The 72,089-nt window shown below is 38.8% G+C and overlaps 4 protein-coding genes across 5 annotated transcripts; 2 read left to right on the plus strand and 2 right to left on the minus strand.

The window, feature by feature from the left end:
* Positions 1-1,140: 1,140 nt before the first annotated feature.
* On the minus strand, positions 1,141-9,107 carry LOC5565024 (DDB1- and CUL4-associated factor 13). The gene is made up of 2 exons (XM_001649317.2): positions 8,596-9,107; positions 1,141-2,174 (listed from the first exon to the last, which is right to left on the minus strand). The coding sequence occupies exons 1-2, from the start codon at positions 8,961-8,963 to the stop codon at positions 1,202-1,204; spliced, it is 1,341 nt and encodes a 446-aa protein (XP_001649367.2). The 5' UTR covers positions 8,964-9,107; the 3' UTR covers positions 1,141-1,201.
* Positions 9,108-16,515: 7,408 nt separating this feature from the next.
* LOC5565025 (lysine--tRNA ligase) lies at positions 16,516-34,086 on the plus strand. Of its 2 annotated transcripts, none has more exons than XM_021841969.1 (3): positions 16,516-16,734; positions 18,115-18,547; positions 32,615-34,086. In XM_021841969.1, the coding sequence occupies exons 1-3, from the start codon at positions 16,700-16,702 to the stop codon at positions 33,911-33,913; spliced, it is 1,767 nt and encodes a 588-aa protein (XP_021697661.1). In that variant the 5' UTR covers positions 16,516-16,699; the 3' UTR covers positions 33,914-34,086. The 2 variants fall into 2 exon arrangements, with proteins under 2 accessions (XP_021697661.1, XP_021697607.1); XM_021841915.1 differs by lacking the exon at positions 16,516-16,734 and adding an exon at positions 17,225-17,642.
* Positions 34,087-49,493: 15,407 nt separating this feature from the next.
* On the minus strand, positions 49,494-59,034 carry LOC5565023 (basic proline-rich protein). The gene is made up of 4 exons (XM_021842043.1): positions 58,878-59,034; positions 58,680-58,792; positions 58,327-58,587; positions 49,494-51,512 (listed from the first exon to the last, which is right to left on the minus strand). Exons 2-4 carry the CDS (start codon positions 58,701-58,703, stop codon positions 49,947-49,949), a joined length of 1,851 nt encoding a protein of 616 aa, XP_021697735.1. The 5' UTR covers positions 58,704-58,792; positions 58,878-59,034; the 3' UTR covers positions 49,494-49,946.
* A 7,382-nt stretch (positions 59,035-66,416) lies between these two features.
* LOC5565022 (transmembrane protein 183) lies at positions 66,417-68,798 on the plus strand. Its single transcript, XM_001649313.2, has 2 exons — positions 66,417-66,840; positions 66,933-68,798. Exons 1-2 carry the CDS (start codon positions 66,786-66,788, stop codon positions 67,913-67,915), a joined length of 1,038 nt encoding a protein of 345 aa, XP_001649363.2. The 5' UTR covers positions 66,417-66,785; the 3' UTR covers positions 67,916-68,798.
* The last annotated feature ends 3,291 nt before the right edge of the window (positions 68,799-72,089 follow it).

The following is a 72,089-nucleotide window of genomic DNA, read 5'->3' on the forward strand; positions in this document are numbered from 1 at the left end:
GATCACGCGCCTTTGCATATCATTCATCACTGTTCCCAGCTCGCGTGTGTTGCAGCTCTGGTAGATGGTATGATTACCTCTAAACGTTCGCACCAATGCTCCTGTCCAGCACACCTCCTGCAGCGCTACGATGTCGAAACCGCGGGTCTTCAGTACATCGGAGAGTATGCGACTACTTCCAATGAAGTTGAGAGATTTGCAGTTCCACGTACCTAGCAAACCCCCCCTTCCCTGTCAGCATACGACCAAAGTTCCCACCGGGGGTTGGTTACCCGATCTTCCCCAAGGTTACTCGTACCCCGGCCAGTACCACGAGGAGGTAGGGATAGGAGTTGCTGGGCAAGAGGCTAAGGACCGCACAAAGGGGTCTATTTTATTCCTGCAGGTACGCGAGGTACCAATGGTACGCCATGTCCAGCCATTTACCGCTAGAGAAGAGTTAGGGAATCCTTTACTGCAACCACCTGCAACACTGGTGGAAAGGGTCGCTACGTCGAAAGACAACATCAATTTGCCATCCTCGATGTTTCCTGACTCTAATTGTTTCTGGGAGGACTGGGATTCGACATAGTGGACATACTCTGGAATTCCTAGATTAACCGCCAGTTTGTGGGTGAGGGATCCTTCTGCTGAAATGATGTGGATTTTCTGAATTCTTTTGATTCGTGGGAGAATGGAGTTTGTCTCATTCATTCATCCAGAAAGATCTTCACTGAGCTGAAAAATGAACTTGCCTCTACCGACCCAGTAATCTTAAGTCCTGCTTTCTAATCTATCCATGTTTTAATAAACTGAAGTCATTAAAAAATCAAAGAACTGAAGAGCTAAAGTAGCGCTTCGATAGCGGCGTAGTCCATTTTTATTGGGAACTTTTTGTGTCACAAAATGGTTGGCTCTGGAGGTTTTGACGCTTAAATCGTTCGTAGTTGACGTATTCTACCAAGTATTATATCTTCGAAATATTTTTTTCTGATTGTTGCAGAAAACCTCTGCGAATTCTAGGTTGAATTAAAATTCACCGAGGGGTGATTCTGAAGTGAGTTCTGAGTGCCTAGTTTCTAGTTTCTGAGCATCAAATAATTCGACCTAGATTCGGAATTCTTCAATTGCTGGCGGCCCAATCACACAATATTGCAAACATATCATTTAAACCAATTTATTTAATCCAAGAAAATAAGGTATATTACAAAACCCACCTTCCTCAATGCTCCTCCCGCAGCACCTTCTTCTTGGCTTCCGGCACGTACGGCACCTTGCCCTTTTTCGAGTTCATCCGCACGTTCTCCTCCTTCCGTTTGATCTTCTGCTTCTGTTCCTGCTGCTTGCGCCGCTCGTTGTAGACCACCTTCGGCACATGTCTGTGGCGCGCAATGCGTCGAATCTGTGGATGCGCGGCAAACTTCTCCTTCAGTGCTTCGTTGTACTTGAAGGCTTGCTTCTCACGTGGCTGCAGTGCTCCCAGTTTCTCCGCGGCCCGAGCCTTCCACAATCGGACGTTCATTTCGTCCGAACCGGAGTAGATGTACTTGTTGTCCAGGGACCACCCGATGCAGGTCACGTGCTGCATCCGTTTCGTGTGGTAAACCTCCCGGCTGTTGGCCTTGTGCGCCTCGAAGATTCGGATCGTCTTATCGTAACTTCCGGACACGAACTCCCGTCCAGTCGGGGCATAATCTACGCAAGTCACAGCCGAGGTGTGCCCATCATGGATCTTCAACGGATTCTTCAACCGCCGGGTATCGAACGTGTACAGATTGTAGTCCTCGCTGGCCACCGTGAAATAGTACGCCTGCATGGGATTCCACGCCAACTGGTTGGGTCTCAAGGTCATGACGATCTTACGAAGAGGTTTCACCTCACGCTGATCATAGAACACAATGCCACGATCGCTACAGCAAGCGGCCAGCAGGGAAGTCTCCACCGGACTGTACTTCACGTCGTACAAAGTGTCCACTCCCCACTGGAGCGTTTTGATTGGCGAATTACGCGTCTCGTCCCAGATGTTGCAAGTTTCGCCACAGGTCGCGAAGAATGGTTCCTCATAGTTGTGTGAAATTGACGTGATGACCGTCTTGCCCAGGATCGTATTCAGCGGCTCATGTGTATCCTCCTCACTGTCCACTATTCCGGAGTCCCACATTTTGATCGCCTTATCGTCTCCGATTGTGAAAAATCTAAAAAAAAAATGATTCCTCAATTAAACGATTTTAAATTCTGTACCTAAAAACTAGAGAAACGGTAAGAACTGGCTTTGGAGTGATTCCTGTGAAAATTACTAAACGAGGGCTTAAGAATTATCTGTAGCCAAATTTATCTAAGCATCGCTTAAGAAATCGGTGGAAGATTTCTGGACGAATTCTTGATTGTACATATTGGTGAAGAAAGCTCCAGAAGTATTTTTGGAGAGATCCTTCGAGGAGTGCCGAAAAGTATTCGAAAAAACCCTTTGGAAAAATCTGCAAGAAGTATTCTGAAAGCATTAGGATTAGGGTGTCCCAGGAAAAAAAAAATCTGCTAAATGTCATGATGCTCAACCCTAGAATGAAAGATGTGCATACAGTATTGGATTTTGAAACTTTCTGAATTTTCTTTAACTTTAGCAGCAGAAGGACTACCAGTGGACAGAATCTTTTAAGGGGGCAGGATGCGTAATTGATTTCGGAATTTTCAAAAGCAGTTTTTTCGTTCAAAATCAAGAAAGTTTACAGGAAAATGTGTTCACTGTATTCTGTTCTCCTACCGAAGTTTCGATGATGACGATGATTATGATGACGGAGCGCTGATCGTTAAGAGAAATTTTCTTGGACGCACACTAAGAACTCACCATAGAAGACTTTAAGTCGTACCGAGCATTCTTATCCAGCGAACGCATACAGCGACTGAAGCTGACCAGGCAGAGTGCAACTAAATTTTACTCAACCGGCCAGCAAAATTTTCGAAAATATAGACGCCTTCCTTGGAAGCAGGCATCACTGACATCTCCACAACCTCCACCCTTCACACGCTATCTGACGCGCCATTACTATGCATAAGGATTCATTCAAATATTACGTAACGCTAAATTTGTCAATGGATCATTGAAAGTATTTTTTGCAAGTGCTCACTGCATCAAAACAAAGGCGCCACTGTATATGGGATTTAACATTGTGACAGCATTGCTGTTCTGTCAAACACACAAGGCTACGGAGGCGCTATCTATGCTTTCAATAGCGGCCGTTTTGGTTATTTTAATGATTAAAAAAAATCTTCACCTTTTCAAAATTTCAGCTAAAATTAGGGAAATGCAACAAAAACTTTTACTATCTTCTTTCAATGTTATTCTCTGAACGGAAACCAGCTGGGATGAAAGCTTCAGAAGCGAAGAAATTTTAGGAAACAATTTTAATCTATTCCAACACGACCGAAATTTGCAACACTGCAGACTTTACTTCTGAAGAAATTGAAACCTTCGAACACAAAGAATTCGAAAATATTAGGGTTAAAGCTCTAACTAATGGAGAAACACATAGTTTTTTCATGTATGTTCTGTATGTTCCACTTGAACATGCTAGCAAACATTATTTTGAATTATTCTTCAAAATTGTCGAAACTATTATTTCAAATATGGAACTTGAAATAAAACTGCATATGTACGACGACTTTAATCAACGAAATGCCGACTTCATTACAGACAATGCAAATGAATCATTGTTACTCCCAGTCGTAGGCGAAGACAGCACTTTACAATTTTTATTGGACAAAAATTTCATATTTTGGCGTTAATCATATTAATCATTTAACCCAACATAATTCATAATTGGGCCTCTTATTTAAAAATTGTACTGAAGATGAACTATGGAAAAATGAAGTATTTCACTCAGCAATTGAATACTCAATCTTCATACACAAAACTTATCCCCCAGCGACTAGGAGTACGAGGAAGTGCTGGAATACAACAAAACAAATTACAAAGAAGCCAAACATAGACTATGTACAATAAATTGGCAACATATTATAGGTATTGAAGGAAATGTCGACACCGAAGTAGACAAATTTTATTCAAAGAAATAATTAATGAAACTGCCAACGAAAAGAAGAAGACGTATACAAAATAACAAATTACCGGAGTGGTTTAGCCCGCAACTGAAAAACCTGAAGAACATGAAACAGAAGCAAATTATACAAAAAAAAAAAAAAAAATACTGGCACTGACTTATAAATTTATCATGACATATGTAGCCAATTCAACTCACACATCAACTCCGCACACGAAGAATATCAAATCATGTCCGAAAAACTCAATTAATTATGTAAACACTCAATTGAAAACTAGCAATTTCCCGTCGCAAATGCTTTTTGACGGAAATATAGGTGAAAACTCTTCCAATATTTGCAAGCTCTTTGCAGATGTTTTCCAAGAAGTGTATACCACCTACTCCGAAGAAGACCCGAGCGCATTTTATTTTCTCTTTTTTCCAGAAATTGCTAATAATATATCTATAGAAAAACTATTACAAATGAAAATCTTTACAGCACTAAAAAACCTGGATCCATCAAAGGGAGCAGGACCGGATGGCATTGCACTCGTGGTCTTCAATCTTTCAGAAGAGCTAACCCTTCCTTTAGAACGCCTTTTTAACATGTATCTAAATAATGGGAAATTCCCAGAAGCTTGGAAATCTATATAAATAAAAATGGAGTGATGTTTGTATGTCACGAAATGGCTTGAGAACGGGACTACCAATTTGCATAACTCTTTCACTGTTGTCTTCTTGAAGGGTTCCGACGTGTTCGTGCGACGAAAAAGTTTCGGGAAGTTTTCGGAAAAATGGCTAAAACGGGAGGGTACTAATTTGTCATTTTGTATGGGAGGTTCCATGACATTTTTCATCAGCCTACTTGATGGCAAGACGAAGTTTGCCGGGGCCACTAGTATATAATAAAATATATAATTTTAAAACAATTCTACCCCAACTCGATGTCAAAAAATGTAACTCAATCGCATTTAGTCAAAAACATCTAACACCTGCAATTGAAGTATTTTTTAGGAAATAAAATAATGCAGAAGTGTAACATTGTTAGGGATTTGAGCATAATCCTAGATTCAAAACCAAGCTCAAAAATCACTTTTGTAGAACATTATAATTCTACAATAAGCAAAGCAAACAGCATACTTGGTTTCATTAAGAGGTTCAGTAACCATTTTTAAGACCCATGTACTATTAAACTATTGTATATTACTGTAACTATTGTATATTACTGTAATATGTGTGGTAGTAATGTATATAGTTGAGTAGGCCATGCTTTCAAAAATGATGATTATCATTCAATCTGTCAAGTGCACAAGTACCACATTGGCGACGAGCAAGAACCCAAGAACAACGGATAAACCAGTCGGAAGTTGGATCAGAATAGATCTCAAGGCATCTATAAAGGGTAACTATAAACGTCTGATTTTCCGAAAGATAGAATCTTATCGGATCAGACTCGAGAGGAAAAGAAAAGTCTCGCCTCAATTGATGGAGACGCCTTAGCGGTGGATGGAAATCTACCCGGAGAAGGCAAGAAAGTCTCGCCTCAAAAAAGGGAGACGCCTTAACGGTGGATGAAAATCCTACCGGAGAAGGCAAAAATTGACTCAAGAAGAAAATTCGAAAATTTGACCGCCCCATCAAAAAGGTAGGAAAGGGTACGGATGCCAAAACCGGATATAAATTCGGGTTTCTATAGTAAATAAATTTCCCATTGAAGGAAAAAGATTCCTAGCCGATAGGTAAAGGTCCAAGTGGAAAATTCGTAAAAAAATAGAGACCTACATGCTCAATAAAAGTTGCAGATATTCATCGTAACGTGCATGAAAGAGAGCAGCCACAGGATTGATCTGTGTGAATATACGCAGGAACGACGTTGAAAATCGCTGAAAAAAATAATCAATGTCATACAAGACCCTCTCTCGTTATAGAAAAGGAGATGTGGTAGTAATGTATATAGCTGAGTAGGCCATGCTTTCAAAAATGATGATTATCATTCAATCTGTCAAGTGCACAAGTACCACAATATGTAAGACCAATTCTGGAATACTGTCACCTAGTTAGTATGGAACCCGTACTACGTCACACACAAAGAACGCATAGAATCAGTACAGAAGCAATTCCTTTTATACGCCCTTCGGAAATTAAATTGGACTGTACTTCCACTTCCATCGTATGAAGCACGCTGCATGTTCATCGACTTGGAAACACTTAACCCTTTCTTTCCCACAGCTTTGTTCGACAATATCTAACTATCAAAATGGCGTTTTTAAAAAAAGTTTTTCCAAATAAGCTATATTATTCAAAATCACTATAAAAATTGATTGTTGTTCAATAGTTTAACCCTTAGGTCACTTATTTCGATGTTTGATGAGACAAATGAGCGTATAAATTTATTCCAATCATTATTGAGCTACTCGTACCAATTCGGTTTAGCTAGCGTTCGTTGAAAATCGTTGGATCACCTGTGCTACCATGGGGAAGAGAGGGTTAAGTAACGCCGGGAATTTACAATGATTTTCTTCATCAACAACATTATTTCGAACCGTGTAGATTCAGTTGCACTTCTTTCTTGATTAAACTTCTACCCACCTTTTCGGCATTTAAGAACAAAAAATATATTTTCAGAAAAATCATACAGAACGCATTATGCTCAAAAAGGGCCAATTAATCGTTTGCGTCAATATACAGTCGAAGCTCGTTATAACGACAACTTTCTCGACGAAAGCTCTCTATAGCGACATTTTTCGGTCCTCTATTCGGTCCGGTTCTTTTCTCTATTGCGACGGTTCCTTGCGATGCCGTTATAACTAGCTTCGATTGTAATGTACATTGCGAATTCACTGGCATTACTATGTCCAAAGAGCAGCTTAAAAACGACTTAAGGGCAATAGAAGTAATTAATAGTATGTAAGACATTATTATTGTTTGTAGTCTACTTATGCATGACGAAATAAATAAAAAAATAAATTACTAATGGAACATTAGTAGTTTTGGTTATTCTACCTTTACGAATTAATCAAGATATTCCTCCTATGGTTTCTTAAGAAAGTCCAGCATAATTTGATTTGAATAGATCTTGAAGAATTTGTCTAGGGTTTTTCAGGGAATCGTGCAGATATCATTAGAGATATCCCTGAAAAAAAAATCGATAGTAATTTCCGGTGAAAGTTTTGTAGAAATTTCTAAAAAAACTCTTGCAAGTCCAGCAAAATTCTGAGGAACAAATTGATAAAAAATAATTGATGGAAAATAATCAATCGAATCTCAGGGACAAATCCTGTAGGATTTTTTGGAGGCATTTCTTGAAAACCATTATGCAGAATCCCTGATGAAGCCTGTGTTGAAATTTTTGGAGTAATTGTTGTACTATTTTCAAGTGTGAAAACTCAAATGAAATTTTGAAGAATCTGTGGATATGTTTCTTGAAAAAAAAAAAAAAATACTCGAGAATTGTTGAAAGAACAGCAGAAAGCAAGTCTTAGATGAATTTCTAGCTAATTTTCTGGAGTAACCTAACCCTTGGATGCTCATGGTGTCTGTAGAGCACCATCACTTTTCGACTAATCCAACATAAACTAATTCAGTGCGATATCCAATAGTGTAACTATTGATGAACAATCAAATAACTATCCACCGACAAGCAATTTTTTTTTAGATTTTTATTTAGAAAATTTTAGACAATTTGCAACAATTTTTGTTCAAGCAAAACTAGTCTAGAGCAATTTTTTCTCATCCAAAACTTTGGGCGAGAAGGGGTAAATTATGAATCCCTGGTGGAATTCATTCTGGAAAAGTTCAACTTAGATTCCCGAGAATAATCTCTGGAGAAAGGTTGAATCAATTCCTGAGATAAAAAGCAGATGAATTCAAGACGGAATACATATGAAAATGGCTTAAGAATTAACTAAAAAAAGAAGGCATAGGAAATCCTTCAGAAATTCTTTTAGGAGTTCCTGACAGAACCTTTAACAAATTTCTTTAAAAACTCTGGATTAAACTCTTACGGATTTTCTTAGAAGAACTTCTGTAGAAATCTTTGGAAGTAGAATAACTACTGAAAAAATCGGTGGAAAACTGCAAGGGGAAAGAAAATAGTAACTTTGGAGATCAGTTTCGGTAAAGAAGAAATCACCAGCATTAAACAATAAATTCTTTTTAGGGACTAGCATTAAAATAGAGAACAAGGTTCTCGAAAGAGACCTGCTACCAGCTCTGGGGTTTTATTGAAAGAACTTCTGAAAAAAAAACATCGAGGAATTCCTGAATGTATTTGGTAGAAAAATTCTATGAAGAAATCAATAGAAAGATTTCCACAAGCAATAAGAGAAGAAATTCCACAAGAACCTTCAGGAATAGTTGCCTAAGAATCTGTGAAGCCAATTTTGCACCAGGATAATGAAGATAAGCCAATTTTGCACCAGGATAATAAATTTATGAGGCGGGAAAGGAAAAACATGACTTAAGAGACCTTCCATTCAAAATAGATTTATAGTAAAATAGAGACCAAGTCAATAAAAAAGACCGGCTACCAGCCCTGTAAACCCTAACTTTCCCAAACAAAGCACCCACCCCCACTACATACCTTGATCCATCATTGGAGAACACGATTCCCCTCACGTATCCACTGTGGCACATGACGCTCTGTACGCACTCCTGGTTCGGGACATCCCACAGTTTGACCTCGCCATCGTACGATCCACTAAGCAGCAGCGACAAACTCTTCGGATGCTTGCCCAGCGCGGAAATGCCGTCCTTGTGCCCGTCCAAATTTCCCACGAACGGTTTGGCAAACACCCGCTCCAGCTTGGTGGCATTCAGCGCCCGGACGTATTCCCGAGCCCCCTCGAAGGGATGCAGCGCCGTGTCGTAGTTCCGGAACACCTTGTGGATGTCCTTCTTCGTCTCCCGCACGTAGTTGTCCGGATTGCGGCTGATCACTTTGACTTTCATGGTTTTGGAGGCTTTCTTACTTGAAAACCATGTGAAATTTGGTAGAAAAGATAGCTTTTCGTGGAAAAATGTGGAACGCAGTGAAGGATATGCAAATAACTTGGCGAAGTAAATAAAAACACGTTGAGAGTTTGGTGCGAACTGTCAACCGAACGAAACTCGCGCAAAACACGAGCGGAACTCAAATTTGCTATGCGGGCAAACTCAAGTCAGTCACTCATATTTGCTCAACACTCAATATCGTAAAAAACGGCATCTGCATCCGGGAAAGTAATAAATTGTGAATCTAATATATATTAAATTAAAATGTTATTATTATTATCTTTATAAACGAGATTTGCAGCCCGAGGCTGGCTCATCTCGGAATTAAAATGTAGTAAAGTTGAGTTTACTACATTCTCGGTAGTAAACGCTACATGTGAAACATGAGTGGAACATGTTTGTGTCATTTTCCTTTCTATGGATCGATGCACGAGTTCACTAATTTCACGTTTGAGCGATGCCGAATTCACTTGTTGCCATGGTCACGTAAATAACACGGCACCGCTAAAACGTCAAATAGTGAAGCCGTGCATAGGTCCTTACGTTTGTCTTAAATTTGTTCCGAACATATTACAAACAACGTGTTGCTATGAATAAAGGTTAGCATTAACTACAAAGCTACTGGTAGTTAACTTCAGAGGTTGCTACACATGCTTTGAGATTGCGGAATTGAATGGAATAATTTACTTTTGAGTATATATCATGGGAAAAAGATATGAGTTTTGATATTTTGGAAGGTATTTTGAGTTTTGCTTAGGAATTCTGATGATATTACCGGTCATAGCAATTTGTTATATCCGTTGGAATTCTGGCATTACGATAATTAATTTTGGGATGTCGGTGGGATTTCAGATGTTTATAAAGTAATTCTAAATTTTACGAGTGAATTCTGACTTCTCAGATTCTCAGCTTTCCTTTGGAATCCCGGAGCTCCTGTAGGAACTTTGGGATTCCGATAGGGATGTCGGATTTTTAATGATAATTCTGGAATTTTGAAAGCCATTCTAGGAATATTGCGGAAATATTAGAAATCTGGTAAAGATAATAGAATTCGGGTGGGAATTGGATTCCGGTTATTACACACTCAATCTCAGTTTGGCTGTTCGGTATTTTTTTTATGGTTTTAGAACCGTAAATTACGAAATTTACTGAAATTTCAGCTTTTCTACTTTCAATCACTGATGTTCAGCAACATATTTTTCATTTTACTGAAATCGATAATTGTTGTCACTGATAGTTCAGCTATTTTGAAGCTTTACCGTATAGTACCCAGTAAAATCATAAAGTCAGTAAAATGTTAGAACCGACTTTCAGTATCGATGAGTTGCTAGCTGAGGTTTTCGGTAAATTAAAAACAAAACAAACCCGCATGCGGGTGATTGTCAAATAACAACTCTTGCAGCAGAACTAATTGCAAAGTTGATGAGCTCCAGCTTTACAAAAGAAATTGAATTCATTGCGGGTTTTAGCTGTGCCTTCTTTGCCTTGTATGGTAAGCAATCGAATATAACTGATTATTATTACATATCAGATGTATTGCTATATATTTTGATTATCCAAGGCAAATTTAGACAATGAAACTACGGTTCAATCTTATTGGGGTTAGGGCTACGTTGCTGCCGGGAAGTTCCCAAGTAGATAGCTACAGATCAAGCAGTGACGGATAACAAATTGTTTTTCGGAGACAAACAGTTTGTTGCCATTTTAAAATTAGTTGCCAAATTTTAATTTGTTATTTCAAACAAGCCACAAAAAATGGGAAGCACCAAGAGGGCCCTACTTTTACAACTGAAAAACTCAGCAAAAAAAGTCAATAAAATAATTACCGAGAAAACCGGTAATATATGTACACCTATCATTACTGACTAAATCGTCATTATTTGACAAATGGAAGAGCTTTTAGATTTACGGAGTTTTCGGTACGTATCAGAATTACTGAGTTAACTCTGCTGTTCAAAAACCCAGTAAAATTTTACCGACTTCGGTAATAAAATCTTAGTGTGTATACACTAAGATTTTATTACCGAAGTCGGTAAAATTTTACTGGGTTTTTGAACAGCAGAGATAAGTCGGTAATTGTTTGTGAGTACCGAAAACTCAGCAAACTATGAAATATTGAGATGTCAAAAAACTACCGATAAAGTTAGTAACAATCTATCCAAAACGTTACTGTATTTTTCGGTAAAGTTATTTTTGTTTACTTTTATTACTGACTTTCAGTTTTTTTTTCAATAGCCCCAATCCCATTTGCATTTCCCCAAATTTGACCATATTTTTCTAAATTTCCACTATATTTCCATAATTCTCATATTCCGCCTCTGTCGACTGCTCGTGATTGGAATCTGGTGCCTTTGGTAACGCACCCACAAACTCAATTTTCACGACGCATGGCTTGTCGGAAGTTCGCTCAATTATGCAGCCTTCGACGAGTTGTATTGCCGCGAAGCTTAGAATGCGCAGTCATACAAGAAAAGATCTTTCCACCGGAATCGGAATGGCCTCTCGGAAGTATGTAATTGACGGCTTATAAAGATGTACTAACATGTTGTTGTTGCGTTATTTCTCAGGGAAGTTAATAAATCTGCACAATAACAGTTGTGCTATCTTTTCAGCTTGTGTGATGCCGTGCGTTTCTGGTCCGTCGAAAGATTTTTGAATACTTACCGTGAGCAGCGATAGGGCTAAAATATTAATTAAATAGAATTTCCGTCCGTCCATTCCATGAAAATGATCAACAAGAGGCATTCTGTTGCAGAAGCTTCTCACTAAAAAAATATTTTCTTTTGAAAGTTTGCAAATTTGGTTAGGTATTTGTTTTCGTTGCGTTTTAACAAAAACTCGGTAAAAAATATTTGATACTGGTAAGTCAGTACTTACATTTACTGACTTTTCACATTTTCTCGGTAATTTGTAATTTCACGGTGTTATCAGCACAATCGTTTGCCGTGTTCAGTAAAAAATATTATATATATATATATATCAAAACCGTAAAATAATTTACCGAACAGCGATATCGTTTTTAAGTGTGTAGTCTCTTGGAATTCTATGGGTATCTTTGAGATGGTATTTCTGTAAGAATCTATGAGTGGGATTCTTGCGAATTATTGTGTGAATATTTGGAATTCTGAAAATCAATCTTTGGAATTATTGTAAAAACCTTTAAGATTCCGTTGATCTCCTGTTCCGTTGGAATTTCAAAGCAAAGCTTTAATATAAATCTTTTGAATGTCGGTAAATATTTTCTAGTTTCCAATGGAATTGTTTGTGAAATCGATAAGAATTTTAATAATTTCAAAGAACCCTGGTGTTTTAGGGGAGATCCTCATTGAATTCTAACGACTACCATCGAAGTCACTACAATTCCCATAAAAATCTCAACATTCTATATTCTAGAAATTCCAGTACTAGCAGAAACCTCTCCGAAAAAACGAGAATATCACAGAAACACTTAGAATTTCCGGAATTCAATATGCTGTTAAGAAAACCCACGGGGAGCATCAAAATTATATCGCAATTTCACTAGAATCCCAGTACTGGTGCTAGGAAATATGTGGTTCCTACCACCAATTCATTGATGTACTATCATCATAAAATCATACACATAAAGAGAATACCAAACTAATCGCAAAATTACACTACAAATCTTGTCAAATTACAGCACCTTTATGAATTTGTTATCATTTCAAATGATGGGACTCTCTTTAGGAAATTTCTTGACCCATCCAGCCAAGGAATTTCTATACTATTTTTGGTCGAAACAGCATATTTAGGAGGACAGTACGGTGTTTTATCAAGTGCGGCTGCTCTTTTAGCGTGGAATAGTCTCCTATTTTTTTAATGAAAACTTTTTCCTATTAAATAATACGATAGAGCGTAATCTTGTTATGTACTACATGCCCTCGTGACTATGATTTTGATCGCGGTTTGTTCTAACAACATTTTTAACAAACACCCACCCCCTCGTCATGCTTTTTGTATGGATTTTTTTCGAGCTTTGTATGAGCTGTAACATTTTAGGGACACCCACCTACCCTCTTCAGCATTATGGGACGTATGCACTTCAACAGAAAAGTAATCGCCTATCTCGATGCGTGGGAAATTTCTTGCAAGAAATGCTCAAGAAAAGGGCCCATTCACATATTTCATAACGCTGAAGGGGGTGGGTGGGTGTCTTCAAGATGTTACCGGTGATACAAAATTCGGAAAACATTCTTACATGTTCGTCACTCAACGAGCAAGAAATCAAATTAATTGATTTGAATACCGAGAAATAGGAAATGACAATGTGGTAAACAGTATTCACATTAAATCTCGAAAACTTATTCAAACGGACTAAAGTCAGAAAAGTAAACAAACATACTTTATCAATTCTACGTGTTTCGTAGACGTTTCGTTCTAAACCAACTTGATTTTTCAGTTTTAGAACGTTTAATTTCAGAGTTTACAAAACGACGTAAGATAGATGTTCAACTTTCGCTACCTAACGATTAATTTCACCGCTCCGTTGCATACAGAGACAAAGTGACTTAACCAAGAATAAAAAAAAACACTACTTGAGTCGATTTTGCACTGTTAAAAATAAAACGTCGTAAGAAACGGAATGAAACGGCTCATCATTTTGTCATACAATTTTGTGTGGGAAACATTTTTTTTTAGTATTGCAACGCGACCTGATGGCATGCAAAGTTTAAATGAAGTACACGGCGAAAAAATGTTAAAAGGGAATTCATTACAAAACATTTTCAGAAGACAGGTTATGTTTCGTAATTAATTTTCTTAAAACCTTATGAATGTTATTTACGTCGATTTAAAAAGTAATCGAGAAATTTTCTCAGAGTCAACGATCTGAGGATCGGTCCTTTCGAAACGCGAGAAATGCTGCACTGAGGAAAGCAAACGTCCCTAAGATTGTAATAAGATTTGCTTATGGAATTACGACACAAGAAAATCTTTGAAATTCATAAGACCATCGTATATGATATGATATATATGATTTTCGGCTGATGTTGTTTCCGTAATACATCTCTAAGAAATTTTGGTAAGATGATCTTATGAACCAGCATTGACATGATAACAAAATCCATAGATAGTCTTATGAATTACGATCTAATCCATTCTTGGTTCCTGTGGTACTTATAGACTTGACAGCTCAACAATAATAATTATTTTCAAAAGTCACGGTCTACTAAGACATTTGTCGAGCTACCACATCTCTTTTTCTTCGACGAGTAACGCAATTTATGTCATTACCATATTTTATTCGAAATTTCCTTCTTTTTAAAGTTGTCTTTTTGACACTTTTTCCAACTTTGTTTTTCCAGTTCCACCTGCCTTCTTCGGTTGTTTTTTTCCCGTTGTAAGAACGCTTCCCTCGTGTACCCTATCGCACATTTTCGGCTTATCCTGTAGGATTCTCCTCACACTGAACGAAATCTCCCGCCATACATTGAATGATTTTTGCCTCATCCGAGCCCCATTCCTATTTTCAGACACATTCAAGATGATTTTCATCTGCATGAAAATCATCTGTTTACAAATCACACTGAATGAAAATCATCCAATCATGGAATGAATTGTCTGTTTCCAAAAGCGATCGATAATTGAATGATCATCATACAACTAAATGTAAACATATTGAATGAAATACCAATAAGATATTTAAATGATTGCAAATTGAAGAGTAAGGCTTCTTAATTGTTCAACGCGCATAAATATTTATTTCCACGAACTGTTTAGCTGCATTAAAAGTATAAAAATTATCAATCTTGAATCGACGACCATCGTGACTTGGCGTGAGGTGCCTATTTGAATAACGAATCCTTGATCCAGCCAACAATCATTCATCTTTAGCTACAAGTTATGTTTGGTGCTCCTAAATATAATAATCAGTTGCTACAGATAACAATAAGTCCATCAAAAAGTCCAATTACCTGTTAAATCAAATCTAAAAACTCCGAACTCTGCACGCGGGAACTGTTGCAACCGCCATTTTTTACTACAATTGACAAGGATGATATTATGTCTAGCATCATTAGTCTTAAATATGACATTCAGAACATAATTGAATGATTTTTGATTTGGGACATGGTGGAAATTATTATCCTCCCTCCTAGGAGGCGAGACTTTTTCGTTTTTCCTCCTGTCTGACCCGATCAGATGCTATCCGTCGGGAATGCAGACACTTTATGTTTACCTCTAGTTGCAGGTGCCGACTAGAATTTTCAACTTATCCGCAGAAGGTTCTTGCTCGTCGCCAATGTGGTACTTATAGACTTGACAGCTCAACAATAATAATTATTTTCAAAAGTCACGGTCTACTAAGACATTTGTCGAGCTACCACAGTTCCATAAGACTGTGGTGTCGTTTGAGCCTTAAGCTAGGTATGCTATTCAGCTCAAGAAAAGAAAAAAATTCTGCTCAAGAAATTTTCTACAGTAAGCTGCATTTGAATTGACATTTCTTTTCAACAGCGTACTGCGATAGAAGAAAAATGCTTTTCTTGAGCATTTCTTGCAAGAAATTTCCCACGCATTGAGATATGCGATTATATTTCTGTTGAAGTGCATACTTCGCTTAATGCATTAAAAACAAAATCAGCTAGCAACAAATCAGCAAACCGATTTCGGAAGCCATATTGTATTTCTGATAGTGAAATGCCTGTACCGACAAAATTTCCCTCACGTGGTTTTTCACAATGATGAGCAATGGGGTTCATAAGCGTTCTTATGACATTGACAATTGATAGTTATGAAAAAATACACTAGTAGTATAAATCTCAATCTCGTCGAAACACACAAGAACCTGTTCACAAATTTCATAACGCTGAAGGGGGTGGGTGGGTGCCCTCAAAATGTTACAGCTAAAGGCTAGTTTGCTACTGACAAGAAAAGGAATCGCCTATCTCGATGCGTGGAAAATTTCTTCCAAGAAATGGTCAAGAAAATCTCATTTTTTTGATCGCAGTACGCAGTTGAGAAGAAAGTGACATTTTCTCTAAGGGGGCTCTCTGTAGGAAATTTCTTGGACCATTCAGTCAAGGAATTTCTTTACTTTTCTTGGGCGAAACAGCATACTAAGCTTAATACAAAATTTGTAAAACATTCATACAAAAAGCGTTACGAGGGGGTGGGTGGGTATCAAAAATGTCCATTTTTGGCGTTATGAAATTTGTGAATAAACCCCAAGTGTCTTATGGCCAAAATCAAAGTTGGAGGGACACAGCCATGGACCGAGTAAATTGGCGTAACATCGTTAACGAGGTTCTATCTAATTAATTGATGTAACACCAACTAAATAAATAAATAATAACGTCTGTTTGTGTGTAACTTCTTCGCTTTAAGGCAAAATCCCGGAAATGTAAAAAAAAAAATCCCGGGAAAATAAAAATGTTTTCAGTGTTTAGCTCTACTTCATCCAGTCACTCATTCGAATACATAAGTGTTGGTGTCGCCCCCGCTCTTCGTCTGTCCCACGATCATCGTGAAGGCAACAAAAAAAATCGTGCGAACCGCGACTCAAAACTCACACCGCACATTTTTTCGCCACCCGTCGAACGTCGAGTTGGTGTCTTGCCGCAGAAGTTGTGCGCGATTTTCTTCAAATCTCGAAACCTAGCCGCCGATTCGGAAACGGCAAACTTTGTATAGTGCATTCTGTGTGAACTAGTTAGTGGCCAACAGTTTCCGGCACCACCATGTCAGCCGCTTCGGAAGCGAAACTATCGAAAAAGTAAGTTTTTCCCCGGCAGGAAAGGTTGGATTTTCCACGTCAAACGGGATGTGTTGGTATTTGAAGGGGTACGGAGGGGTGACGGGTTAGCGGGTGATACAAGCAGAAAGCCGCATAAAAGCTGTGTTCAACGAGCTGCTCGAACTTGGTTGCAACCACTTGCGAGTCAGCTTTTGGTGTTCATTGAGCCACTCCAACCTACTTCGAGTCGCTCGGGTTTGTGTTCATTGAGCCGAGTCCAACCAACTCCGAGTCGCTCGAAACAGGTTGGAAGCTAGAGTCCGAGCTAGTTCAACCAGCTCGCAGTAGCTCGTGTTTTTGACGTTTAAAAACGTAAACATTGAGAAAAAAAAAGCAAAATTCCGAAGCGATACGGATTGTTAAGTGCGCGAATTTTTTTTTCACGTGGAATTCCGGTAAATTAGTGCGGAGAGTGACAGTTTTTCATGAAAAAATGGAATTGTTTTATTTCGAAGCGAAAATACCGATCATAACAAACCGAAGGTGACCGAAAAAGAGCGTTCATTGAGAAAGCAGCTTGGAGTTGCTCGAAGTAGCTTTGACAGTTATTTGTTGACAAAAAATACGAGCTAGTACAACCAACCCCGAGCAAGTTCGATCAAAGTCATTGAACACAGCTAAAGTTTAGCAGAGGAAAGACAAATCAGCGAGAAAAAAGTTTTAAAGTGCACGTGTTTTAGCGTTTGAAAATTGTTAATTTTACAGATTTTAGCTAGAATTCGCCAGTGGAACGTGATTAGGAGCTAATTTGTTAGAAAAATGCTATCATTTGGACGCATAATTCGAACTTATAGTTTAGTAAACAAAGCCATTTCGGTGAATCCGGGAGTGACCTCCGTTTTTGGTTCCTGTGAAATTGTGCGACTGAAATCGACCCGGCAGAAAGCGTGCGTCATCCGCGGAGTCATGGTTTAATTCACAGGGCTGGTAGCGTGTCACTTTTTAGTGTGACGATCATTATTTTCGACCTGCTTACTGTTCTCGCCCTAAAAGCCATTACACAATGAAACGAATCGACAATTTAGCAGGAAAAGTGTGTTCTCTGTTCTCGTCGATTTTAGACGCTCGATGTCTTCAGAGAAAAGTTGAATCCTGTCCTACCCACTTTACGCGCCACTGTACGAAATAAAACTTAGAGTGAACGACCATTTCCGAGGCTAAAATCCAAACTAAAAAACAATAAAATTCCAGAAATTTTCACCGCAGCTTGAAAATAACTTTAAATTTGCTCCAACATAAATCTTACAGCATTCTAGACACACTTATTTTGCTACTTGATACCTACCAGCCCTGGATTACGGTTTAAACTTGAGACGAATTTCATCAGAATTTCATTGTCCTCTCTTCTATCGATTTCAGTGAGCTGAAGCGCCGTCTAAAAGCGGAACAGAAGGCCAAGGAGAAGGAGGAAAAGGATAAACAGGCAGCGGCCACTGCCGCTCCAGGAACGGGAGGCGCCAAGCCCAAAGCGGAAGCCAAAGTCAATGAGGAGGAGATTTCACCGAATGAGTACTTCAAGCTGCGAAGTACCGCCGTGGCGGAATTGAAGAAAACGGAAGGAACCCATCCGTACCCGCACAAGTTCCATGTGAGCTGCTCGCTGGAATCGTTCATCGAGAAGTACGACCAGCAGACGAAGGATGGCGATATGTTGGAGCAGGAGTCGCTGTCGGTTGCGGGAAGAATTCACGCCATCCGAGAGTCGGGTGGCAAATTGATCTTCTACGATTTGCGCGGAGAGGGCGTCAAGCTGCAAGTGATGGCCAACGCCAAGCTGTACGAGAGTGAAGCGGTAAGTGGGCTCGCTGATTGCAGGGCTAATAACAGGTCTCTTTAGAGACTTGATTACTACTTTAATGCGCAAGTCTCCAAAAAATCCTTTTTATGGAAGTGTTTTCAAACCCCCTTTTTCGCCAAAATGGTTTTTTCCTTATTCTGTTTGTTATAAATTCTGGTGCAAAAATCTAGAGGTTCGTTTGAAAACTTTAGTAACTCTTATGCGACTATTCCACGGATTCTTCCGGAATTTCTTCTCAGATTCCTCGAGAACAAGCTTTCTGATTATTCTGATGATTTCTCCAGATTTCCTCAGGGATCCCTCCAGAAATTTCACTAAGGATTCGATCATCAATTCTCCGAGAAATTTGTTAATAAAATTATCCAGTTTTTAAAGGAATTTTTCCACAATTTTGAATTTACTCCAGCAAATTCCTTGAGCACTTCAACGCTACTAGGTATCTCCAATAAGTTCCACAGGGATCACCCAGTATTTTTTCCCAGGGGCTATTCCAAGATCTTTGCACTAATTCTTCCTTAGATTGCTCTAGTTGTTGCGTAACATCTTCCAAAGATTCCTACTGAAGGCAATTTACATAAGTTTATTTCACAGTTTTTAGAGACATTATTTTTCCAGAAAACCCTACAGGAATTTCCATGCCGTTTTTTTTTTGCTGTTCTTCCAGCCATTTCAATATTCGTATGCATTCCTTCGAGAATTTATCCACAGCCTTTCCCAGAAATTATTACAGAGCTATTCTTATATGTCTACAAAAAATTAGACCAGAGATTCCTCAGGATCATTCAAGGATTTCGCCCGATGTTTTTTCAAATTATTCAGGGATCTGGTCAATAAATATCTTAGCAACTTATCTACAACACCCTCCAAGACTTTCTCAAGAATCTCGGAATTCTTTCAGTCATCTAAGCAGGAATTTCTACATAAGTTTCATCAGAGATTACTTTTTGATTCGTTTGTACTAGACATTCCTGGTAGAATTCCCGGATAAATTCTTTTAGGACTTTTTTTTCCTTATATTTATTTGGAAGGCACTCTGTGCTCGTGGCCACCAATGTGCCGGAATCATAGTTCATCTGTATATAGCTATAGCTTCTTTACCGATACAGATCTATTTTCAACTTATCTATATTTACATCTACTTTCACTCTCTTCTACTCTTTTACTCTCACACCGAGGAGGTAAGAGAGTGCTCTGCTGTTAGTCCAATCAATTTCCATATAAGCCATAGGCCAGGGGAAGTAGCTCACCCAGAGTGAATTTATAGCAGAGAAAAAGTAGATTTTGCATGAAAATTGACAGGAAAATGAATGACAAGTTCATCAACTTCTCCTGGCCTATAGTCCTTTGCTCTTGCGGTGGTTCATTTTGCCGTGTTGCTGAGTCGTTTTGAGGTTAGCTGCAGTTCGTCTCAGTCACCATCTGATACTGACGGAGAATGGATGTGCTCCCCGAAGCATGGTCCTCCGTGCGGCGTCTTCTGGATGCTGGACGTTTTTTTTTTGTGGAGGGGCTGGGAATCGAACCCATGACCTTCCGCTCATGAAGCGAAAGCGTAACCTTAAGGCTGCGGACCCCCCATCTTTTAGGACTTCCTTGAGAAATTTATTAAAATAATATCTGGAGTAAAGTTCTTAAAGAATCTTTAAAGGAGTTCGTGGAATATCTTCTTCTTCTTGGCATTAACGTCCGGAATATGTGGAGTAAATTTCACAAATCATTCACGACACGATAAACAAACAAGTGCAGATTGGTTAAATTTTTTGATTGTGATCAGTTTGGATCTCTCGAGTCCCATTGACTAGAACATTCGCCTTAGGCAGTTACAGGTCCGAGATCAACCTGAGTTAATTACGGTACCATAATCAACTTCAGATATTATCTGAGGACTTCTTGAAAGAATTAAAAAAATCATCCATTTTCCCTCATAGCGTTTTTTCCCTGGGCTTGTGATTATATTTTCCAGGGAGCGATGGGTTTTGATAATTGACCGCTATTGTTAGTAGGTTTGATTAGATGTTGGGTGAATTTCAAAGCAATGGTAACCTTTTTATCACAAAATTTAGATGTTGTCTTTTGACCTAACGATTCTGGTTAAACTACTGCATAGTACGGTTATCACTCATCAAAATTACTTTCACTTCGGGAAAATATAATTTCAAGCTGGAATTCTTTTGTAAATTCTTGCAACAAGTATATCTAAAATAAAATCTGCTGGTGTAGTATCTGCAGGACTTGAGTCAAGACTCTTGACAAATCATCCAAAAGAGAAATTGATTCGTGAAATCTTAGAGAAATTTTTGAAAACTTCTATTTTAACTCATGGAAAATGCTTTGAGTAATCAAGAAAAAAAATTCTGTATGCATTTATGGAAGAATTTCAAAGAATCTTCAGTGCTTTCTTCAGGGGTTTTCTGGATTTTTTACAGATTCTTCGAGAAAGGAGCCTCAAGAATTTTTCCTAAGTTTTCTTCTAGAATACATTTTTTTTTGTGGGCTTCATGGCCGTGCGGTTAGTGTTTGCATTTAGCCGCATTGCGTCGAGGGGTGTGGGTTCGATTCCCGCTTCAGTCCGGAAAACTTTTCGTCAGAAATTTATTTCGACTGTGCCACTGGGCGTTGCATGCTAGTCCGTTGTCTAGTGTGGTGCTTCGTTCAAATGGCATATCGTCTACTGAAAGCATTAACGTATCGGTGTCTATTGAGCGATAAAAAAAAGATTCTTGATTTTCCTATAGCAACGATTCTGGGGAAATGCCTCAAGACCTTTTTCCAATGGATGCTTGCGAGAAATCTTCCAGAATTCAAACGCTGACACCACCTGCTGTTTCTACAGGGATTTGCCCAGCACTTGCTCAAGAGATTTGCTCAGTAGTTGTTCCACCGATTTCCCGAAATGTTACTCCAAATGATCTTCTAAAAATTCCTTGAGGAATTACACCAGACACAAACAAATGTTTGTTGCAAAGTATTTGAAGTACAGGTCGGACTCGATTATCCGGAGACTCGATTATCCGGGGACTCGATTATCCGGGATTCGATTATCCGGAATTTGTTTTTTGATGTTCTTGTTTTCAATTTTTATGCATAATTCTGAGATAATTTGGTATTGCAATATACAATATGCATGGTTTTGTAGTTTAGAACGTATTTAAGAAAAAGGGGGGGTTTGAAAAAGTGGTTTTTTGTGTATGCTGGTCACAAATTTTGTTTTTTCTTGCAAAGACCCCTACTGTCCCTAAAAAAAACTTTGGCTACGCCACCGCATCATATAAATGGAATAACCAAAAAAGATAATATTTAAGTTCTTTTATCAAAGATATCAAGTTTTTTCTTAGTGATTAGATTATCCGGAGTGAAAAAAAAAAAACAAACGATACTCCGGATAATCGAGTCCGTTTAGTCATTCAATTTTTCAAGATTTTTTCCGGGAGTTCGCCGTATCTTTCAGCTATTTCCACAGCGATTGCTCAAAAACTCTTGTGCGGATTCTCCAGAGTTTGCTCCAGAAAGTCTTGCAGATATGTTTCTAGAAAATACATTCTTCCAGGGTTTTTCTCACTGTGATGGGGTGTTATGTGAGGTATTGAGGGATTGAACTTCTATATCAAGTTCGATATATCAGTAATCTGAAATACTAGATTTGATGGGAGGATTGTTAACTACAATATGTGGTAGAGGATGTCTATTAATATAAAGTATTGTGGACTTCAGATATTGAAAACGTTCCAAAAATTTTCTGTTCAAATTTTATGGGTTCAAAACATTTATTTACAAAACTTTGAAACAATATTGACACATAAATGTTAGGTTAAATTTTGCAAATTCTATGTTGAAAGTTCAAAATTGGCGTTTGTCATACAACTTGATGTTTTGCCTTTAAAACATCTCGGAATCCAAAAATGGCCGTAACAATGGCCAACTAGTGCTCTATTCACATTTTCAAAGGCACTAAACTGGAGGAATAGTATCCAAAGGTTTATGATCTTTTTTATTTTAAGCTTTCTGCTAGTGCACAAAGCCAAAATAAAAAGTGCACTGTTGATGGATGCTTCCTTCTCGCGATCAATGCCTTTGAAGTTCAAGTGCAATCTTCCAAACTTCCAAACCAAGACAAGTTTTGCATCATTTAGCCGACAGCAAGTTAGAATTAGCTTGTTTATTTTCCATTTTTTTCGAAACGTTACTCAACATTGTCAATTCAGAAAAATAAAAAATTAGATCATAACGCAGCCAAAAACTTTTGTTGAGAATGTTGTCTAGTTTTCGATTTTTAACATTTTTATGGGAAAAAATCTCTTTTAATACATTGGGTGTTAAGGGACTATATATTCAGGGTGTCGACTACCTGAAAAACCCTGGAAAGTCAGGGAATGTCAGGGAATTAAATTTTTGGCCTGGAAGGTCAGGGAAAGTCAGGAAATTTCACTTGATGTCAGGGAAAAAAACATCAATACTACAACATCAAACGAGTTGATTGTCTGGAAAGTTATTGTTCAGGCTAAGTCAGCAATACGATATATGGAATAAAAAGGGTAATCAATCTTTTGAAATAGCAATTAACTATTGAGGAAATACTTTTATTCATGATAGAGTAAACTGTACTTTACTGCTTGTATTTATCCTCAGAATTAAAATTTTCTGAATTGAACAGCATCAACAGTACTCTCCGTACAACTTCTTCGAAATTAACGTGGATTGCTTTAAACATGTTTTGTTGTTAAGTTTTCTAGATCAACTCAATGCCTAGTTTGGCGCATTCGCTCAAAATCTTGAAAAAAATGGAGTCCAATCCATCAAATTATGTCAACCCTTACAAGTTTCCTCAAAATATCCAAGTAGAACTGGTGAAACTAAGTATAGACAAAAACCAATAAGGATTCTCGTATTTAAGTGATGATGAATAAAAGCCTATAATCTCGAAATTCCAAGAGCATAAATCTGAAGAATCAAACAATAATTTATTTGAAAAAAAAAAATGATTACTGGCTGGTGGTGATCAATTGATCAATTGTTCAGCTCTTAACACTGTTTGATTTTCTGGATTTGTGGTCCCGATGATGGTACAATTTTTAGGTTTAATGTTCTGGACAGTTTCACTTTTATTATATTTGATGTAAAATTGCAGCATGAGAAAATAAATGAAAAAAACTAAAATTTTGTTGAAAATACGGATGTTGCAGATATCAGGATATGGACAGGCTAATTCTTGTCTATTTTTTTCAAGTTGTTTCTGAAAATAGTTTGTTCAGATAATACCGCCTTTCTTCAGGATTTTTATCAGGAGCTTTCTCATAGATATGACCAGTTTTTTTTTCTTAGAATATACCCAGGAAATTCTCCAGAACATTATTGAAAAGCAGAAATTTCAGGAATATTGTTTGCAATAATCTGAAGTCGAGTCTAGTACACGACACTGAAGACGACCTTACAGTTGAGGTCGAAATACCCGTATCTGTCAAAGGATACAAACTCTAGTGGAATTAAATGGTATAGTACTAAATTCGGTTCTATTCAATAAGCTCTTGACATTTTGTGAGATTACTTGGAGATACTCATAAAATAATTCTTAGAGAAGTTCTTCGGACCGTTGCTGAAGGCACGACAAATTAAAGAGGAGCATCTGAACACTTATTATTAGCGCATAATTCAATCCCTGAATGCATTCCGTCAAGATGATTATAATACGAGGCCCTACCTTGAATTTTCAAGAGCACTAGTCTAAAGAACCAAACAGAGCTCTGAACTGAAAATTTGATCGTTTGAGCATTCCAGAATGCAACCAACCTAGGTTTTCTAGATCTGTGAGCTTGAAAATTCGAAATTTGGCTATGTCTAACATCTTAAATTGAAGATACAACGAATCGACACCTCACATTTTCATGAGCATAAATCTAGTAAACCAAGTCGGATCAGATCGGAATCCTAAAATATTAACTAAAAAAAATACCTGTAACTAATCATCATGAAGCATTATTGAAAATATTTTAAGAAAAAAAAAAAATGAAAGCATTTTGGAAAAAAAACTATGTGATTCCTGAAAAATATCTTTAGACTTGTTCTTGAAATAATCCTAAAAAATCCAAATTCTATTCTTGGAGAAATTCAAGATTGAAAGAAATACAATTTTTAGAAAACCCTGGAGATGAGGAGCTGCTAAGGGAAATCGACATGGAGAAGTATTGAAGAAATATCTGTAAAAATATGTTTAGGAATTTCAAGAGGAATTTCTGAGAAATCTATGTGGAATTTCTTGAAGCCATTCTCCAAACAAGTTCTTCGGCAATGGCTAGAATTTTACCTGGAATATTACTTTTTCAGGAATTTCAAGATAAATTTCTTACACTTAGAAAGCATAGTGGATGATCGTAATAGCACACCTTAGTTCAATTACTCAGTTTCAACATATCAACTTGAATAAACGCTAAAATGTTATCCCTCCCCTTGGTTATGCGACCTTGCCGCGATGGGAGGGCATAATCCATTAGCCCATATGATGGAAACCAAAGGCGTAACCTGTAGTGGTGGTATCACATTTTGGCATTTTTTGCTTAAAGCCGCGTCATAATTCATATGGCATAGACGCAATAATATCTCGGATGTGATCCAACGGACATTCTGCGTCATTGATAGAATTGATGCCCATTTCAAATAATTAATCTATTCGAAGTGGACATTAATACTATTGGTGACGTTCAGTTTGCCTTTTGCTAACCAGAATGATCCGTAGCCACTCTTACTATTAGCTAGCTAGACACATCGTCATCATGTACGACGTAGAGAATACTTAGGAACTCTTAGGAAAATGACTAGTAGATTCACTGAGTAGAAATGAGTGGCGACAATCTTATTTTAATATGGTTTTTACATTGCCATAAAAAGAAATACCTCTTTTGTAACAACGGTATAAATAATCTAATTCCAGCTTCATTTTCGCAAAATTTACAAGTAGAAAGTAGGCGTTGTGAAGTATTGCATTTGCCACCGAAAAGTGAATCTTGTAGGAGACTGTAATAGAAGCCTAAGGTAACTTTACTCTTCAATATTCACTATAAAAATGACTATGGAAAGTAAGACGCTGAGATCGATCATTAGGGTACACTTGCTAGTTTCGAAAAATTGAACAGACAAAGAAAGCGACTTTTTTCTTCAAGGATATATGAACGTAATGACCAATAAATACTTTTAACAAAAAAAAAAAGAAATTAACTAGAACTACTACTAAACAGCCTAATTTTGTTAAGACTTGACGACAATTGACATTTAAGACCCTAATCTTACGTAAAAGACAGGAGTAATCAGAATAGCACTTGAATGACAAATTATTCAAAACCATTTCGACTAGACAGTATTAGTAATGACACTACTACACTACTATTTCAAACAAATCCTGATGGAGCTGCTAATTTTCACAATGCTTCCTTTTCTCAGAAGCAAGGGAATGTGGGTACTTTTCAAAAACTACCACGTCACAATACTAATAAAAAAGCAGTGTTCATGTGGGCGCCATTGCCTAGTCCGTCTGAGTATTGGTCCTGGTAGAGGGGAAACTTGGCAAAAGCCAGACCGAGGGTTCAGCCTTGACAAGTTAAGCTGTCAGGCAGCTCCAACTGAATACCATACAAAAAAAAAAAAAAAAAATAAACGCTAAAATGTTATCTGACAAATATGTTTCAGTAAAGTAATAGCTTTTGTTCAGTTTATTCATACGACCTATAACATAAACTTAACATCATGCAAATTATCGGATTTATATCTTCTTGTACGAATCGTACTAATTTCGGTTCAAATTAACCAATTGAGTGGCCTGGAATTTTTCTGGAAAACGACTGGAAGGTCAGGGAAAGTCAGGGAACTTTATTTTCAAAATTGAGTCGACACCCTGATATTCTACTATTTCAAATTTACTAAACCAGGGGTTGAATTCTGAGAAAATTTAGAGTATCTCCAACTTATCGTTCTCTGTAACAATCATGATCCGCAACACATCATTTATCCTCTACTGCTACAGCTATAATTACCAACTTTCCGGTCTTATCATAGTTTGCTACTGGAGACCATTTGAGTGACATTATATGTCGTGCATTGTGATTTTTAGAGTCATCGCCACAACAGGGCTTTCCATGTCGTACGGTTCGAATATCCATGAGACCACGACTTCCTCATCCAGCCCACGAACTGTCAGCTCATTTCCAACTCGTATATAGTAGGATTTGCATATTGTATAGCGTTTGCAAATCAGAATAATGTTGTGAAGCGCAGAGGGGAGGGAAACGGTATGATGCTCGTTTCTGGTTCTAGCGATTGCTAGTACATAAGAATGAGCGTGGAAGGAATGAAAGATGAAAGGGTGAAAGGTATCGATAAATACAGATCATACAACCAAGACACATCATCTACAAAGTAGTCTACATACGAAAGGGGCCTGGGATTGAACCCATGACCTTCTGCTTACCAAGCAGAAGAGGTAGCCATTAGATCACAAAGCCTTTTACCATTTGAGCGACAATGCTTAGGAACGTCTAAGTGATGATCGCAATAGAGGCTTATGAAAGGAAATGTTGGAAAGGATCTTAGGGCAGACTATAAGTCCTAGACCCCTATCGCTTCTCACAAAAAAAAAAAAATGATTTGTGATAAATTGATTGAGTTCTATTCAATTGTTTTAGTTAAAAAATATACTATTTTGTGAAAAAATGCCGAAATTTTCGAATTTAAATGCTTTTGAAATGTGAATATTTATAAGAAGGTATTCTTCTGCAAGTTTGTCGGCATTGACAAAATTCAAAATTTTGTGAAATATAATATTTATTCTAAATTGTTCGTTTTTAAAATATCTTAGAATCAAAATTCAATCTTTTTTTGTGAAAAGTTCGCTTTTTAATAACTTTATAATTCTTGCAAAAATTTGATGATTTCTTCACAAATCTAACTTGAAGTATTTTATATAAACATGTAGTTCACATTTAAGATCAATTGGTATGCTAGAATCAGAGATACAGGTCTCGAAACTTGACCACTTTGTGTGAAAATTGATTTTGGTGTACCGTAATTTCGGGTGAAATTGATCACTTTTCACTGTTTTCCATGTCTATTTTTTATTATGTTGCTGATTCCAAACAACTTAATGCAGGAAAACAAGTACGACGGTGAGCCTCATTGGCTTATATACTGAAATATTCATACAGTTGTTATTTTAGTGCTGAAAATCGTCTCTAAAATAAAAAATCAAGGAATTCCATTTCGGGGTGAAATTGATCACCTGTCAAAACAATTATTGTTAGTTTTGAAATCAACTTTACTTTTTTGATTTGGGCTTCCTGAATACAAATATGCTTGCCAAATTCTTAACAATGCAAAATTTATGGAAATAATAAACAATTTTCAACAATACCGCAGAAAACGCCTAAATGTAGGCAATTTCCAAAGGAATCTTCTGATATCCATACAAAATTCAATTATTACAACAAAATGAACAAATTGGTACGAATTTTGATGATAAAATTTGTTTTGAGGATATATTTCAAGCATCCTTACAAATTTTCAGATTGACAGCATGTCCAAATCCTTGTTTAAAACTATAAGTTTATTAATGTCTGCCAATACCACACAGAACACAATTATGGAATTTTCTATTATTTTCATAGAAATAAACATTCCTTGACACAAAAAACTTCACAACATGCAATTCGACAATAGTTGAGACAAACAATGTTCAATTACTGTAGGTTGCAATGATTTCTGTGCTCTATAAGAGGGAAATAAAATCGTGTGACACGGTGATCAATTTCACCCTACTGATCAATTTCACCCGAATTTACGGTACCGTCGTTGGGGGTGACAATGGGTCAAAAAGGGATGTGTACGAATTATTTATTGAATAACTATCGCAATTTAACTCCAATAAACTTCAAATTTGGTGTGTATGTACTTTGATGGTACATTAACAACTGTTCAAAACATTAAAGTAAAATATATATTCACAGCAGCACCACAAGTGAATGAAAAATGACCCAATCTCACCCCATAGAGGGGGTGACATTGGGTCACTTTAATTGAAATAACTTGTTTTTGATAATATGGTTGCGAAACCATTCACAGCTGAAGAATATTGATGAAATACGATGCAAACAAGATGAAAAGATATCTAAGATGTTTCACAAGTATGATAAACCCACTTAAAAGAACGATTATACCAAAAAATTGAAGAGCTATGAGAAAAAATATGTAAACACAACATTCATCGTCAAGTTTACATAAATTTTCTATTTTTTTCCCTCGAATTGTCTTCAAAGTCCCATCCCCATTGCCATGAAGCCTATTCAGTTTCCCCAAAGGTGTACTGAAACAGTGATTATTTTAAATCGTCGCAAATAGTTAAATTTCGGAGCGACATTCCACGATCAATACATTTTAGGCAGATGTTGATGTCATAATCACGATATTTCAGTGTTCCAACTCATTTGTACTTCCAGGAGATGTATCTATAATATGAAAACACTGATAAATAATTAAATTTACCAAAAAAAAAATCCATTTGATAAAATTTTACGGTGTTGCTGCGCACGAAACACAGTTGCTGGATTGAGAAGTTGTCAAAATGCGTTGCATTGTTATTCAATGTACGGAATCCTCAAGTAGACTAGTTTGATGTTTCAGAGATGCTGCATTTAGAAAGAATAAACACATCTTAATGAAAAAGAGAACTACCGATACCGTCAAACGGGGTGACTTGCAACACTTTTCAACTTCAATCAACCAAAACCATGATCTAAACGTAATCTAAAAATCTAAATTCCTTGTGGAACTTTGAATGGCCGGCTCGCCTACAGAATGAGATGATAGAAAATTGAATCGAATTATTTTGTCATATCAAAAGTCATCAAAAAGGTGAAATTTTTTAAATGCCCTTGTGCGGGGTGACTTGCAACACTCACTGCTAATTTAGTTTTTTCCAACAAAATATTGATATTTTTCATTAGTCACACTTATTAACTATTGTTATTCATGTATTTAAAGCATTCGAACTAGTACAAGAACATTTAGAATACATTTTTGTAAGAAAATAATTGAGTTTTTTTTGTATGGGAAAAAGAGGCGTTAAATCATCAAGGTCCAATATCTTAACTGAACAATATTTTTAACGAGTGTTTGTAGTTGATTCATGAATTATTACTCTTTTGATTATAAAGTAGACCTAACACAAAAGTTTTTAACTTTTATAAAACTCTAAATTGCTTAGAAAAAAGTGTTGCAAGTCACCCCGCATAGGCACATGTGTATAAAAAATATTTTTATTAAAATTGTTGTTGCTACAATTTTGTAAAATAAAGTTCGTCATATTATCACTTATTAGTTATAGAAACAACATGTAGAATATTACTTTTGTACATTAAATCTATCTCATGTTTTCAGGTCACGATTTCGAACCTCCATCAAGTATCAGTTTTCCAGACATTTAAAAGAATTATGTTTATTGTATGAACATATTTATAATAACAGTTTTAATCGTGGCTCCTACTTGAATTGTGAGTCACACGTATTGAAGCACCGATTTAAAACGAATTTTCTATTGAAAATTGTGTTTTATAGTAAAATTTAGTTTTAAATTACAATGTGTTGCAAGTCACCCCGCCGTTGCAAGTCACCCCGTTTGACGGTACCGTAAAATGTCAAAAAAGTGGACTGGCAATTTCATTTACTGTCGTTCTTGCTTGACCCAATCTCACCCCCATTTTTGATGTTTTAGACACCGTACCGAAAAAAATAAAATTTTTGTTGAAAGATCAAATACATTCTGGAAAATACGTGTGAAGTGTAATGAAAAGACTTTAAACCTTCTACTAATATAACGGTAGAGGTAGAGGTTAAAGTACATGCGTGATACTTTGCACAGGAGAAATTTAATGTTGTAAATTTTATCTAATTTCAACATACAATTTTATTGATATAGTAAACAAAAAATACTATTTCAAAAAATGTATATTGTGATGAATTATGTGTAATAATATGTTCCCTAACATATGAATTATTAATTTTAGTAATATCACCGTTATTCGCTGAAATATTTCATAAATCATATTTTTCCGTTTTGACCCAATCTCACCCCCCAGACCCATTGTCACCCCCATCGACGGTACTTTATTTTTGCCAGTACTGTATCCTCATTGGATTTCCTTTGCAAATACCGCCCGGATTCTGGAAGCATCTCTATCTCTGTATCTGAAAGCGTGTTAGAAAAAATTGCTGAATAAATTCATGAAGGCTCGAAAGCGGTTACCAATCGACTCGATCTATATCGGTTTTTCGAAAGCCTTCGACAAGGTTCCGCATGAATTAGCATTGAAGAAACTTGATCGTCTAGGATTTTCGGTATGGATTGTACAATGGCTTCGCTGTTATCTATCGGAAAGAACATCTTTCGTGAAAATTAAATGCCACAAGTCAGAATCATTTCGCACGACATCGGGTGTGCGTTAAGGTCACTTTATCTAGAGTCGAGCAAACTTATGTATGCTGACGATCTGAAACTGTACAAGATAATACAGTGACCCCACGCAGTTGAATCACCCACAATTTATGAATCAGCTGATTTCAAAAGACAAAATTATAAAACTTGTCACAAAACATCACAGAATTATTTTTACACATAGTTTCTTATCAGTAAAAATAATTCTGTGATGTTTTGTGACAAGTTTGATAATAATTTTGTCTTTTGAATTCAGCTGATTCATAAATTGTGGGTGATTCAACTGCGTGGGGTGACTGTAACTTCTGTGTTAGATTGCGTCGCTCTCCAATCAGATGTACAGCGGTTAGAAGAATGGTGCAGCTTGAACGGTATGGAAGTGAATGCCAGCAAATGTAAAATAATACACTTCAACAGAACCCGATCCGCTATAAACTTTGACTACAAGCTGATGGACAAGAACCTAGAGAAGGACACATCAATACGAGACCTAGGTCTGATAGTGGACACCAAACTACGCTTTTGTGAACACATTTCAGCAACAATCGCCAAAGCTTTCGTCGTACTCGGATTTGTGCGGCGTAACGCTGCTGACTTCGAAGATGTTATATACGCTGAAAGCTCTGTATTGTTCGTTAGTACGCAGCATTTTGGAGTACGCGGTGCAAGTCTGCTCTCCCTATCATGCCATTCAAGCAAACAGGATTGAACGAATCCAGAAGAAGTTCTTGCGATTTGCACTCAGGGGGCTGCCATGGAATGACCCGTTGCGTCTAACGCCGTATGAGCAAAGATGCCAACTTATCTCCCTGGAGACGCTTGCTTCGAGAAGGACACTTTCCGAGCGAATGTTCGTATTCGACGTGCTGTCTGGCAATTTGGATTGCCCAGAACTTCTCCAAAGGATTAATTTCTCCGCTCTGTCACGTTCGCTCCGCCGACATTCTGCTCTGTGACTGCCCAGGCATCGCACAAATTTTGGTGAGAATAATTTTTAATTCAAATCAATAATTGAATTACTTTGCCAAACAAACCATCCCCCGGTTTTGAATGAATTTAAAACATATCTTGTTTACTTTAAAAGACACCGCCACGTTAATGCTTTCAGTGGACGATTATGTCCTTTGAAGGAAGCATCACACACACACTAGACAACGGACTAGCAAGCAACGCCCAGTGGCACAGTGGGAAAACATTCCTAACGAAAAGTTTTCCGGTTTGATGCGGGAATCGAACCCACACTTCGTAGCACGATGCGGCTAAATGCCTAGTGACACTAACCGCATTAAAATTAATGCAGAGTAATGAATTCACTTTAGGTACCAGTAGAAGATGAGATACAGATCCCTGAACTTGGGCATTATGTTCCTGTTCAGTTATTTTTTCATACACAAAGTCACTTAAAATATCTTCTTCTTTTTTCTCCAAGTAAAATTCCTTAAACCTTTTTTTTTTGTTTCGTCTTGGTCCCTTTTTTGCTGTTTGGCCTCTTTCTTCAAGCATGAGGTCTCTAAAGTTTCTATTTTTATATACTCATCTGGTACCCGCTCTGTTCGATGATAAATTTGTTATTTGAATGTTTGATTTCCTTGCAGGCCTTCCTGGAGGACACTTCCCGTCTGCGCCGTGGTGACATCGTTGGCGTCCAGGGCTATCCCGGAAAGACCAAAAAGGGCGAGCTGTCGGTCATTCCACGTAAATTGAAACTGCTATCGCCGTGCTTGCACATGCTGCCCCACTTGCACTACGGTCTGAAGGACAAGGAAACGCGCTTCCGCCAGCGGTATCTGGATCTGATTTTGAACGGCAACGTGCGCAACATTTTCCTGGTACGTGCCAAGATCATCAGCTACGTGCGACAGTTCCTGGATGGGATGGGCTTCCTTGAGGTGGAAACGCCCATGATGAACATGATTGCCGGAGGAGCCACCGCCAAGCCTTTCATCACGCATCACAATGACCTAAATATGAACCTCTTTCTGCGAATCGCCCCGGAACTGTACTTGAAGATGTTGACCGTCGGAGGGTTGGACCGGGTGTACGAAATTGGCCGCCAGTTCCGTAATGAGGGCATCGATTTGACTCACAACCCAGAGTTCACCACTTGCGAATTCTACATGGCTTACGCCGACTACAACGATTTGATCGATCTGACCGAGAAGATGGTGTCCGGAATGGTCAAGAGCATCCACGGTTCCTACAAGATCAAATACCACCCCGAAGGGCCGGATGGCAAAGAATACGACATCGATTTCACACCCCCCTTCAAGCGAATTTCCATGCTCAGTTCGTTGGAGGAGATTCTCAAGGTCAAGTTCCCATCCCCGGAATCGTTCAACACTGCGGAAACGAACAAATTCTTGAGCGATCTCTGCATCAAACACGAAGTCGAATGTCCTGCGCCGCGCACGACGGCCCGCCTCCTGGACAAACTGGTCGGTGAATTCCTCGAAGAGAACTGCATCAACCCGACGTTCATCTGCGACCATCCCCAGATCATGTCCCCGCTGGCCAAGTACCACCGCAGTGCCGCCGGATTGACCGAGCGCTTCGAGCTGTTCATCATGAAGAAGGAAATCTGTAACGCGTACACCGAGTTGAACGATCCGGCCGTCCAGCGCGAGCGGTTCGAACAGCAGGCAGCGGACAAGGCCGCCGGGGACGACGAGGCGCAGATGGTGGACGAAAACTTCTGCACGGCGCTCGAGTACGGTCTGCCGCCGACCGGTGGCTGGGGCATGGGCATCGATCGGTTGACCATGTTCCTGACCGATAACAACAACATCAAGGAGGTGTTGCTGTTCCCGGCCATGAAACCGGACGATCCGAACCGAAGCCAGCAGCCAGCTGACGAGGCAGCGGCGGCAGCGGCCGGACCCGAGCCTACCAAGTAAGTGCGCGAACGTGTTTTACGTGTGTGTTTCTCTACCTGATTTCAGTCATTCACTCGTATGATGATTTGAGGCCGGGAGAAGTTTAAAGTTGAACTGGGCGTTCCCAATGCGCGGAGGTGGGAATGCGAAATAAATGTGTACGAATTAGACATTTCGGAACGTACTCAAAGGAACGTGGGCTGGTGCTATTCATCCGAACGTCCTTGCACTGGTAGATCGACCAGACTTAAGTTAGGTTCTTTGCAAGTCCTACCAGGACACCTGAAGGATTAACGGGCTCAACGGCTCAACCCAAATAACCACTAGCCCGCTATTTTGCCTTTTTGGACTTACAGGGCTATTAAACGGCGAATATATGGCATGTAAGCTGTAAAGTAGCGCTATATTAGCACGCATGTCAAGGTATTGTGCTATTTGCTTATTTGGGAATGTTCGTTAGTCTTGAAGCGTTGCTTCTTCCGGTTCCTTCAAATATTTACGAGTTTAGTTATCTCACAGTCTCTATACGCAGCTTCTGATTCTACCTGCAACCATGTACTTTATATGAATGTAACTAATGATTAATGTGCGAAAGTCTGTAGTGGGACTGATATGCGGTTACTTTTCATTATGGGACAATTTGACTTGCTGTTTTTTTCCGAATTTTTCCGAACACATCATATTATTTTATTAGTGCAGCTGAAAGAGCATTGGAGGAGATGTTGAAAACTAAACTCTGACTGAATTTTGACGAAATGCATATGGGACTGATTTGCGATTCACGGCAGTAAGGCTATACTTGCAGTCTCGTTCTTCACAGGCACAAAAGCCTACACTACGCAGTTGTACGTCCTCAAATGATTATCCATTGAATAGGTGCTTCACGCGATATTCGGGAATTAAGACGCCCCTAGCGTCCAACAATCGAGAAACTTTTCCCCATTCTATCTAGTACCTAATACCGGATACCCCCAAAGCCAAGGACCAACATACAGGAGGTAATCCTCGATTTAGCTTAAAGCCATTTAGCATAAAGTCGTTTGGCATAGCCGCAACGCCGCGGCTCGACATCGAGCGGCTACGGGACTCAGAAGTAGCTCAAGAATACGCGCAGCAGTTGGAAGTGGCCCTACCAACGGAAGAGCAGCTTGGCGCTGCTACTCTTGAAGATGGCTGGAAGCACATACGATCCGCCATAGGTAGCACCGCAACAGCAGCACTAGGTCCAGCGGCCCCGAATCAGAGAAACGACTGGCACGACAGCGAAAGCGAGCAGTTGAAGAATGGGAAGAATGCAGCGTGGGCGAGAATGCTGCAACACCGCACGAGAGCGAACGAGGCACGGTATAAACAGGCACGGAACAGACAAAACTCGATCTTCCGAAGAAAAAAGCGCCATCAAGAAGAACGAGATCGCAACAAGTAATCCTTGGGAAAATACCTGTATCTTATGTAAAAATCTCTCAGGAATTGAATGAAAGTGATTCTGATGGCCGCACGGATCGTTATAATGCCCGTTTTATCCAAATTCCCCATTTTTATTAGGTTTTTGATAGGATTTCTCACGTTATATGCAAGGAAACTGTGTATGAGCTATTAAAATAACGTTTTTTAGACGATAGGAATGTGAAAATGTGAAGCAGGAGCTGTACATGACCGCACAGTTAGTTATCATGCCCATTTCACCCGAATTCCCCATTTTATATAATCAGTGATATATAGGGGGAATTTATAAAATATTGTTTTTATGTTATTCTTTTACCCATTTATGATAAATATATCATTTTTGTACCGTACAAAAAATAATTTGAAAATATAAATATGAATTTTGATTTTTTTTTTGTCGGTAGCGTAGGGGTAGTACTGGCACTCTTAATCTGCCCTAAGCTCCTTCCCAGCATTTGCTTTTATAAGCCTCTATTGCGTTCATCACACAGACGTTCCTAAGCAATGTTGCTCAAATGGTCACTGTGTACCCTAGCAGCAATCAGCCCTTACCGTAGTTTTGCAGTCTAGTAGTTCAGACAACTATCAAACTATGATAAGGCCTGAAATGCTACTAGAGTGGTTAAAGTGAAGAACGAAATAGTTTTATTGGGGCTACCCCGTTTGACATAATGTCATTTGGCATAAAGCCGTTTGGCATAAAGTCATTTGGCATAAAGGTCATTTGGCATAATGGACGTTTGGCATAAAAAAAATTAGAAACATAAACATAAAGAGCTTTTTTTTGTATGGTATAAGGCTATCCATGAGGACTTTTCGTGATAGGACTGACAGCTAAAAGTGTGAATGCAACCGAAGTGAAAGAATAAACAAATCATGCGAGTGTTATCGAATCTTCACATTTTCTTTTGTAATCGAAAAGTCACTCCGATCGCGAAACGTCTAAAGCACATGAGAAACAAAGAAACCAGCTGATCGCAGCTGTCTCATGGATTGCCTTATTTAGTTGGAGCTGCCTGACAGCTTAACTTGTCAAGGCTGAACCCTCGGTCTGGCTTTTGCCAAGTTTCTCCTCTACCAGGACCAATACTCAGACGGATTAGGCAATGGCGCCCACATGAACACTATTTTTTTATTAGTATTGTGACGTGGTAGTTTTTGCAAACTACCCATATTCCTTTGCTTCTGAGAAAAGCATTGTGAAAATCAGCAGCTCCATCAAAACTTGTTTGAAATAGTAATGTAGTAGTGTCATCACTAATACTGTCTAGTCGAAATGGTTTTGAATAATTTGTCATTCAAGTGCTATTCTGATTACTCCTGTCTTTTACGTAAGATTAGAGTCTTAAATGTCAATTGTCAATTGTGAAACCCTAATGATCGATCAATTGTGAACCCTAATGATCGATCTCAGCGTCTTACTTTCCATAGTCATTTTTATAGTGGATATTGAAGAGTAAAGTTACCTTAGGCTTCTATTACAGTCTCCTACATGATTCACTTTTCGGTGGCAAATGCAATGCTTCATAAAGCCTAGAAAGTAGGCTGTAAATTTTGCGAAAAAGAAGCTGGAATTAGATTATTTATACCCCTGTTACAAAAGAGGTATTTCTTATTATGGCAATGTAAAAACCATATTAAAATAAGATTGTCGCCACTTATTTCTACTCAGTGAATCTACTAGTCATTTTCCTAAGAGTTCCTAAGTATTCCCTACGTCGTATATGATAACGATGTATCTTGCTAGCTAATAGTAAGAGTGGCTACGGATCATTCTGGTTAGCAAAAGGCAAACTGAACGTCACCAATAGTATTAAAGTCAACTTCGACTAGATTTATTATTTGAAATGGGCATCAATTCTATCAATGACGCAGAATGTCCGTTGGATCACATACATCCGAGATATTATTGCGTCTATGCCATATGAATTATGACGCGGCATTAAGCAAAAAATGCCAAAATGTGATACCACCACTACAGGTTACGCCTTTGGCTTCCATCATATGGGCTAATGGATTATGCCCTCCCATCGCGGCAAGGTCGCATAACCAAGGGGAGGGTGCTACTTAAAAGAAGAGCTTGTGATCAAAAGAAGGGAAATCGTCGATGAAAATGTTAGCGGTTATAATGGCAACGTAGGAAAGAAGGCAAAATTGTCAATGAAAATGTTAGTATTTACAATGCCAATCACTAGTTAAACAACTGAATTAGAAAGAACAGCATATGATCAAAAGAAGGAAAAATCACATATGAGAATGTTAACAATGATAACGCCAAAAACATAGTAGTATTTTCAGCTTTACAATGGTGCGCACAGACCACTAAATTGCAATAATAGAAAAATAGGTAGTATCCATAAAAACTTTTCCTCAACTCAGTTTTCAATGATTATGCCAAACGTCCATTGATGATTTTTTTTTTTTTTTGATGATTTGGTTCTACCATCTATTGTAGCAAGGCATCTTCCTATAGCACTGGAATAATCTGAAAAGCGATTTGATCAAGATTGTGCTGTTGTTCGTGAGCAGTCAGTCTCCTGTATGAAGGGCCAAAAACGGATGTGCGGACCCGCAAGCAGAAACACTTGCACGAAACCCGCGGCAGGGGAAAAGAATCTCCTTCCAGAAGAAAGTATTCACGAACAATTTTACAACCAAGCCCTCGATTGACAGAATACTCCCAATAGATGGGATCGAAGAGCCCGCCCTCAATCCACGAAATGTTAACAACAGGGAGGAGGCAGTCCCAAGCTCCCTGTCCAAATCGCTTCATTCGGGTGCCCTGATGGTCCCTCCCAACCCAGTTATATATGATATAAAAAGATAAATAAATACAATATAAATTAGAACAATCTCACCAAGTTAGTTGGAACCCCATGCAGATTTGTAACACTTGATGAACTGGATGAATTCTCCGATGACCAATGATCAGGTCCGTCACACTCGGGCTCAGATTGGGTACCACTTCTAGTACTGCATTTGGTCCCTCGGTAGTGCAAAAGGTACCCAAGTTATGATTATGCCAAACGTCCATTATGCCAAACGTCCATTATGCCAAATGACTATTATGCCAAACGACCGTTATGCCAAATTATTTTATGCCAAACGGCTTTATGCCAAATGACTTTATGCCAAATGACGTTCCCCCTATTTCACCGATTATCACTCATCAACTTTCGTAATACACTTCAGATATACTTTCCATTATATCACTTTTCACATCACACCATTTTCATATAAATTCATTGTTATTAGCATTTACCATCTGTTAGCATTACTAAGTAATTAAAAGATAGTCAATTTAAATGTTTCATTGTTTTTGTTGCTGTAGAATAATTACTATTCAAACTACAATTTAGCACTATCAACAAAGTTACAGTAAAACAAAATCACTTCGATCCATTTTTCTGCACTCGCTATCATTATTAACACTTTTATCATGCATGTTTGAAGAACTAGGCAATAACGATTATATTCAGAGAAATTATTGCAAAATGTATTATGGCCTTTATTAAATTAGTAGAGTTCACATCATTATACATCATCATTATTATATTTCTAACAAAACTATCAGAATCATCTCCGATTTCAATTTCAAATTCTCATCACCATAGATTTTATTATAAACACATCATTAGCATCAACACAATCACTAAATTTAATAACAACAAGTGTTACGCGCAGTTCCACCAAACACCCATTCTTATGTTGCATTATAAAACGATTGATCACACGTTAGCTTCGAAACTTAACAACCATTACTGATTAGTACAAAGGATGCTACAGCTCGTGGTAAACGAACTGAACCATCAACAACCAGCACTGGTTTATAAGTAACTAATGAGCCCTGGCGGTCCCTCCGTTCGAAGAGGACCTGATAATATGACGAAACAAATTAACAGATCCTCTGCCTAAATGCAGCCGTTTCATGATAAATCATGAACCGTTAGAGGTGTGCCAAAGTATTGGGAAGGTGATATGTTTCACAGGCGGGTATTATTATGGTGCACCTTCTACTTTGGCACCGTCAAACCCTGTGATCTTGGCCAGGGATAAATATGAATTTTGATATTCTACTTTAATGTTGTATTCTATTACCTGTTGTTGTAATCATGAAAGGTGGATCCCAATACCGGGCACAACCTGGAAATTGCTCGATTTCCGTAAATTTGTTCACTATCAATTGTTTTTTGTTTAAATTCCTGCACTCACTTTCTTTGACTGATGGCACGTAGAAAACGTTATTTCAGTAGCTCATTTCCAGCTTTCCTACATGTAAAAACAGAAGTCCTTTAAAAAAAGGGAATTTGGGAAGAATGAGTATGACAACGATCCGTGCGGTCAGTTCTAAAACCAGCACTCATTTGCTTAGGCTCTTGTCACGTAGGAATCATTATTTCATAGCTCATAATAAGTTTTCTTGGACATAGCATGAGAAACACTTTACAATCATGATTAAAATTGAAAATATGGGTAAAATGACCATTTCAACAATCCGTTGGCTTAGTTTAAATTACTACACTCATTTTTTTACAGTAGTTTCTCAGATAATGTTACCTAAATAAGTCACTAGAGGTTTCTTTGCATATAATAAAAGAAGTCCAGTTAAGGATCAGATATATGTGAATAATTTGGGTGAAATGAGCATGATCACAACCCCAACTTCGGAAGTGGTGTATTCGATTCGCTTCCGCATGCGCTCTAATGCGCCCTGCTTCCGAAGTAAGGTATCTTGCATGGATACCCGAGCAAAAGAAAATAACTACTGAATACCAAATTGAGGTATTCCATACCAGATAATTTCCAATAGTTACAACCTGAATGAGGTATGAATGAGCCTTGTATAAGAGGTAAAATACCTCAAATAATACCTTCTGCATATTCTACAAATAACAAGCTGATAATTGGATCAGGTATTGTAATACCAAAATAATACTTGATGGATTTTCATGTAAAAGTGAAATTTTTCAATAATAGTTCAATACCTCCAGCAGTCTTCAATATCTATCGAATACCAAAATGAAGTATTTTTAATTGTTTTAAACATTTTTTTTCCAAATACTATTACAATACCATAAATGAGGTATTGACAACTGAACAATACCTAATTATGGTATGATACCAAAATATGGTATGCATAAGTTATGGTGAGCTATTCTTTCCTTCTCGGGTACCGAGAAAAAAACATTTTCGGCGAACTGCATTTTCTAACGATTGATCGATCATACAATAATTCCGGCACTCATTTCCTTCGACTATAATTGCCTATAAAACGCTCATAATAAATTTCCTTGCTCATGATATGAAAAATCTTACCAAAGCCTGTTAGAATCGGGAATTTGGATAAAAAGAGCATGATATCGATTCGTACGATCAGTTTTAATTCCTAAATTCACTTCTTTGGACTGTTATCGCTTAGAGAACGTTATTGCCTAGTTCATTATCAACTTCCCTGAATATAATGAGAATGATAACGATCCGTTTGATCAATTGTTTTTGTTTCATTCCCTTCCGCTGACATTCATAGCAAAGAAAACATTATTTCCATAGTTCATGAACAGTTGTCATGCATATGACGAAAGTCTGATCATATAGGAACTTTGGGTAAAATGAGCATGCTACCGATCCGTGTGGTAAATTTGAATCCATGCACTTCCTCCTCTAGACTGTTATAGCTTTGAAAACATTATATCAATAGATAATGAACGGTTTTCCTGTATGATAAAACATATGAAAAATCTGATATCATGGGGAATTTGGGTGAAATGGGCATGATAATTATCAGGTCAGGTCCAACTCCTGTACTCACATCTTAATATTCCTACCGTCTAACAAATATAATTTGAACAGCTCATAAACGCTTTCTCTGCATATAATATGAAAAATTCTATAGAAAACCTGATAAATTGAAGAATTCGGGTAAAATAAGCTTAATACTTAACAGAGTCATCAGTTTAAATGCATGCACTCGCTTCTCTAGACTTTTATCGCTGCATATAATATGATGAATCTTATGAAAAACCTAATAAAATGGGGAAATTGAGTGAAATGGGCATATTAACGATTCGTGCAGTCAGTTACAACACCTGCTCTTATATTCTCAGACTGTTATCACTTAGAAAACATTATTTCAATAGCTCATAAACAGTTTCTCTTATCATTATATGAAAAATTCTATAACCTGATAAATTGGGGAATTCGGGTAAAACGAGCTTGATACTGATACGTGTGGTCAGTTTTAATTTATGCACTCGCTTCTTTAGACTATTACCGCTTAGAAAACGTTATGTCAATATCTAATAAACGGGTTTCCTGCGCATAATTTGATAAATCACATGGAAAAAGCTGATAAAATGGGGAATTCGGGTGAAATGAGCATGATAACTAACCGTGCGATCATGCACAGCTCCTGCACTCACATTTTCACATTCCTATCGTCTAACAATCGTTATTTGAATAGCTCATACACAGTTTCCCTGCATATAATGTGAGAAATCCTATCAAAAACCTAATAAATATGGGGAATTTGGATAAAACGGGCATTATAACAATCCGTGCGGCCATCAGAACCACTTTTATTCAATTCCTTGGACATTTTTACATAAGATACAGGTATTTTCTCAAGGATTACTCGTTGAGTTCAGAAAATATAGAATTCTTCGTCGGTTTGTTACCTTTTTTCCCACTGTGCCTCGGTCCCCTACAATTTGTTTCACCTCGAAAAAATGCAGACCCTTTTTCCCCTATGATCAGCTGGCCAGTGATGCCACATACACAGATTTATCTGTAATTACACAGATTTTTTCTTGTTCGTGCCTACAGATCACAGATTTTATGGTCAAAAATGATTTTTAAGATATTACACGAGTTTAGGACACGGTTTTGAAAGATATGAAGCAGAACTGACATTTCTGCTTAGTTTAGTTTTTCTGAAATACTTAAGTATTTTGAACATTTTGAAACAATCATGCATCTTTAAGGGGACACGGGAGACCGTGTTATTTTCCCTATCTTTTGTCTCACTCTAACAATTATCATCAAAACTTTGCGGAAGCAAATCTCGAGTTTTAGTGAACCGATGAAGCTGAAAATGTATTAGGTTGTGCACTACATATATAGAATCATAGTGATACATTTTCGCATCGATATATGGAGTGGTTCTTGAGATTTGCTTCTTCAAATGGATAAGGTGATAACGATGACGTCCCGTGCGGCCTTAACTCACTTTTAGTAGAATAAGTCCAAATTATTTTTTTGTACATGCCAAAAACAGTCATAACATGGACTGCAGCAAGCCGTGCGCGCGGGCGGCTGCTTTTTGAATTTTGTGTCACGTTTACTTCGCTCCGTGTTTTGTTTTTCTAATTCGGCTTGTGAAAATTAGATAAGGCGGATGGTGCTATGCCACGTGCAAATGTGTTTCAAAGTGATCAAAGTGTTTTTTTCGGATGATGATTTGCTTGCGTTTTGCTCGAAAGTGCTCTGTGATGACTCCAGCAATTGAATTCGTTTCGCGCGACTCGTTTTTTTTATCTCCTGTGTGTGTGTTAAGCGCGTTGATTAAAAAAAATAAATGTGATTCGTGGAAGCTCGGTTCGGGATAGGTTATGAACTGCAGTTTTTATGTCTGCGGTGCGTGCATTTTGATGGACAGTGCTAAGTTACGGCTCACGCTATTGTTCATTATTAGAGGAGCGACGAATCTTGATGTTAACATTTCTTTAGAAACTAAAATTGATATTGACAATGCTCTTGAAACTTTAACAAATTCCATTGTTGAAGCCAGAAACATTGCAATTCCAAAATGTGAAGTAAAATTTGAATCCGTGATTATAGACGATGATCTTAAACTCTTGATCCGTCTTAAAAACGTGAGGAGAAGGCAATTTCAACGCACTCGTGATCCTGCTATGAAAATTATATGGCAGGATTTGCAGAAAGAAATCAAGAAACGTTTTGCTCAATTAAGAAACAAAAATTTTGAAAATAAAATTTCTCAATTGGACCCTGGCTCTAAGCCCTTTTGGAAATTATCTAAAATCTTGAAAAAACCTCAGAAGCCAATACCGGCATTGAAAGAGGAAAACAAATTATTACTAACTAATTGCGAAAAAGCTCAAAAACTTGCTATGCAGTTTGAAAGTGCGCACAATTTTAATTTAGGACTTACTAGTCCAATTGAAAATGAAGTTACTCAGGAGTTCGAAAATATTCTCAATCAAGAGAACGTTTTCGAAAATGCCTGGGAGACTGATTTGGAAGAAGTGAGAACTATTATTAAAAAATTCAAAAACATGAAAGCTCCTGGCGATGATGGAATTTTCTACATCCTCATCAAGAAACTTCCAGAAAGTAGCTTATCATTTTTAGTTGATATATTTAACAAATGTTTTCAATTAGCATATTTTCCTGACAAATGGAAAAATGCTAAGGTTGTTCCAATTTTAAAACCAGACAAAAATCCTGCAGAAGCTTCTAGCTATCGTCCAATCAGTTTGCTTTCCTCCATCAGTAAACTTTTTGAAAAGGTTATTTCGAACAGAATGATGGCCCACATCAACGAAAATTCAATTTTTGCCAATGAACAGTTCGGATTCCGCCATGGACATTCGACCACTCATCAACTTTTACGTGTAACAAATTTGATCCGTTCCAACAAATCTGAAGGCTATTCTACTGGTCTTGCTCTTCTAGACATAGAAAAAGCATTCGACAGTGTTTGGCATGAAGGTTTGATCGTAAAATTGAAAAACTTTAATTTTCCAACATACATTGTTAGAATAATTCAAAGTTATCTGTCAAATCGTACACTTCAGGTTAATTATCAGAACTCCAGATCTGAAAGACTTCCTGTAAGAGCTGGTGTTCCTCAAGGCAGCATTTTGGGACCAATATTATACAATATTTTCACATCTGACTTACCTGAGTTACCTCAGGGATGTCAAAAATCTTTGTTTGCGAATGACACAGGCCTCTCCGCCAAAGGTCGAAGCCTGCGTGTCATCTGTAGTCGATTGCAAAAAAGTTTGGATATTTTTTCTTCATATTTGCAAAAATGGAAGATTTCTCCTAATGCTTCCAAAACTCAACTAATAATATTCCCACATAAACCAAAAGCTCTTTATTTGAAACCTTCAAGTAGACATGTCGTCACGATGAGAGGGGTTCCAATAAATTGGTCAGATGAAGTTAAGTATCTAGGGCTCATGCTTGATAAGAATTTAACTTTCAAAAATCACATTGAGGGCATTCAAGCCAAATGTAATAAATATGTAAAATGTCTCTATCCCCTTATTAATAGAAAATCAAAACTTTGTCTTAAGAACAAGCTTTTGATATTCAAACAAATTTTCAGGCCAGCCATGTTGTATGCTGTACCAATATGGACTAGCTGTTGTAATACCAGGAAGAAAGCTCTGCAGAGAATTCAAAATAAAATTTTGAAAATGATTCTGAGGCTTCCTCCCTGGTATAGTACCAATGAGTTACATAGAATATCCAATGTTGAAACATTGGAACAAATGTCAAATAAAATAATAAATAATTTCAGGCAAAAATCGTTACAATCTTATATTGCCACGATTAATGCGTTATATGTTTAGGTTAAGTTAGGTTAAGTATATTAAAAACGTTTTTTTTTTCTCTTATAAGCAGGTGAAATCAACTCACCTGTAAAAAAACTGAACTGCTACGGCAAATGAAATGTAATATGTTGTTAACAAAATGTTAATTAAATCTTAAATTTATTTTACCAAATTAGGATGATAGTGTTGTCTGATAACACAGAACACCTAGATATAAGAAATGAATGTAATGTTTGGAATGGTACTAATAAAGATATTAAAAAAAAAAAAAAAAAAAAAACAAAAAAAAAAAAATAAAAATAAAAAAAAAATAATTAGAGGAGCGACGGAATGTAGAGAAGTTTCGTAAAAAGAATTTGGTGAGTTTGTTCTGATCACCAGCGCATGATCACAATGCGTAAATATTAACCATTTGTCGGCCAGAACGTCTATCGAACGTATCCTATGGCACTACCTTTTCCATCAACATTCCATAACACCCCGTAACACCTATGAGGGATGGTACACAAATTATGTCACGCTAAATTTCAACTTTTTCGACCCCCTCCCCCCCCCTTTGTCACACTTTTTGTATGAGCCTTCCGAAAATTTTGTAAGGCTTGTCACGCTTGGCTCGACCCCCTCTCCCTCCTTAGAGCGTGACGTAATTAGTGCATGACCCCTGAGAGGTCGTAGAGTTCTCTGCATCTTTCTGAAGTAGGTGTTCAATCAATCATCCTTTCCCATTCCCCAGCTTTCGCAAGGACGTGGCCAGGACAGCTCTCGATTATTGGAGGATGTGTCAATCTTGTCTAAGAGTTAGAGGTTAGTCAAAAATTTCTGATTTTGGTAACGGACGGGAAAGAGGCAACCCTCATACAATGGTCTAGGACTGTACCACCTACGAATTTATGCAAAATGCTTAATGCTAATGCTAATGGTATAAAAAATTTACCAGTAGAAAGTAGGCGTTGTGAAGCATTGCATTCGCCATCGAAAAGTGAATCTTGTAGGAGACTGTAATAGAAGCCTAAGGTACTTTACTGTTAAATATTCACTATAATAATGCCTATTGAAAGTAAGACGCTGAGATCGATCATTAGGTTTCTAGTTTCGAGAAATTGTTGAACAGACAAGGAAAGTGACTTTTTTCTTTAAGGATATATGAACCACAGATAATAGATGTTTATGCTAGAACAAAAGTTTTCTGAAAACCTGCGTAAATATTCAAATTGAAACTCCTTGCAATCACTAGCGCCGCCACACAGCGAATTGCGTCAATCAGTGATGAATATCAGTATCTTAAAATATTTCATATTCACCACTGACATCGTCATGGGAATTTAGCGATAACAGCGCCGCCACGATGTTGCTACTTGAGTTGCCATTCAAAATAACCGTTACTTGTCTTATACAGTTTTACAATCGGACTTCAACGTCTGTTATCTGTGTATGAACGTAATGATCAATAAATACTTTTAACAATTAAAATGTAATTAACTAGAACTACTACTAAACAGCCTAATTTTGTTAAGACTTCACGACAATTGACATTTAAGCCTCTAACACAGACAAACAGACGTCACACTCTCATCATTGGCCATCGACCACCTTTTTAACGGTCGGTTCAAAAATATGGTAGGTGGCCGATTCACCACCCGCAGCGCTCGCATCGTTTTTGTTCGTGTTTGACGTTTGCACACTACCGCCATCTGTTGGCCTATCGGCCGAATACACCGATTTTAGCATTGGGCGTACATGTCATCGTGACTATGATTTTGATCGACATTTGTTCTAAGTGTTACGTCTGTTTGTCTGTGCCTCTAATCTTACGTAAAAGACAGGAGTAATCGCACTTAAATGACAAATTATTCAAAACCATTTTGACTAGACAGTATTAGTAATGACACTACTACACTACTATTTCAAACAACTTCTGATGGAGCTGCTGATTTTCACAATGCTTCCTTTTCTCAGAAGCAAGGGAATATGGGTATTGTTCAAAAACTATCACGTCACAATACGAATAAAAAACAGTGTTCCTGTGGGCACCATAGCCTAGTCCGTCTGAGTATTGGTCCTGGTAGAGGGGAAACTTGGCAAAAGCCAGACCGAGGGTTCAGCCTTGACATGTTAAGCTGTCAGGCAGCTCCAACTGAATACCACAAAAAAAAAGGAAATTCAACAGAGATTAGATTGATAATTATTTTAGACATTTATCTAGACAATCCTCAAAAAGTTCCTCAAGAATCTAGGAGTGCTTTCAAAGATCGTTACAGGAGTTCATCAGGAATTTCTACAGAAATTTTATCAGAAATTACTTCAGGCTGATTTCCTGAAAGGAAACTTCTCAAAGAATTGCTGAAGGTTTCTTTTGAAAAAATATATGGTTAAAATTTTGAAGCAAATCCCAAGAAATCCCTGGAGCAAAGTGTTAAGTTAATTATGATTAAATATTTGATGTTAAAACGATAAATCATGTAAAGAGCTTATCTAATTGCAATTTTTATTTAATTCGTTGCATACTACATACATACGTTTAAAGAATATCCAAAATCATTTAACCATTGTTTTCATGATTAATAATTAATAATTCATTGGCTGATGATTGAACGCCCGAAATGCTCGAAAGTATACACTGAACGCCTTAAGGTATGCAAAAATGGGTTATACACTCAATAAGCATAAATTCTACTCATGATTAACGATAAATTCCCCATAAAATTCTTTAGGACTTCGTTATAGCAAATTAATCACTATTAATAATCACGAATCGTGATTAAATTTATGATTAACCCTCTAATACCCAAATTTTGATTTTCGATTTAAGTATTATTTTTCGTTATCTAAAATCGTTCACGTTTTGGGCAATTATTTATTTTTATTCGCAAATTTTTAAATTTTGGTTTTTGATTTTTATAATTTTTATTTTTGAACATCCCTTTCATTTTTTCTTGAAGCCTTTTCTAGTTGTTGATTTTTGGCAATAATAAAAATTTAAATTTTTACGGCATTTTTAAAAATATTATTTTTTTTATTTTTTTTTCGGAGCGTATTTTATTTTCCGTGTAACTAACGGAAAAACAGGTTTGAAATTATATAAATACCACCAGGCTCTTCTTTTGTGATAGGTTGATCGTAGAAAAATATAAAAGGTACGATTTTTTATATTACACGTTAAATAAACCCCAGGCATTTGTAGGTTATATAAGAATGCAATTTTTCAAACAATTTCTAAAAATACAAAAAAGTTTCAAAAGTCATAACAAACTTTTCTAATTTGCCTGTTATGAGTCAAAGTATAAGCCAAAAATAAAAACATTTTGACTTCTGAGCTACGAAAAAAATATACAAAATTCCAAAGTGTACCCCGTCTAAAGGCGGGGTTGGGTATTAGAGGGTTAATCATTAACGCTCTGCCCTGGAGGCATTACTGGAGAAATTACCTACTGGTTAGATGTCCTAAACAAAAATCCTGGAGGAAACCCTAGGGAAATCGATGAAATAATAATCAATCGGTAAATTCCTGACGGACGCAGGACATTCTTGACAAATTTCTGAAAGCATCTTTGGAGGAAATGTTGATGCAATCTCTGGAGTATATTCTCGGGCTATTTCTAGAATTTTTCCAGGTTGAATTCTTGGGTGAATATTGAGTGATATGTTTGCAGGAATTCATTAGGAAGTCCGTAGAAGAATCACAGAATGAAGTCCCGAGAAAGGTTTGGAAAAATAGATACCTGGATTAGTTTCTGATAAACTTCCTAAAGAAAACTATGCAAAATGCATAGTAGGGAGCCGGATCCAATTCTTGGCACTTTTGATTCACTTCGGCAGTGTTTTTTTTTTGAAAGCTCATATTTGGCTGCAGAGCTCATATTTGGCTATAATATGCGTCGTACTATAATATCCGCTTCTTACTGCAAAGTTTCAGATAATTCGGCCGAGAAAAACCCCCCATGCCAAAGTGAATCATGGTAGTGCCCAAGTGGTTATGCACCCTACATGCAGAAACACTTGTCCTAATGTCAGGAAGAATTCTTACAAAGGATACAGAAATCAATGTCTGGTCATATTCGGATTTATTATGAACTGAGACGAGACTCGCGAAGACGGTCTTCTTTTTCTGTGATTACTAAGTTTTTTTCTTATTCCACTTTGTGTTTATACCAATTATGCACAAGCCGTTCAAACCCTCACATGAACCTCTCAGCAAAAAATGATTGAGTTTGCATCACATCGAATCAGAAATAGCCGTTTGAGTGAAATTTCATGCCAGGAAACGTAGCAGACATTAGAAATAATTAATCTTCTGCTTAGATTTATCAGCAACTTTGGAAAAAACTGCTCCGCTGACTGAGGTTTTTAATAACAATTTACTTTGAACACAATACTTTTCACTTTTTCAGCCATGAAAACGGTGGACTGCATTTGACGTTTCGTGAGAGGGGAATCTGGGCTGCATATGACGTTGATATTTTTCCTCTTCGCGAGTCTCTCTCAGATTATGAACAGTTGGGGGCTTAGAACCACTAGCTTTCAGCTAAGCAAATGACCTTCTTCACATAGAAATAATCAGAACCAACGCACCATTTCCAGTTTCGTAACTGACTTTTATTAGATTCTCAAAATACATTTTTTTTTTTGTTCCATGCACAAAGTAGCTATAACCATATGGAATCCAACATTACACATCAATCTGCTTATACGATACTACTACATGAAATATCGATAGGGTGAAACTTGCTTACCTAAACACTAGGGTGGTCTACAATTTGGAATACAGGTTGGAGATTTCCGCTCAACGTCGTCTTTGTAAAGGATAAAAAAAAGCAAAAAAAAAAACTCATAAAAATAAACGTTTTACTACCTTCTCGGTGAAAATCAGCTTCTCCATCGGGCTTGTGTCCATCATCCGTGTGACCACCGGTGGCTCTGCTGGCTTGTTCGTTGTGTAGGCTCTTGCTAGAGAGTTGAGAAGCGGCCCCATTCCGTTGATCTGAGATTCTCGGACCGATGATCTTGCGGCAGCGCGCGCCCTATGCCTACTGCGGAGGTTGTCCGTAACCGTACCCGTAGGCTCCCTGGGGTGGAGGTCCCTGTGGTCCTGGTGGAGGCATTTGGCCACCGGGAGGGCGCTGATACTGATAACCTTGGGCCGCCTGCTGGTACTGACCTTGGGGTGGTGGAATCGGAGAGTAGCCTTGCTGATGGTAGCCATGAGGCGGATACGGGGCTGGGCCTGGTGGTGGTCCTTGTCCTTGTGGTCCTCCGGGAGCGGCCTGAGGATAACTGCCTGGTGGCTGCTGGTGCTGAGTGGATGGTGGAGTGGCGCTGTAGGACTGGGGTGGACCAGGAGGCTGCTGACCAGGAGCTTGAGGCTGTGGGTAGCTGCCTTGTGGAGGATGTTGTCCAGCTGGTGGAGATGTGTAAGCTTGAGGAGGTACGGGACCAGGAGCTCCAGGACCTGCCGTGGCGTAGCCGGTTGAAGTTGTCGGAGGCATTGGCGAGTGCGAAACGCTAGCTGGTGGGGCATTTGAGCTTGGACTGGGTGAAGACGTTTGACCTGGTGCTGGACTGGACTGATTGGTGTAAGTAGGAGCGCCGCTTGACTGAGTTGATGGAGCACTTGCTGGAGGAGTTGGCTGACTTGGAGCACTGGTTGGAATAGAAGGTGTTGGAGGACCATGTGGAACAGGTTGGCTTGAAGGATAGCTGGAAGGATACTGTTGCTGTGGTGGAGGATAGCTTGGCTGACCACCTGCTGGTGGATATCCCGAAGGTGGTTGACCGTAGGCATTCGGAGGAGTCGGGCTGCCATAGCCTGGGTATGCATGTGGCATTGGAGGTCCTCCTGCTGGCTGTGGTGGATACTGTCCGGGTGGACCGTACATTTGCGGTTGTGATGCTGGAGCATTTGGAGGTCCTTGTTGGTAGCTTCCCTGTTGAGGTCCACCTTGCGGTCCTTGAGGTGGTCCCGCGCTCGGGTATGGAGATCCTTGTGGAGGGCCTGATCCAGAAGTGGTTGGTGGCATTCCGCCGTGATGATAAGACTGTGGAGCATTAGGTGGATAGCCCTGAGCAGGATTCGGTGGTCCATACGGAGGGTATCCCGGTTGACCTTGGTAGGGTTGGTTTGGTGGAGGATAACCGGGATAATGTCCATGCTGCTGATAGGGACCACGTTGTGGCGGATAGCCTTGATTCTGTTGAGGCATTGGAGCTTGCTGTGGTGGCACACCAGGTCTTCCCGGTTGTCCTGGAACCGGAGGACCCTGGTTGGAAGCAGTTTGTCCAGCAGAAGATGTCGGTGGAGGCGCTTGCGGACCTCCACGGTAGCTACCCACCGGTTGTTGATTGGGCGGCGGCGGATGAGACTGGCTAGTGGGTGGTTGAGATGGTGGCTGAGCATTCGGAACCGATGACGGAGGCTGTTCTACTCCACCAGGAGGGGCACCCCCAGGAGCGGCGGATTGATTCGGCCCAGGTGTTTGAGCTTGGGGTCCATGCGTTGGATCTCCTTCGTGTCCGGGCATTGGCCCTGGTGCAGCGGCACCCGGAGGAACTCCGTGCATTGGAGGACCACTTCCGTGTTGAAGTACATGAGGAGGCTGTTGAAGAATAAGGGGATCATTCATTTATATAGGATACATTTAAAATTAGTGTTCGCCTAAAAATGGTAATCCGGTGGACAACATGACCCTAAGACCACAGACTAGAGATGTACCGAATAGCACTATTCGGCTTTCGGCCGAATACCGAATAGTTCAAATATTATTATTCGGCCAAACGAATATTCGGCCGAATGATAACTCAATATTCGGCCAAATAAAACCTCAAAATTCGGCCGTATAACACCCATATATTCGTCCAATTTTCCGAAAACTACACTTTTAATTTTGATCTACAACAAAAAAGCAAGTTTTTTTTTCAATAGGAAACACTTTATTAAGCTTCTCAAATCGATCGAAGAAATTGCAATAATCGTATTGTGTATTTCTTTAACCACTGGACTACGAAGTGCGGCCTTATAAGTACCTACTAAAGTGTGAATAAAAGTGCGGGATTGGATCGAATCATGTTGGTATCTTCAGAGCACTTATTCTCTGATTTTCACGACACCTATCCGATCTGATGCCATTGAGCACTTTTATTAGCGTTTCCACACTTGTAAAAACTTTTACGATAGTCTAGTGGTGGAATAAAGTTCTGAGGATTTGATTTTCTGAAGTTAAGGAGTTGTATCTTATTAATAATTAACAATTGATGGTATTATTTATCCATTTCATTTTTTTTAAGAAACTCGGATAATACTTAACTTGATTCCTCATCTGACTTCTGGAAAGGCTTCATAGAAATTGGAGCAAATATACCACTGCAGACCACTGACTTGCATAATAAAGGAAGAACGTGATCGTGTGGGCTACGTGTACGCGTATCGATCCAAGGAATGTGGGTTCGATTCCCGCTTTAGTCCGGAAAACTTTTCGTAAGCAACGTTTTCCGACTGTTCCGCTGGTCGTTGCATGCTAGTCCGTTGTCTTGTGTGGTACTTCCTTCAAAGGACATAACCGTCCACTGAAAGCATTACGGTTTGGTGTCTTTGAAGTGTCGCAAAAAATATCGTTGTTGTGGATAGCTCTGACCGTAGTCGCCCTAATGCCGTAGAACAGAAAAATTCTCCATGGAATCCAACAAATTTGATTTTTTTAACATTTTTCATTGTGTGAAACATAATGTTTTATTACATTTTATTTTATTATGTTATTATTCGGTCACTATTTGGCCTATTCGGCCGAATAACGGATTTCATTATTCAGCAGACCGAATATTCGGCAAAATCAAAATAATCGAGATATTCGGCCCGAATATTCGGTACATCTCTACCACAGATAACTCATATTTTTCAGATGTGTAATTGAGAGTTTTGACAATTGATTGGACATTCATAATATTTGTTCGCAGTAATCAGAAAAAAAAAATAACAAGGAGTTTCAAAATGAACTTCTGAAGAAATCTCCAAAGACACGGTGGCTCAAACTCATATTCGTACAGGGAAGGCACTGTTTTAACATCAAGTTAGTAAAAAAAAATCAAATGATATATCGACTTTAAAGTACTTTATCACTAAAAAGTAAGTCGAAGAGTAACGTATTTTGTTTGAATATAATTCCTGAACAATGACAACTAGAATAGCTACGTGTGGATATCGGCATTTTATACTATAGAATTTTGGTTGGTATGACACTTATAACAAATCCCAAACGAAAAGTGTTCATCAAATTCTCTCAGTTCGCTTCCTAAATGGACATATACAATAATAGATAGTTAATGGTCCTTTTTAAACTAACCCTAATTATAAATTTTATTTCGCATTCTACTACCAAACATCGTAGAAGATTGATAGTAGAAATGTTATTACCGTAATCGAAACATATAGGTACGTTATTTATTATGTTAAAACCAACAGGATATTTTCAGTAAAAAGTACCGGTTACCCCCGTTGGTTTGACCACATTTAATCTAAACACTTTTTAATTTGTACCCCGCTAATTTGCACATCGTTCAGATTAAAAATGGTTCAAACGTCATTCAGCTCACGGAACGGAATAAAGTGAAATGGAACGCTGTGGAACGGAACGCAGAATCAAAACAAAACAGCCAAAAGGGTAACCAGAAGTACGATTTTCTGTTGTTCGTAGGGTGACTAGAAGTTCAAATTAAAAATGAACTCCGATGGTTTGCATGAGGTACCGTTCAAATTAGCGGGGGTGCACGCTTTCCGCTCATGCAAATAATATTGGATGAATTTAAAGAATATTGAATATTGAGACAACATCAAAGATGTGGAGTCATGGATATCATGGTGAAGGATAATTATTTGTACAGCTAAGTTCGCAATTCAAGTTGATTGATTGATTGATTTGACTTTATTAACGAGATTTTTAGCCCTGGGCTAGTTCATCTCGGGACCAACGGCTTTACTTCCCTTCCGAAGGAAGTCGTCACTATAACTTTTTACGTCATAAGTGACTATGTCGGGGATGGGATTCGATCCCAGGTCCTCAGCGTGAGAGGCGAGTGTTCTAACCACTACACCAGGTCCGTCCCCGCAATTCAAGTTCTTTTAGAGACGGATATGAGTCTGACAAAAAAAACTAAAAGTAATTTCAGGAAATATGTATCCATAGAAAACTTACTGGTGGATTATTGAAGGACTCTTCAATTAAAAGATATGTGGGCAACAAAAAATTAAATGCAGACAAACTCTTCCTTCCTGTTTACTTAGTTTTTTTTTTGTTCCTCTGTGGCCTTTTTTTATTTTTACTTGGTCACATATTTCAGCCATGAGTAGGGAGCCGGATCCTATTCTTGGCACTTTTGATTCCCTTCGGCAGTGGGGATTTTTGAAAGCTAGGGAGCTCATATTTGGCCACAATATGCATAGTATTGAAATGCTTCTTAGTGTAAAGTTTCAGACAATTCGGCCGAGAAAAAAAACCCCATGCCAAAGTAAATCATGGAAGTGCCCAAGTAGCTCTGCACCCTATCTAAAATTTCTATTTTCAGAGCTGCTATAGCAATAGCACTGCCCATAATCGCATATTTGTAGCATTTGACAAATGTAAGCATTGGGGAACCAGAGTATCAAGTGTGTACTTTTGATCAGTATGAGAAGAAACTAAAATTTCTATAAATTAGTAAGAAATGAACAATACTTATTTGAGGTTCAAATTTTGTACATCTCATAACGCATATTGGCTATCAGCAGTCCGAAATCTTCACGCATTACATACAAGAAATGCAATCCAATGCTACTTTCTTTAGTAATTTCAACAGAAATATTCTCATAAATTTCCCTGAATTTTCTACAGCTTCAGGGTGTTGACTCAATTTTGAAAATCAAATTTATTGTCTTTCCAGTCTATTTACAGAAACATTCCAGACCATTGAATTAGATCAGTTTAAGGAAATTAAAATATATGTTTCTCTTTACTATTCTAGTACAACATGAAACATGAACAATTTTATTATTTTAATATATACCAATTTTTTGAGCAAAATCCTGTAACAAATGTTGATGGTTTCACAGGTAAGGTCCTTAGCTTTCAAACTGCTCACTTTTGGATAAATCCTACGTGCACCTATTGCTTCCTAAATGAGAATAGGTCACTGCCGAGATAATTAGAAAATATCATAAGGGATTTTTCTTTTGATATAAGTTCCTTTTGAATTCTCAAAAAGATCTGCGGTGACTGAATAACGCGGTCTTCAACGTGTTCGTGGGAAGATTTTTGTTTCATTACTGCTGAGATTATTGGTGAAATCCTTGGTGGAATAGGTACTTAGAACATTCTTTTTTGATTCATGTGAAGCTAATATCATTTTGTGTTGGACGAACATCATTTTGGAAACTGGAGTACAAAAGGTGAAAACTCATCATAGCAATCATTGTATATACACTCAACTTTCAAATGCAGCATATCAGGTTTGGTTTTATCGCATTTTCAATAAAAACGCATCAATTTGAAGTTGACCAATTTTCGCGCGTTCCAGTCTTTAGTATCACCAGAAATACATCAACAATTTCTAAACTATAGCCGCCAGGTATCCTAAGAAAAGCAGAAGATTGATTCTTTATATTCGTTCTTTTGTAGAAGGATGTTCCACACTTAGTGGAGTAGCAATTTCAATATTTTTTAGAAAATATACGGTACTCAAGCAACTCTTGGAAATTTCATCTATAGATCTATATAGCCAAACATATGAAGTCTATTATATTACTGAATATTGCATCGGATTACTTTGCCAAAGATCTTGGAATGCAAAAATGTGTGCAGCAATCATTTCCAATCAGATTTATTTGAAATGAATATTGTGACTTAGTATCGTTAATTTCCCCAGACCTTGAGTGAAGTTCCCTGACTTTCCAGGTCGGAAATTAAATTCCCTGACTTTCTAGATTTTTCCAGTAATTGCTCAAGCAACCTTCCCAACTTGTACCTACAGGAGTTTTTTTTATTAATAATTCACAAATGTTAAGAAAAAAATATTTTTTTTAGTTAACACTGAGGGTACGCCTATGATTTTCATACGACCGTCCTTATGAAATACTTGAAAATCATACGATCTTATTATGAACCATTATCTTCAAGAATGCACAGTAGACTGATGCAAATTTTGAAGTTTTTGCTCCCCTATGCTTAAACGATGTCAATTATGATGAAAATGATCTTCCCAAAATTTGAAGTGATTCGGAAGAAATTTGGTTGTGCACACGCTATTTGAAGTTTATATGGAGATTACTATGGAAAACGCCAATCTTTTGTGTTCAGCCCTCTAACACGTCATCATAATAATTTAGGTAAAAGTGAACACACTCATCTTATGTGAAAACTTCCCAGCTACAACTTTGCCGAAGACCATAGTACCTAAAATATTATGATGACGTGTTAGAGGGCTGAACACAAAAGATTGGCGTTTTCCATAGTAATCTCCATATAAACTTCAAATGGCGTGTGCACAGTCAAATTTCTTCCGAATCATTTCAAACTTTGGGAAGATGCTATTTACCATAATATAAATCGTTTAAGCATAGGGGAGCAAACATTTCAAAATTTGCATCACTCTAATGCACAGCTTCATTTGCTTTTAATCATGTAGATATTCGAATCGTCAATAGGCGTGTGAGTAAGCGCCCTCTGATCTCGACATGCGTGGTTCGATACAAGTGGGTTTATTCTACGAGTGGCGTGAGGTGACAATTGTCGACTCTAGTGAAGTGACTCTCCTGGGTTTATTCTCCGACTGGCGTGAGGTGACAATTGTCGACTCGAGTGAAGTGACTCGCCGTGTAAATCAAATGGAGAGTCACTTCACTCGAGTCGACAATTGTCACCTTGCTATACGACACCGACAATTGTCACCTCACGCCACTCGTAGAATAAACCCATCCATTTGATTTACACGGCGAGTCACTTCACTCGAGTCGACAATTGTCACCTCACGCCACTCGTAGAATAAACCCAAAGGTTTATTTTCAGTAAATTTTTCATGAGAATGTTGTATGAAAATCATTTCATAAGAATACAGTATGAAAATCAAAACCATTTCTTTTGATAAAATTTCATAATAGACTCGTATGATTATCTAAATGGCGGTATCCGCGGGGAACAAAAATCCTTCCAGGAGTTTTCAGTTATTCTTCAGGCCATTTTAACAAGAACATACACAGTTTATTCCAGGAATTGTTTACTAACATTTCGTCGGGATTATTCAAGGAAATCTATTAGGAACTCTTCCATGATGTTCTCAATAAATTAGATCAGGGATTCCTCATGAACTTACTACAGACATGTCTCTAAAATTTTCCTCACCATTTTATGCAAAATGAATGGAACATTTTTATGATAGTGATTTCCATATTTATTTCAAACGAGTTTTGAAAATATTTGAAAATTTTGAATTCCGGTTCAATTTTTAACTTAACATCAGAATAGTATGCAAAAAAATGGATCCCCTCAAACAAGCCATTTCGCAGGAGAGACTTTTAAAGGAATCTTTGGGATGTATTAATGACATTGTGGAAGAAATCCTATGAAAATCGATAATATAATCAATAGATTAGTTCCTGGATGATTTGAATTCCTGAAAAAAATCATAGGAGTAATATCTGAAGAAAACTTTGGATATACCTGAATTAATTCCTGATAAATTTCCAGGATATGTCGCATAACTTGTGATCTCGCCCTAAAAGCCATTGGTAACCTAGTATGTATTTCCTTGTTTCTAAGCAAATGAATGTCCCAGGATGAAAACTACCAGGGTTCATTCATTTATTTCATAACGCCGAAAATGGCCATTTTCAACACCCACCCACTCCCTCGTAACGATTTTTGTATAAACTTTCTACAAATTTTGTATGAGCCGTAACATCTTGAGGACACCCACCCACCCCCTTTAGCGTTATGACATTTGTAATGAGCACACTGGGAAATAAAGGAGGATCTTCTCTTCATCGTAACATTGTTGAATAACGTTAAATTCATTCGTTTGCTCGATAACAACAAGCTACACACTCGGTTACCAATGGCTTTTAGGGCGAGATCACAGGTTATGCGCGATATGAAAAATAAATACGAGCAGTGTCATTATGCCACAAAAAACTGGAAAAATTAAAAATTCTTGTTAATTTTTATCTTCTGGTTTCTGTTTGGTCTGTTTTCGATTCCTGTAATTTTTTTAATTTTTTCGAGGTTTGACCTCTCTAGAGTTCACATTTTTAAAATAGTCAGCCGCTACCATCCCTGTAAATACTTTTTCGCGTTTTTTGCGCCATCATTTGAGAAATCTGCGATGCTCGCGACAGAAGTTTATTCACTCACGATTTTTGTTTGTAATAGCCCTGGAATTCTTGAAACTCACCGGTAGCAAGGCCTGGATGTTATGCTGCGGATCGGCCAGGTTGGCCAGGTAGACCAGATTCCGGTGCAGCGCTACATGGTACGACATGCACTCGTGCGCTTTGCCCATGTTCTGAAAGTCCTGGATGGTCTGGATCAGGCCGGCGTTCTCGTCCAGGATTTTCTGGATGTGCATCGGACTGGGCGGCGGTCCCTGGCCACGGTTCATTGGCCCACCGGGACCACCCCGGTTGCCCGGATTCGGTGGCTGTTGAGATTGTTGCTATAAAGTGGAACAATGATTCCATTTAGTAAACCCATTCCGAGCATTGAATCAACTTTCCGGTGCACCTCGGAAAAATCACACAAACTAACCTGCTGGGAGTAAGCGACCGACATGTTTGTTTTTTGTTTGGAGCTTGTGCAGCAGATTTTGCCCTCCGCTTCAAACGCGTTCGATATTCGACCGGAGATTTACCGTCGTATTCCTGCAAATGAAGACGAATAAATTAGCGTATTTTGTTGTCGTTGGGCTGAACTATAAGAAAAACAATGTTTTATTAAGAAACTTACCGTATATTAGCAGATTACCGTCAAAATTATGCAGCAGCGGCACAGCTTAATGCACAATCGCCATTTAAGAGGTAACAAGCACCTTAACACAGACAGACGAAGAAAGAACAACGAGTGGAGTGACAGAAAGAACGCGCATCACACAAACTGTCAGATCGCTTCGCTTCTCGCGTCGCGGGGTCTCAGCTCGCGAGATGTGAGCGTGAGCGTTTCACAAATTACGTGACGAAGAGGCTTTTTTGAGGATTGCGCTTCACTCAATACACTGAGATGAAATCTCCATTATATTTTATGTGCAGCAAACATATATTTTTGCAATAAAGCTTTGCACATAAATTTTAACAATGATGCAGATAGAACCCGAAATTATGTAACCTTTATTTTTTATGTGCGACGCACATCCAAAACAAGGTTGGATCCAATTCAATTTATATTAGTCTACTTTTAAATTTTATGTTTGGCAACAAATGGTAAACAAATGGCGCGCTTTTAGATTATTTTTTGTTTTGTTTACTCTTCTCATCATCGAAAAAGGAAAAAAAAAAAAGCCAAAACGTAAGTTTAACGTCTAAACTGTTTGTATAATGTTGAATAATATTTATGTATCATATACATGATTAGTTGATTAAGTGCGATTAATTTTTCTGATGCTGATGGGTGTAACGAGCTGAGGGATCAGTGGCATTTTCAGCCTCGTCTCCAGGTTTGCTGTTGCATTCTGACTTCGCTGCTATGTTCACCGGTGTGCTAAATCCTTCGCTATATTCACATCCTGCTGAGAAACAGATATTTTTTGGATTGTAGTTTAAGTACGAAGTACGTTTACTATATTACGTTATTTACCATACGTTTAGATTAAGAGTCCATCAGCAAATTCTTCTAGACACTTCCAAACATGTTTTTTCTGTTTTCTATACGCTACCAATCGCAAAACGCAACATACTGTTAGCCATCTATACTTTGGTAGCGCAACTAGTCAGGTGATGAGAGATTTGATTTTTCACGCATCCATCACATGCTGCTGTGGGGAAAAATGTTTTATTTTCCTGATATAAGACGGTTCACAGTGAAACAGTTAGGCGGAAAAGGTAGGAATATCCATTCTCTATGTTCTACATACGTTTGTTTTTTGAATTATTGCACTACTTTCATAAAAATTGAGATCCGGCTGGTAGGAGCACTAGTTTGAGGTTGGAAAACCAGGATATGTGAGGTTAGTTTCATTGGAACTTTCGCCTGAACGATTTTTGCGCTTGAATAAAACACGTTTCGGGACATTCTCCGCTGCTCCTAAAAATACCATTGGGTAGATAAATGAATTCTCTACCAATGGATTTCATTCAATTTCATACATAAGTGAAGTAAGCGATAAAAATAAATATTTTGTTCCGAATGTTTTGAAACCATGAATGAGTTTGACATTGCTCTCGTCAACCATCATCATGACGACAGCAGCACACCCCACCGGACGAATTGTCGTCTTGGGAGCGAATTGCGTTTGAACCGCAATCAAAAACATATTTCACGTAATTGAATCATGAATGCATTTCATTTGTATTATATTGCGTAGCATGTGAGAAAATATATGTCATTACATTTAATTTTATTGTAATCTAATGAAAATTAAATGTTGCACATAAACTAAAATTTTAGGCCCTCGAACCCATCTTATCTGTTTTCCGCACACACAAAATAATGGAGATTTCATCTCAGTGTGGAAATAATAAACCATAGAAGAATTGTTGAAGCAATCGAAGCAATCATAGATATATTGCGTTGCTATGTAACTTCCATAGCAACCACCCTTGTAGCATACGAGTCTGAAATAATTTTTTTATTAGTAGTTCGACCATTAACTAGAACACGTGTCAAGTTATTTTCTCCCGGAAAAGTCTTTTCCCTGCGGCTTGAATCTCCAATAGGTTATTGGCCCAGCCGGAAGCTCGTAATCGGAAAATTGAAGCGTGAAGAGTTTGCTGTTTTTTCTCGAAGCGATGGAGTGGGCGAAAATTGTGAAATTTAACAATTCGAACTACCAAGCATGGTCGTTCTCCGTGAAAGCGATACTGCGAAGGGAGCAGCTGTGGTAGCACGTGGAACCAGGTACTCCTCCGCAACCGATAACGGACGCGTGGAACGATAGCGATGAGAAGACGTTGGCCACGATTCACTTGATGGTGGATGAGAGCCAATACGCATTGATTCGTGACAAGATGACGGCGAAGGACACGTGGGCGGCTCTGAAAGCTCATCACGAGAGGACCACGTTGGGCCTACCTGGCGGTAATTGAGAAGCAGTATGCGCGTCTCGAAAATTCCGGTTTTGAGATGCAAGAGTGCCTCAAGCCACCTTCGGGGACCGCTAATACTTCGGGGTCTTCCGGAGCCGTTCAATCCCCTGACAACGGCACTGGAAGCGCGAAACGAAGATGAGTTCACTTTGGACCTCGTGAAGGTAAAGCTGCTGGATGAAGCGGAGAAGCTTCGGAAACGATCCGGTTCCGACGAGCAAGTGTTGCGAACCGGCGGAGCGAGTGCGTCGCAGAAAAGTGTCGTCTGCTATCACTGCGGCAAGCCAGGGCACCGGAAACAGAATTGTAAGGCGTACCTGGCAGAGTGTGGCGGAAATGCGGATCCGAAGAGAGAAAAGGCTAAGGCCAAAACAGTGCGCGAAAACGACGCAAAGTCGTTCACGTTTATGGTGCGGTCCGGTAAGCATGATGCTAGTGCGTGGGTGATCGATTCGGGCGCGACGTCACATTTGGCGAAAAACCGCAATTCGTTTGTGCGTCTCGATGAGAGTGTGCGTCCGGAGATTCCGACCGCCGATGGTAAAGTACTGCGTACGGCAGGTGTCGGGGACTGTGAAATCGAATGCGTAAACGGTCGCAACGAAAAAGTGTCGATTACGTTGACCGTTGTGATTTTTGCCCCGGGACTCGAAGGCAATTTTATTTCGGTGCCAAAGCTGTCAGAGAAAGGTGTGCGCGTGGAATTCGATGCGGATCAGTGTCGGTTGGTGTACGATGGGTCAGTGATTGCGACGGCTGATCGCGTAAGCGGCCTGTACCGTCTGAATGTGGTCGAAAAATCGTTGTTGGTGAGTGATAAGCAGCCCAACACGGATTGTTTGCACACGTGGCATCGACGACTAGGCCACCGAGATCCAGATGTGATTGGCGAAGTTGAGCGGCGTGGTTTGGCTTCTGGAATGAAAATCAAGCCATGTGGTATCCGGATGACTTGTGAGAGTTGCGTCGAAGGGAAGATGGCACGTCCGCCGTTTCCACAAGCAGCCGAGAAGAAGTCGAAGGCGGTGCTAGATATCGTGCACAGTGATGTATGCGGTCCTATGACGACATCGCCGGGCGGGTGCCGATATTATATGACGATGATTGACGACCACAGCCGCTATACAGTCGTATATTTTTTGAAGGAGAAGTCTGAGGTCATCGAAAAGATACGTGAGTATGTCAGGTTCACCGAAACTCAATTCGGAAGGAAGCCGAAGGTCATCCGTTCAGACCGGGGTGGCGAGTACACCAGCAATGCGTTGCGTAAGTTTTACGCAGATGAAGGAATCAAGGCAGAATTCACCGCTGGTTACGCTCCACAGCAGAACGGCGTGGCTGAAAAGAGAAACAGAACGTTGAATGAAATGGGTCTGTGTATGCTGTTGGATGCTGGCTTACCTCGTCGTTTCTGGGCGGAAGCAGTGAACACCGCTGCTTATCTTCAGAACCGGTTGCCGTCATCAGCGATCGGATCGACTCCGCACGAGATCTGGTTCGGTACAAAACCGGATTTGCAACATCTGAAGGTGTTCGGTTGCAGTGCCTACGTGTGGACTCCACCACAAAAGAGGAAGAAGTTTGAAGAGAAGGCGACAAAAATGACCTTCGTCGGATACGCGTCTACTGGCCAAATAGTCATCAGCCGTGACGTGCGTTTCTTGGAGCTCGACGATGAGGACAAGAACGTGAAGGATGGAACCGTCCGTAGTCTACCAGGTGAGTGCCCGACCGAAGACGAACAGGTTGCAGTTCGACTGTACGATTGTGGCCAGAATGCAGGAAGATGCGATGATTCTCAAGATGAAGAAGATTTTTTCGGATTCGATGAAGACAACGATGACCCCAACGAGGCAGTACCAGTACAGGAGGAGCGCGTTGCCGTTCCAGTTTCTCGTGATCATCTGCGGCGCTCGCAGAGGGAAAATTTCGGTGTACCCCCAGGGCGGTATACCGATACAATTGGCCTGGCTGTGAACACGTGTACTGAGCCAAGTACATATCGAGAAGCGATTGAGAGCCAGGACAGCGAAAAGTGGAAAGCAGCCATGGACGAGGAGATGGCATCTCTACGAGGCAACGAGACGTGGATCCTTACAAAGGCACCCCAACGACGCAACGTTGTTGGCTGGAAGTGGGTATTCAAGTGTAAACCGGACGAATCGGGCAAAACTGTACGATACAAGGCCAGGTTGGTCGCGCAGGGGTTTTCCCAAAAATACGGAACTGATTACGATCAGGTGTTTGCTCCGGTGGTGAAGCAAATCACATTCCGTACTGTGCTGACAATAGCAAGTAAACGGCAAATGCTCGTCAAGCACATTGACATCAAGACCGCGTATCTGTATGGCGTGCTGCACATATCCACATGAAGCAGCCTCCTGGGTACTCGAATGGTGATCCGAATACCGTGTGTCTCTTGAAGCGAAGCCTCTACGGACTCAAGCAGGTTGCACGGGTATGGAACCAGCGGATCGATGCGGCGTTGAAGAGCATGGGATTCCATCAATCTTCGGCTGGTCCGTGCCTCTATTTGCGGATCGTGAATGGCATGTACTCGTACATATTGCTCTATGTGGACGATATCGTTGTCGTGTGCAGAACGGAACAAGAATACCAGAAGCTGGTCGCGGTTTTGAGCAATAGCTTCAAGATTGTCGAGTTAGGTGACTTGACGTTCTTTCTGGGAATCCACGTTTGACGCGATGCTGACCGATTCTTCCTTAATCAGAAGTCGTACGTGAGGAAGCTTCTATCGCGGTTCAACATGGTGAACTGCAAAGCGTCCCGGGTTCCGATGGCCAGCGGATTTGTTCAACAAAAGGAGGAGGATAGCGACTCATTGGCACAGTACCAAAGTTTGATCGGTGCTTTGTTGTACATCGCTGTCAATACGCGCCCGTAGTAAGGACTATAACACTCCTCCTTGAGGACATCTCTTAGGCTGTGAACCGTTTCACCAATTCGTTTAACATTTAGTTAAAACTGACAGCTCGATAGTTATTTCCCCTCCGGTTAGAAATAACCCTGCTCTGGAGCATAGTTAAACTTGACAGTGCAAGGTTTATTTTCTGCTCCCTTTCATTTGAGAATAACTAACCATCTGTCAACTTTGTAGTTACTCGACTATGTTGTTAGACGACATGTAGTTTAAAAGATCTCCTCTTTTATTAATATCAGTGCTGCTCCAAATTGTATGATGGGCATTTGGTATCCTATTATAAATTGGGCATTAATTTTCTTACAGTACTTGACCAAAATGAACGACAGAGCATGGAGGCACATCTTCAACATCTCCAGGAAAGTAAGCAGAAGCAATACATACCTCCATTTTCCCCCGGATAGTTGGCACCTCTACTTTGATCGCAACAATGCCTCTACCTACGGATACATTCTGTAATTGGGACAAATTTTGTGTCCCTATTTACAAGAATAGCTGTTCGTGGTTTGGACTGAGTTTCGTCGTACGTAACTCTACAACTGCTCGAAGGGCAACCAAGTCTTCTTCTTCTTCTTCTTGGCATTTGCGTCCTCATTGGGACAGAGCCTGCTTTTCAGCTTAAACTAGGTATGCTGTTTCGCTCAAGAAAAGTAAAAATTTCTGCTCAAGAAATGGTCAACAAATTTTCTACAGTGAGCTCCATTTGAAATGACATTTCTTTTCAACTGCGTACTGCGATCAAAGAAAAATGCTTTTCTTGAGCATTTCTTGCAAGAAATTTCCCACGCATCGAGATAGGCGCTTACTTTTCTGTTGAAGTGCATACTTCCCATTAGTGTTCTTATGAGCACTTCCACAGTTATTAACTGAGAGCTTTCTTTTCCATTGTTGCCATTTTCGCATTCGTATATCGTGTGGCAGGTACGATTATACTCTATGCCCAGGGAAGTCAAGGAAATTTCCATTACGAAAAGATCCTGGACCGACTGGGAATTGAACCCAGACACCTTCAGCATGACTTTGCTTTGTAGCCGCGGACTCTAACCACACGGATAAGGAAGGCAACCAAGTACCCTACCATTATTTAACCAGGGCTCTTGAATTAGTCCCACATTGATATTTTCCTTGGTGAACCTTCTGCTGAGCATTGCACTTATACCACCGGAACAGGCAATCCGTAGTGTTATTTCTAGCCTTGTTGCAATCGGATACCGACACTACACGGCTATCTAGGCTATTCGAGTATAGAAGCTGATATTGAGGATCAACTTCCATTGAGGCCGAATAGCCGCCAAATGTCAGCTTCCGCGTATCTCTCTTATAAAGGATCACTAACGAATAGCAATACGTGGAACAGTTTGTCAAACGGTTAGAAAAATAACATATTGCTGTGTGCGTTTGAAATGCAAATATCAAATGCGGGAACACCAAATGCGGTAAGATTTTTCACAAGAAATGCGATGTCAATGATAGATTTTTATTACTAGGGCGGCGGTGATTTCTATAATCGTTGCTAGGTGTCCTTCGATTGTTTTGTATTACCGCATTTGGAGGACGTTTAGTCAAGATTTGCATCTCAAATGCGAACAGCAATATAGTAAAACACACTTGTGGTAGTGTGTTAGCACGAAACCATTCCGCAAACAGTGAATACGGCACCGCTCAAACGCCAAATTAGTGAACCAGTGCATTGGTCTATGGACCGATTTTATATTGTTATTTATATTTATTTTATTTTTATATTTTTATTTTATTTATATTGTTATCTATATTTTATATTGTCCATGGACCAATGCACGATTTGACAATTTGACGTTTGAGCGGAGCCTTGTTATTTACGTGACCATGGCAACGAGTGAATTCGGCACCGTTCAAACGTCAAATTAGTGAACTCATGCATGGACCGATGCACGAGTTCACTAATTTAACGTTTGAGCGGTGCCGAATTCACTGGTTCTCATGGTCACGTAAATAATACGGCACCGCTCAAACGTCAGATAGTGAACTCGTGCATTGGTCCATTGTCATGCTTTAAATAATTTCTAGCCGTAGGTTTAACATTGTTCGACATAAGATCAATTGTTTGTGAAACGTTCACCGTACCAGTTAAAACAAACTTATTGTTTGGAATTAATGGAAATGGTCTTGCATGTAACAATCTGAAAATAGTTATGGGCTCAGATGAGGCATAAATCATTCAATCCATGTCGAGAGATTTGGTCCAGTGTAACGAAACAAAAAGGCACAACTCTCATTTTTTTTATTGACATGAAAGGTAAAATAGCCAACTGTGGCCCGTGCAAATCATATGTGTCATACAATGTTTTGATCTACTTTCGTTTTGGTTCTGTTCGGTGCGATCATAGCGGATCCGAAATTCAACATCAAATTTCCGCGATTCCAATTAGTTTTTAGCTTTAATACAATCCCTTTGAGCTGAAGTCAAGAACAAAGTTCTAAATAGCAACAATAGTGATTAAAATAAATAGGTATAATTAGCAAAGCTGATCGATCGTGATTCAACTTGACCCGTCATGATTTTGGAGTTCGTAAGTTCGAGTAAGAGTGGACACTTCTAGAAGCAACTTGCACCGCAATCCGGATTATGAAATATCCCACCTGTCGGAATAACGTCTGGACAGAGCGCTACGAGTCTTCTCCGTACAACCCATTGGAATGGCCGTTTGTGTAAAAGTGAAGGCCAACAGTAGATCCTTCGGCAGTTCTAGAGGTAGGTGTGGATTGATTTCTTAACCCTTTGTCTGTGTTCTGGGGTCCATATGCCATAAAACTATATAAATATAACACATATCTTCGTTTCAGACTTTTCAATATACGACTTTGCGCACTCGGGTCAGTCGAAAGCCCGGGCACCAAAATCGAACGTCTTGGCCTTGGATGCAAGGGAAACCTTGGAGGCATTGGACGATGAAATGGTTTCGACGGAACGATCGGATCAGAACAGGATGGAGGTCGAAGACAGCAGTGCCCAGCAGGAGGAAGCTGTCTATTGCGATTATGTGATCGTCATCTGGTACCTGATATCGGAACACCTCCGACCGGAAGACGTCGGAAGGTTTGCACTGATCTGTCGAAAAACGGCCGAGGTGGTGCAATCGGCCAAATTTTGGCACCATATCTATAGGAAGCACTACGACCGCAGTGTGGATCTTCCACGGTGGCTTCAACCGGATTGTATGCTGCTGCTGAGGGGTTTGCGTGCCCGCACTATTCGAGCATTGTACTATACTTATCCTCCGTTTGTGCAACGGATCGCTGCAACGGCTTTTGCCGATCCCCATCGGGTGGCAGGCCGGCAGCTAATATTCTCCTGGTATAGCAAGTGTAAGACCGGTTGGAACTACTACTTCAAGCTGAAAGCCAAGCTGATCCCGGGCAGTCGAGCTGCCCGGTCGGCGCGAATGCAGAAACAGAAGGATTCACTGGAGTACCTGCAGGATACGTACTCGAACCCGGAGGAAGGCTGCCAGATACTGATCATCACGACGGACACCATGCATCTACTGCCGTACTACCACGAACAGCTGACCGTAAAATCATTCACGCAAACCCTGGCCCAGGGGCTGATCAACTACAAGGTGCGACTGCAGATGGCCAACTATTGCCAGAGGGTAGTGGACGAGATTGTGTTCGTGCCGGTCCGCAGGGTACGGCTGCTGGATTGGTGGAATCCGGAGTACTACCGGGAGGATCCGACCATCGAGAAGAAGCGGGAGGAGGAGGAACCTGATCTTCAAGGGCAGCAGTTGGAATCCGATGCGGACAATGTTTACTGGGAGGACTGAGCGAGTGTATGGGGAAACGGTTTTGTGGAAAAATAAAACGAGGTTCTAAACTGTTAAAAACGTAATTTTGTAGTCAGGTCATATTTTCGTTTGGTAATCCTTTTTCCCAAGGTTCATTCTCGTATAGTCCTAACCCCCGTAGAGAGTAATACTCCTTGAATGTTTTTATCAGTGTATGTAGTGTCGGATGCACGTAAAGAAAAGACGTCTGTTTTATAAGATTCACGACCAGAACAAAAGACCTTTTATTCCATGTCTACTTCGATCTACAAATTTACCGTAAACGTACCATATTTGACGCGGGTCCAAACTTGACGCATTTTCTAATTAATGTTATCATAAATTAATTCTAGATCAGACTAGCACTCAAAAATGTATTGCTTAATCTTTATTTACATGTTATTGAAGGATTCCAATCGAAAAAAGTTTATATTTGATTGATAATAGTTAAAAAATAAAATTTATTTGAAAATGCATCCGACAAGTGCGTCAATTTTTTCATTCCTTAGTGAATGTGCTAACTATTGTTGATCAATTTTCGTGAAATTATTGTGCTGTTTGACAGCAATATAATCAACAACAGTCAGTAATATTATTTTATTCATGAATTGACGTCGAAAGTTTTCTACTTTTAAGCTTTAAGACATATTGTTGTATGAAAATCTTGTGCGTCAAGTTAGGCACACAATGTTCCTAATTATTTGCTATTTTGTTCAGCATGTTTTGTTGAATCGAAAATAGGAAAATAAATATTTATGGTGCTTGCATTCAAAAAATCCGTCCACAGAACAATCCGAGGCTTTATGTAATCGGATGTAAAGGGTCATCCATAGATTACGTCACGTTTTTAGGAAGAGGAGGAGGTTCAAGGAAACGCAACGATTCATACAAAATATTCGCACTTTTCATAAAATAAATGTGGCCAAGGTTGAGAGGGGTTGAAAATTGTACAATTTATCGCGGTTTATGGACGTCCCCTAATGTTTCAAGGAAGCTTCAATAAATGCGTCAGGAGGTGAGGTGTAGCTTCAATGATTTGTTTCGTATAATTTATACAATAGGGGGTGTGTCCATGAGATACGTGTCACAAAAACATACCATTTTCTACAAAAACCCCGCCCATTCGCCCTACTTCACACTTTTTATATGGAGCCTTCAAAAAACTTGTATGATTCGTCACATCTTGCAGAACACCTCCTTCCCCCTAATAACATGACGTACTTAATGTATGACCCATATATGGTTCTCGATCTATTTCGAGGCCCATACTGCCGTTGGTTCTACGCATATTTGTCCCGCGGTCCATAAGGGTGACATAGAACATGGGACAAGTAGGCGTAGTTCACGTGTTATAAGTAACGAAGATTATCAAACGGCCATTTTTGGAACCGATTGTTTTCGTTCTAGTTTTTGACCAATTTGTCCTTATTTTAGCAACTACCTTCCCCGTTCCAGCGCAACATAGTTTTCAAATCTTTCCCTTGTTTAATATCACGACGAAGATACATTAAACTAAACAATAATGCTTAACTATGGATTGAACTCAATCGCCGGTTTTACTTTCTACACTAACTAAACACATAGCTAAAGTGACTACCGGATGACGTCATTCAAAACTTTTTCCAAAGGTTCTAACTTTTATGTCCTCTCTAAAACGCTTTTTTTCAATTAATTGAACTATTGAATACTGAAACTGTTGTATATTTTAAACTTTAGCAATTATTTGTAAGTGCGTCAAATAAGGAACATAATGCGTCAAATTAGGCACATTGAAGAATTGATGCGTCAATTAAGGAACCTAATGTGTTCCACAAAAAGTCAATCAAACATGAAGAAAAAATCGTTTAATATTTTTTTACTGATTTTTCCCTAATTCTATAATAGTTGAGCTAGCATAGATTCAAATTTCAACAAAATCGGATAGATTTAGACGATTTGACAAGTGTTTGAATTTAGAATTTTCTTAACCGCGTCAAATATGGTACGTCCACGGTATGTAGCCTTTAGAAAAGAAGAAACATGCTGAAAGTAAAGATTATCCTGAATCATTTTACCACAACGCACAATTACCTGTTAAATTCAATCAGGAGTTCCGGAGTCACCACGCTGCTGCCGCCATATTTACACTACGATGCACAAGAATAATTTGACAACTGTCATCGTGCGCTTCCTGTATGTTTTGTCAGACGGCAATCGAATGATTTTCGATTTGGGACATGGTAGAAACTAAAATCCGTCATAAGTTAGATGTTTTTCATTTGTGTTAGCATAATTCAAAAGTTTACCTAATGTCATACGGATGTGTAACAAAAGTCATCACAGAATTGGATGATTTTGGTTCAATTGTCGGTAGTTTCATCATACATTTGAATATTCATTCAAAATGAGGAATGTAAAGATTTTTAGACAAGTGAATTACAAATCATTCAATTTTTGGCGGAGATTTCGTTCAGTGTATATATCACGATCCTGACCACTAAGAGAGATGGCATCTTCGACAAAGTTGTTCAGTAGCTCAAGGACTATCATTATAAAAGCTATGAGATTCAAAATTTTGCCACCAGGCGGCGCTAGTGAGCATTAAACTTTTGTTTTGCGGATATCTCAAGATCCTGGCAACTTAGAGAGATGGCACCTTCGGCAAAGTTGTTCAGTAGCTCAAGCGCTATCATTATAAAAGTTATAAGATTTGAAATTTTGCCAGCAGGTGGCGCTAGTGAGCATTAAACTTTTGTTTTGCGGATATCTCAAGATCCTGGCCACTTAGAAAGATGGCGCCTTCGGCAAAGTTGTTCAGTAGTAGACCTGTGCGCCGAAATATTTTTAGTCGGCGGCGGCGTCAGAGCAATTTTGTGCAGGCGGCAGCGGCGTCATCGGCGTCACGCCATTGACAATTTTCGGCGGCGGCGACGGCGGCGTACATCGGCGTGGAGAAAATTGAACATAAAAAATGTCGAAAATATAAAAAAAATCAATAACAAAAAAATTGAAGTACCATTACCCATATCTGCCTTACAATCTTATGATTAGAGGTCAGTGATTGGGTGATTTTCCTTTTTTTTAAGTCTGTTTTTTTCATAGCAAAATTATTTAAGAGAGATTACAATAAATTTGAGTGATGCCATCTAGCCGTTCTTCTTCTGTATTGTTCCATAAATATGTTTCGAGTTTTCAAACAATAAGAATGATTGTGAGAAAAATATTTAAGCGCAGCAATTTGCAATATAAATCATTGCTACTATTGTTGCAGTAGGTCGATCAGCATTACAAAACTAAAATTGCCGATAGAAAACTAATAGTCAAATCTTACAGAATTGGAAATTTAGAAAGTCGAGTCCAATGGCCAAAAATGCATTTTGCTCTCATTGTGAAGATTTCATGTCATAGTATAACACCTTAAAATTTTCAATACGATCGTCAAACTTTGTTTTTGAGTTATTTTGTTATTCGATTGATTTAATATTTTAGAGGGACGCTAATGCATCTATATTTCTATTGGACAAATCTAAGTCACATTTTCCAACATTTTTTATATTAACACCCTATTTTTATGATTCACTCAAAAAATAGAATGTAATTCATGATTCACTTCTACAGAATATCAATTTTTTTGGAATTCCAAGAATGCGTATGCTCGCAAGGTCACAAAATTTGGCGAAATTCTGAGGTAACTATACAAATTTTGATATCTTGGATACTGCATGAACAGTTTCCAATATATCTGAAGATTTAAAAAACTGTTGACACAACGCCTTCAGTTTGTTTGAAAAAAGTTAGAAAATTTTGTTTTATTAGATTACTAGTTGTAGCAATTCGCAGAAAAGTTTTGACCAAAATAACACCCCCCCTTTGTTGCGCCACTGGTTCCTTGGTAAGCTGATCTGGCGAGAAGTAACCACGGGCGGAAAATCAAGTTGAAGCTCAAGGAGAATTACTGTAGTTCTCCCTGATGGAATATCTGCAATTTTTTTTCGTAAGAATTCTTGTAAGGTTCCTTGTAGAAATTTCTTGGAATTTTTGTTTGGAAAATTCCATTAATAATCTCTGGAAAGGCTCAAGAAATAGTTCCTTGAAAATACTTCATAAGTCATGGAAGAACCTGCAAAAATCTTCCAAGGATTATATTCAGGCATTCGTTGAGGATTTAATGAAAAACTCTTTAAGGAAATGCATA

This window comes from Aedes aegypti, chromosome 1 (assembly GCF_002204515.2).
Source record: "Aedes aegypti strain LVP_AGWG chromosome 1, AaegL5.0 Primary Assembly, whole genome shotgun sequence".
In the NCBI taxonomy this organism is placed as follows: Eukaryota; Metazoa; Arthropoda; class Insecta; order Diptera; family Culicidae; genus Aedes; species Aedes aegypti.

Bases quoted from the DNA above. Each gene is read 5' to 3' on its own strand.
- LOC5565024 (XM_001649317.2), bottom strand. From the start codon at position 8,963: ATGAAAGTCAAAGTGATCAGCCGCAATCCGGACAACTACGTGCGGGAG. The intron at 2,175-8,595 runs GTATGTAGTGGG...TTTTTTTTTTAG, and splicing joins TTCTCCAATGATGGATCAAG to ATTTTTCACAATCGGAGACG.
- LOC5565025 (XM_021841915.1), top strand. From the start codon at position 17,515: ATGCTATCATTTGGACGCATAATTCGAACTTATAGTTTAGTAAACAAA. The intron at 17,643-18,114 runs GTGCGTCATCCG...TATCGATTTCAG, and splicing joins AAATCGACCCGGCAGAAAGC to TGAGCTGAAGCGCCGTCTAA. The intron at 18,548-32,614 runs GTAAGTGGGCTC...ATTTCCTTGCAG, and splicing joins AGCTGTACGAGAGTGAAGCG to GCCTTCCTGGAGGACACTTC.
- LOC5565023 (XM_021842043.1), bottom strand. From the start codon at position 58,703: ATGTCGGTCGCTTACTCCCAGCAG. The intron at 58,588-58,679 runs GTTAGTTTGTGT...TCCACTTTATAG, and splicing joins CGGTCGCTTACTCCCAGCAG to CAACAATCTCAACAGCCACC. The intron at 51,513-58,326 runs GTGAGTTTCAAG...ATTCTTCAACAG, and splicing joins ACATCCAGGCCTTGCTACCG to CCTCCTCATGTACTTCAACA.
- LOC5565022 (XM_001649313.2), top strand. From the start codon at position 66,786: ATGGCCGTTTGTGTAAAAGTGAAGGCCAACAGTAGATCCTTCGGCAGT. The intron at 66,841-66,932 runs GTAGGTGTGGAT...TCTTCGTTTCAG, and splicing joins ATCCTTCGGCAGTTCTAGAG to ACTTTTCAATATACGACTTT.